Raw genomic sequence first — 61,388 nt, forward strand, 5'->3', positions numbered from 1 at the left:
CTAATCTAGTCAGAGCTTCTAAGGCAGTTAAAATTGCAAGGAGCTTTGTACTCCGGGGTTATACAATATTAGCTCTGACTCTCTCTCAAGATCCTGACCCCTTCGCACTAAATCCTGAGGCAGCCGAAGCTGGTACCCCCCATTGGCCCCCTAGTATCCCGAAGATATACTGCTGAGTAATCTTTGTATACTGGAAGGGCGCTCATACACATATATACTCCCTATTTCGTGTTTATGTATTTTCGCGTACGCTGTCACACTCAATATAGAGGGAGGGATTGGTTGTCCGATTCTTGCAGTTTCAAGCAGTATTCGGGAAATCTAGGAAGTAGCATGGCCATTAGCCCCGCCCGGTTCACATGGGATGTGAGTTGTACAGTCGAGGTAATTTGTTGAAATTGGGTACAATGTATTGTGACAACCGCCTACTGTTATAGGTTGTTCTGCGCGTGTAAAGTCTGTATATGGCTGGTTATTAGTTCTTAAGTTCTCTGCGGTAATACGGATACACGTACCATTGAATATTGCTTGAATGCTACCTGTGACTAACTACGGTGTAGATAACGATAACCACATGATACTTTAGATGCTCCTCCATCCTAATCCGCTCATAGTGGTAAGAAAACATATAATAAGTTCTCTTTGGGTATCCATCTAGTATCAGTTTTTTGGGCCCCTTCTTTCCCAGACCAAGATAAATGCACACCCGCAATCTTACAAGTATTATGAACTCTCCCCTTTGCCCTGTACAGTGAAATTACTACTAGTTGTCCTTCTAATTACTCTTTTCTGTCAACGTATCATATCTTGAGATGGTGGCAATAGGTCGGGTTTAAATCAGGGAATAAATAGGCGAAAGGTAGGTACAATAAATGAAGAACTTAGGGGCCACCATATTTATGTGAGCAAATGCCTAGAATAATTAATAGACCTATCTGGAAGAAGGGGGACGTGACGAGTGTATAGTCTAACTGGCACCATGTCATATCCCACTACCGAACCATCCAAACGAGTTAGGAGATTCTTACCTGAACCCATTGAAACCACCACACGCAAATCCAAGGCACCCCAGCCAACATCATACGTGGGGAGGAAGTTGCTGCATGAACAAGAAGACCTTAACACTGCAGCGGGGGCCAAAGACGACACAAAGTGTCACTCAACTCACCCTGTCGCATCCGCCAAACCTCTGATACATATAAAACCTCCGTGCAGCACTGCATCACATGTCCACGACAACTTGCCGCCAACTTGCCTACCATCTAATAGTTATCCAGAGAGGCGACATAGAGGAGAGAAACATGCAACAGAATCGCTGGCACCGCTGCGACAAAGCCGTATAAGCGGCAAACAGAATGAGGCATTATGCAACACAGACAACTCTCAACTGCGCCCGAGAAAATTTGTGCCTCAGCTAATGGAAACGGCCAGCCGCTCATTTCGCCGCGACTCGTGCACATATGCACCTCATGAAAAATACCGACCGGAGCCTGAAACTGATCTGAAGCATGCGAGCGCTATCGGGGATACACCGGTACATAGTGAAGGCCACTTGGCACATGAGTCTCGATTTTCATACTTCCGGCTTCGGCAGCGTCAGGAGATAAGACGGCATTCTTTTCGAGTTCCCGATCTCCCCGTGATTCCTTCTAGCGGTAGCGAAGCATCTGAAGCGTCTGACTTACCATCATTGCCCGTGTCGCCATCTGTCTCATCCCGACAATCAGTGATACGGCCGAGAGTGGAAGAAGGTCGCAGGGAAAGTTGCGACGAGCTTTTCTCAAGCTATCTACTCTCTCTTGCTGCCCGCTCGACCGAAAAACAGTTAAGAGACCAAGCCTTAGCAGCTTTCCCTAATGAACAAGTCTATCAGCCGGTGGATCACTTTGCCATTGATACAGAAGAGGATTGTTCCAGCCAAGAAGAGCCACTAATACGTGAATCGGATGAACTAAGAAGGTACCGACGTGCGTCATCTGCGGATTTGTCTTGGGAGCTCGAGTATATGCGGCAGCATAAAGAGGAGGCAGAAATGCGAGACCGTGCCATGGCTGGCACACAGGGTTTGCATCTTTCATGTGTCGGTCCTTTAAAATTAACGGCCTGCGGTAAACCAAGGCCGCATATCTATCCAGACAAGAATCGGGAAGGAGATCACGGCCGAGACCAACAAAAACACCTCAAGAGCCCACCGATGTTAGGCGACGACCTTACTTTCCCCCAAAGCTTGTCACCCGAAACAACTTTCTGTGAGAGTCACCCTTTGGCCGAGTGCAGTAACAGTGTTCACAACCTTCCCCACCTTTGGCATGCGGCTCCTCACAACAATGATGACTGTGGTGGCGATGGTCTATGGATGGGAACATGCAAACAGGACAAGCATTGCCGAACCTCCCAAGACTCTCTTTCCTACAGTACATTAGCTCCAGTTTCTCGAATTAGAGGAACGAGTTGGGCGTGGCCGAACGAAATGTTGACATTAAAAGACAAAGCTCATCCTAAGCCCCAGACGAAGCCAGAACCACACGATGAGAAGAAGCGGGACAGCTCTGATAGCGACACTGAACCCCAATTTCAGGATGGGTTCGTCACTCAGATTTATAACTACTTGTCTCTAGGCTATCCTTGTGTTGCTCGTTATTATGACTATGAGCTGAGTAGAGTGTCTGGTATTCCTGTACCGGAACTCAGGCGAGATGATATGAACACAGATGCCAAGGGTTATGTTAGCATCGTCGAAAACCCCAGAACAGGAACTTCTGTTAGCGATGTTTGCAGCCGTTGGCTGGCTCTTCGCTCGTATATACGCGATTGGGCTAGTCAGCAAGCTACTTCGGCTGAAGACAACAGCAGTCATGGGACATGGGGTGTACGCGAGAGAAGGGGTAGTTGGGCGGGGTGAGAACGGTTGTTGGAAAGGATACAACTAGGTTTCTCGGCCAAGGGCGTGTGTTTATCTTTTAAACCTCGCTAGAGGGGATAGGGAAGGGGGAAACAGGGTATCCTTGTGCCTATATTGTCCCTGGTGCCTCTAATATGAATCTCAGCCTGCGCCGGAGAGCCCGAAATCTGGCTACAGAACACGAGAACTTCCAACTACGTGTCCACGGGAGAAAGTTAATACTAATATCTGATCCACTGAATTGTCCCGAATAGCCAACGAACAGCCAGTAATTCATGGGTACGGCAACTGTTACCTGTCATGAACCACAACATAACCTATAGGTCCATGCTCCGGATACACAAAATACTATGCCCATGGCATCGCCCTGTATTAGCCTTAGGACGGACCGGGGCAATTGTTGACACCTTTACCCCCGTCTTTCGTATCCTTGTCATCCTCAGCCAATGCTCGAGTCAACATACTACCCCGCTGAGCCCTTTCATGCACAATACCAGGGAATATCTTTTGTTCTGGTAACGCTTCAGGCCCAGTATCCTCACCCGATTTAGGGCCCGGGAGGTGAGGAGTGGGACCTGTGAAGCAAGCCTCTCCTGCGATTTTGGTCTCGGGCTGGTTTTGTAAATATATGGGAGGATTCGCCGCGGTAAAAGTCTGCGGAGATGCTGTAGCCTGACCCTCCTTCCGCAAAGCTATCGCTGGTGAGTAAATAGACCAATATTTGGCGGTGCGCAATGGGACTTACTATGGCTTGGATTGTTCTCATTTTCCGTGGCCAAGCTAGGTTGCAACTGTCCTCTGAGGGGCAGTGTCTTTGAGTAAGTACTCAAACTGTCAACATATCTTTCAATCCTGTAGGTAATTAGTTACTCTAGATGTCCCCAACCATGCCAGGGGCAGACAACACAGCTAGGGATGCTTACAATGCCAACTCTCCTATCAGCGTTTCATGCCTGAATCCCTCTCGAATGTCCGGAACATTGCTCTTTGCAACATTATTTCCCGGGACTCCTGCTGCTGAACAGTTTGTGCCAAGCCATCTTTGCTTTAAAGCGAGCTCGAAACCACTTTGCAGGACCGAGTGTTTAGCTAGCTCACACATATCAACCGCGCTAAATTTATAGATCTGTGCAGCAACCGAGTATTCTTCAATCAAAGGCTCCTTGGTGAACGCAAATTGTAATGGATCATCAGTAGATAACGATACGTTCAAACCTCGCCTGAAAAAATTGGCAAATGGATTTTTGTCATATGTCAAAAACAGCGCATTGTTGCTGAGAGGCGACATGGCAATCCCAATTTGGTCAAGGTAGAATAAATACTGCAGTAAAGGAACTTTCCGGAGTAGGATCCCATGGCTGATGCTGTGGCAGCAGAGGAACCCAACCGCAAGATGATCAGGGTCACCAGCTTCACCACAATGCGGCCTTAGAACGAACGTGTTGAATCCTCGCTTTTTGCGCCAGATATTCAAGGATGCGATGTTTGCAAACATGAAGTATATCCAATAACTGTAGGGGGGATTTTGTTTCGTATTCCATTCTCTTGGGATAGGATATTTCCTATATAGTCGTCGCTCTGCTTTGCTCTCGTCGTCGACACTGTCAAAGCCGACCACACGCTGCAAGAATAAATGAAGTTTTGGATGACTATTTGGATCCTTTGTCACTTCGAATAGCGGTTGGAAGACGTTGGTGATAACCTGCTCAAAGTTTTCCATCATGCCGCTCGACTTGTATACGTCATAGAGTCGAGGTATTTGGACAAGCCAACGGACATTGGGGGAGAATAACTTATTATCAACTACCCATGCCGCAAGTTTATCCCATTCCTGGATGGACCTGCCGTATATTGAGATACGCCATTCCACCATTTGGTATTTGCTCGACTCCAAGTCCGAGATGACCTCCTTCGTTATCTCTGCTAGATAACGCCCTTTAATATAATTGTCCGTCTTCAGGAATATTTCTCGCAGCCGAGATTCGCCCACAGGGTTATATTTGAGGTTAAACTTGTCAAACCGGTGGAAAGAATCTGTGTGTGCCTGTAAAACTGTTAGTTGCAAACTAACCAGGAACAAGAAACCAAAAGTCGCTCCTTCTACATACGTGCATATCGAGTGTATCGATACTCAAATCGTAAGCTGTAAGGTTTATGCTTTCAAAAACCTCCTTCAACGTCAAGTGCTTGCCATCCCTGAATAACACGACTTCATCGGGTGATTTTTTCATCTTGCTTTTGATGAAACGAAGGAGGTGCTTCTGATTCATACATGCAGAGTGATGCACATGCGTGTCGACTTTTCGGACATTGTAAAAATCTCTGTGAGGTACTTTTTTGCTGTCGGCTATTTCTTGATATTCATTAAGCAGAGTATATAGCTGAAACTTTCCCTCCAGGTAAGAAAGACGTTTGAATGCGAAGCTCTTTGCAGGCCCGTCCGTTGATACATCTATGACCGCATCGAGATCCATGTAGAAATCTCTCAGGGAAGGAATTTGTACAACAGGTTGATTAGTAGTGGCGGTACCATAAGTTTCGTACACTTGATACACACTATTCCCATCGAGCTTGAAAACCCAGTCTGACGCCTCGGGAAGAGGTAGGCACTCGGCCATGTCAAAATCTTCCCCGATATCTTGACCCATTTTTCTCTTCTTCTGTTCGGGTCGGAAGTTATCATTAAATTTTCCAGTTTCATTGTCACCTTCCCAAGCTGGTTCTGGTGGCGCAGGATACACTTTCCAATCGGCATGATCCTTAGGGTTATCTCCAGGACCCTGCAATGATAGTTGCATATATCTGGATCGCCGATCGAGGAGTCTCAATATTTTGCGGCAAATTACGTTCAATTCTGATGTAACAGCATCGCCGCCTGGCATAGAATTCAACAAGGTCTGGGCGGTTCCCAAGATATCACTAGCAGAACGCTCATTACCTGCCCCCGTTGAAGTTTGACCGAATTGGTCCTGGGACCTGGATGGCATTGTATTCAACCCGAAACTACCGTGAGTATCATCTACAGCGGGACCGTTGGGCTGGTACTCATGAATGAAGTGCGCGCCAAATTGATCAAACAGCGGAGTGGCATTTGCACCGGGCTGAGTCTTTGAAATTGGATCATCTTGGCACACGGTGCTGACTGTGCGGTGTTGGGAGCCATTGTGTTCCATCACGGTTGGTGTATAGCTTGGCGCACTGTCTGTCTGTGTGACGGCTGCATTGTAATTTGCAGGTACTGGGTTTAAGGTAGGTTCACTGTCGGCACTCCGTGAGGCGAACTGATGATGCTGATAGAAAAGTTTTGCTTCCGTGTGGCTCATTGATTTTTCATATGCATAGTCGTAGGTAGGAGTTTTCAGCAGTCTATCCCTTGGTAGAATATCGCCGGATGTTTTTGTCGCCGCGGCAAAACTAGACTCATGGGATGCTGTGTCATCTAGAGAGATCCCGCGTGTCTGCGGATTCTCACTGTGGGAGTGCAGGGAAACCTCGTCTTCCGATGAGATTTCAGCAGCGTTGGCATTGGCATCAAGCCTAGAGGTAAGGTTGGGCTGTGACGAAGCCATTAGGGCATCCAAAGTTCGTCACACTTGTGCAGTTGTTGTTTGTTGTGTTGCAACTGTTGGAATGATGAATCAGTTGGTTCTCCGCCGAAAAGACTCACCGAAAAACTACTAACCAAATCCCTTGCATTTACTATACTCCTAAACTGCAGGATTTGTTTTGGATATTAGTAAGAGGGAAAAGATAAAAAGGCAAATAGTTTATTGAGCAAAAGTATTAGGCGCATTTGCTAGTAGACTTGTTAAAAATTGAATTGTCTGGATTTTCTTTAATCATGGAGAATAGAGAAACGCGAGGAAAACAAGAGATAACGAAAGAGAGAGAAAGGGAGAGACTATCGATACAAGTCACGATATTGGTAATTAAAAATAAGACCCAACATATGAGAAGATATACATGGCAATACTCACCTAGAAAGATGTGATGAAAGAGTGAGTCTAGACTGTCATATTTATTGTTCGGGTGGTGGTTTTGATAACCAACATTGGACTCAGCTATTACTACTTACTAGTAGCTAAGTAGTAGTAGGAGTACTCCGTACTCTGTCGGCTGTACCCTGCCAGTCTTGGCATGCATGTATTTTACATTTTTAGTAGATACCGTGGAGTCTGGAGGGCCAGGAGCCTTAGCAATTGCTACTAGTACCTACCTAGTACTAGACTAGTACAATAAGGAACTATTCCTGGATTTCGGGTCGCATTAGGTAGTACTAGTACGTACGTATGAGGGAGTGCTCCGTACCTTACTACTAGTAGCTAGTGGTGTGACGTACTCTGTAACTTTGCCCCGTACAACAGACCAAATCACCCACCTTCAGCTAGATACTCATTAGGCAGAGATCAATCACCCATAATTAGAGTCTATTATCATTCACAGATTCTACATCACCCTACATACAGTGGAATATTGATAAGAATTGTCGCCAATCAAAACACACAAAGGTGTCAGTTGCTCTCTTTTTTGCCTTTCTATATCCCCTATACGTTGTTCCAAGAGGTGACACGGTAACTCTAACCCACACTGTTCATGACAAGAACCTAGGGCTAATTCATGCAGCTTCTGACCACATTCTGCAGTTTGTACATTTTTACGAACGCCGGAACAAGCTTTCTTAGCTACTGTCGTGTCTTTGTGGAATATTCCTGAAAATGGCATCCCTGAACCTTTCATCCAATGGGCCTTCAATAGCAAAGAGCTATCAAGCTGTTGTCAACTCACCCCCACCCACCAGTTCTTCTTCGCCTACCTATGGGCAATGGGCAGTGTTTTCAGTTTCAGCACCACTTGTTAGTGCTTTTCAGCAAGACACAGGCAACAAGGAGAGTGTTCTAAAGGTCCAAAGTACCGGAGGTTAGTCAAACACTCTATAATGAGGAACACTTGGACTGACTGAATATATTTAAGACGGCGAATTGGCTGATCTTATCGATGAATTCTCTGAGGGAAAGATGCAGTTCGCCTTTGTTAAAGTCACTGACCCAAATACTGGACTTCCTAAGAGCGTGCTTCTTGCATGGTGCGGGGAGGGCGTTCCCGAACGGACGAAGGGTTATTTCACTAGTCACCTATCTGCGGTCTCAAAATTGTTACACGTTAGTGGCCTTTCAGTCTCACATGTTTCCTAGAGAACTTATCCCATCATAGACTATGCTGCTGACTTTACAGCTGCTAGGGTTACCATGTTCAAATAACTGCACGTGCAGATGGGGACTTGACTGCAGAAGGAATTATACAGAAAGTGGGGGATGCATCTGGTGCTAAGTACTCTGCAGGAGCCGGGCAGCTGGCCGCTGCTGCACCCAAGCCGCCAATCGCATCCAAGCCAGTTTTCACACCATCGCGGACCGGTGGTATCGGCTCAAATGCCACGGCAGCTGCTCCTCAAAAACCTCTCCAGAGATATACCGACAATGATGGCTGGGGCCCAGATGCCCCTCCAATCACTAGGACAGAACTTGAAAAGGTGCAGCCAGCTTACCAACCAACCAAGGTTAATATACAAGCCCTTAGATCGGAAGAGTCACATGTAGCAAACATGCAGGTTCAATATACCGCCGAAGATCGTAGCGACGTTGTCAAGGGCGGCTATCAGCCAGTGGGTAAAGTGGATATTGCTGCCATAAGGAAACAGGCACGTGAGGCAGGCGAATTAAAGGATGACCGGCCAGAGCCAGTGAGGGGGGCATACGAGCCAGTTGGCAAGATCGATATTGCTGCTATTCGGGCCAGGGCGCAAAAACCCAGCGAGTCGATGGCTGACGACGTCAAATTTGCTGCACCAAACCACTCCCAGGGACAAGCGGAATCTGGAAACCACACAATCCCACCTCCAGGACAGTCCGAGCGTTTAACAAGTCTACCGAAGCCAAAGGTTGCGAATAAGTTCGGAGCGAACCAGTCATTCGTTGGAACCAAACCTCCTCTACCTAGTGGATCCGTGTCAAAGCCAACTTCAGCAGCTGTGCCCGTCGGTAGCGCAAGCAGAACTTTTGCAGATGAGGGAGGAAAGACTCCCGCACAACTTTGGGCAGAGAGGAAAGCGAGGGAACGGGGACAAGCTACTGCATCTGATCTGCCATCATCAGGGTACGATGAACCCTCGCTTCAAACACAGCACAGCGGCAGAGGGGAGTGGAAGAGCTCATACAGCGGTAGAACGTGGACCCCTGTTCAGACTACGCACACTGGAAAGTCTCTCACCAGCAATACGTCTCACCAGGCTACGGACCCTGCTGCAAACGATGCCACGGAAACAGAGCCTCAGGCCCCCAAAAGTGTCAGTGCTCTTCGAGATCAATTTGCGGATAAGTCACTTGATGACTCGGCCCCCGAGGCTAGGCCCGATGAGCAGTTGGATATAGGACGCTCTGTGCCTCTTCCCGGCTTACCAACGGGACCTGTGCAACCAGAAACCACCCAGGAGCCTGAAGTTCGCCAAGTGACTCCCAGCCCTCCTGAGCAGCCTCGGTCCCCTACTCCTCCAACCCCTCCAGTACGGGAAACCTCGCCTATCCGTGTTGCCATGCCTGTTGGACGCGGTGCCGCTGATATTCATGATGAACAGCCATCACCACCTTCTGTTTTGCCCACGGACAGTCTTCGTCAGACGGTGCCGAAAGATGCAGACCTTGCGGATGACACGCAAGATGTAGCCCGGGCAACGGCAGAGGCTACAGTTGGCAACAACTTCCAGACCAACGGTATTCAAGCCGTGGTGCAGTATGATTATGAAAGAGCGGAAGACAATGAAATTGAGCTCACGGAAGGTGAATATGTGACGGAGATTGAAATGGTTGACAAGGACTGGTGGCTGGGTTCAAATGCTCGTGGTGAGAGGGGTCTCTTCCCGAGTAACTATGTTGAGCTACTGGAAGACAAGCCCCAGAATTCTACCTCGCCGGCCTTGCATGACCACAATTTGGACACCGGGATTCAAGAGCCTCAGGTTGAAGCAGCCGCGCCATCAGTTTTGAGCTCAGCCAATGGACCCACTGCTACAGCTCTGTACGATTACGAAGCCGCGGAAGACAATGAGCTCAGCTTTCCAGAGGGTGCTGAGATCACTCACATCGTAAGTTTTTCCCTTGTCACACCGTTTCAGTTTCTATCTTCCCCGCATTCATATCGACGAATGGGTTGCTCAGAGGATTGATATGGCTGACTGCTCGTCATATGTAGGAATTTCCCGACGATGACTGGTGGTTTGGTAAATATGGCAATAAAGAAGGCCTCTTCCCAGCAAATTATGTACAACTCCGAAAGTGATCCCAAGGTGGTGCCTTCCGCAAGGTCAGGTGTCGATGACGAGGAAGTCCAATGCGTTCTGTTTTCTATTTTAGGTTTACAGCTTGATTTACCCGAGTCCTTGGGCCTTTTGGCTGAGCATAATTTGCAACATTCATATCTGCAAGACAAAGAAAAGGATAAAAAACAACTATCTCCCCCTGTGCTGCCTTCGCAGATAGGACATATGCCTTCAACGGCATATGAAAACTTTTCAGTTATTGTGTCTTAGAATTCCTATAGCAGCACCAGGAGAAGCAATTCAATACTGTATAAACTTGCTTTGACTGTTGAAAAAAAGGACTCTTCCAATTGGACAAGACAGTTGCTGGTAGGATATATTATCAGGTGGTTGTCATCGTTATGTATCACTTGGTTACTAGTTGTTGATGGAGTAGGTAACCAGTCAGCAGAATATATTGTTATTGAGACTGCCATTGCCTGTGGTGGCTGCATTGTCCATCCTACTAGTAGTTGCCAGTCTATGGTAATCTCTATTCCGCTAGAATCTAGTAACCTAGGGTATTCACGGCTATACTAATGAAAGTCACTGTTACGCCCGGGGCTTTGTCGTCAAGTCTGAGACCAGTTAGCGGACCACGCGTCGAAGGTTACTAACCTGAAGCCGGCACAAGATTCTTGTCGACACTAAATTATCGTTGTCACAGCGGTGCAGTCAACACCAGACTGCCGTCGATACAAGACTCGAGTCCAAAGGTCCAGGCCTATGGAGTATGTCTATCCGATAGTTAGAAGAGTGTGAACGAGCTGAACTGATAATTACAAAGGTAACTCTGTAGTAACAATATTTATTGATCACGAAGAACTAACTACTACTGCGGGAATGAGTGTCGTTATATATCCTTGATCTGGTAGACCATCCTCCTCTCGTTGGTCCTTTTGTCATGTGATCTTTTGTACTCTTGTGCCGAGCTTTCTGACAGCTTCACTGTTCCTGTCCTTTCATAGCCAGTATGTTATTTTATCACTGTTTGTGCTAGATCAGGGTCTGTGACACAGGTTCCATAACAATACTCTATAGAGTGTAATATCTTTCTATACTTAAAATATATCTCTATAGCAGTATATTATCCAAGTATCAGATCTCAGATAGCTATCATCTCTTCTAGTAGTTATTGAGATATTGAGATTATAAAAAGTACCATTTTCTATGGAATACAGAGGCGGTTTGTCACAGTGCTTGCCTACCTGCCTGAATAAGCTTATATATGTGAGTGCAGTACAAAACCTTTGGCTTTGTATCCTAGTCTTTTGCCGATAGTGCAGCGGTCTAAGCTCCTGAATGCGCTCGGGAGCCGCCCCATGACACTCCGTAGAGAAATTGCCAAGCAATTTCTGACCACACTGACTTTTTTTAACCATGGCAAGCCGCATCCCTTAAGGTTATCAGAGCATATAGAAAAAGAGTAATTAATAGAAGATATACTTCATTATCCTCTAAATTAGTAGTTAGTAGTCTATTTAATTCAATTTTTTGTAACCAAGTCTTTTACACTGATTTCTAAGTCTTCTGGAGCTGTATGCCCAGCCACGGAAGGGACAAGTACTGAGGCTAGGTGATAAGTATAGTGTGGGTGTTTGTCACTGTCTCGAATAGGAATGCCAATGAGTGATTTCGCAGGAGTAAAGGTCCCCAAGGAGGTGTTCCTGGGGTAACTCAGTAAATCAGCCGAGGACTTGTAATTCCTTTGTCTTCCACCTCGACGCTAAAATATTACGGTACAGGTACCAATATGTATCAAATCACGTGACACACATACAATGTTTACTGCCAAACCGAATTACCGGGTGTCACATGACTGGAAGTGTAACTTGTGTCCATATCTTGTCCGCAAAAGCATAGGAAAGAAGGAAAGGGCGAGCTCCACTTTGTGGTGTATCCTAGGACCAGCTACCCACGACAACACTGGAGCAAGCAAATCGCAGCAAACTCCTGCGGCCAAGACAAATAACTGTGGCTTTCCCTTTGTTAGTGCTAATTGGCATTTCTGAAGGTGTACTTGGCGTACAATCTCTCTGTCAACTTTCGTGAGACAACTTGTCACTATCAGACAACAGAAAGGTATACTCAATTAAACTCCTCTGAAGAATAACAGGAGGGGAGAAATTGAAGAAGCCAAGAGAAACAGAAGGACAAAAGGCAACCAGAGGGGGAAAGTAGAAACAGAGATGGCGTCCCTTAGCGAAGACTTGCTTGTAACCGTCAACAAGTTGCAAGACCTTGTTTTCAATACGATTGGGAATGATTCTCTTGACTTGCCGCAAATAGTAAGTTCCCTTTGGCTTACAATCTAGACTGATAGCAAGTACTGAATTTCTTTTAAAGGTTGTGGTAGGTTCTCAGTCATCCGGGAAGTCGTCCGTGCTTGAGAACATTGTCGGTAGAGATTTCTTGCCGAGAGGAAGCGGCATAGTTACGAGACGCCCCTTAATACTGCAACTTATAAACATACCCAGCGAACGCCATGACAAACCTGACACTGATGAGGTTCATGTGCCTCACACTGCTGCTAGTGTAGCTGGACAGCATGAGTGGGCGGAATTTCACCACCTCCCTGGTCGGAAATTCGAGGACTTCGCTCTTGTGAAACAAGAAATTGAAGCCGAGACCGCCAGAATAGCCGGAAGCAATAAGGGAATCAATAGGCAACCCATCAATCTCAAGATATTTTCGCCTCATGTTCTTAATCTCACCATGGTTGACCTACCAGGGTTAACCAAAGTGCCCATTGGCGACCAACCATCTGACATAGAGAAGCAAACTCGAGCGCTGATTTTGGAATACATAGCAAAGCCAAACAGCCTTGTCCTGGCGGTATCCCCGGCGAATGTCGACTTGGTGAACTCTGAAGCCCTGAAGCTTGCTCGCCAGGTAGATCCTATGGGGCGCAGAACAATCGGCGTTTTGACAAAGTTGGACCTTATGGATCATGGCACCAATGCTATGGATATTCTTTCTGGGCGCGTCTATCCTCTGAAGCTGGGGTTCATTGGCGTTGTCAACAGATCCCAACAAGACATTCAATCAGGGAAATCCTTATCTGATGCTTTACAGGCAGAAGTAGATTTCTTCCGGCATCACCCTGCCTACCGTAATATGGCGAATCGTTGTGGAACACAGTTTTTGGCAAAAACACTGAACACGACTTTGATGTCTCACATTAGAGATCGACTCCCTGATATCAAAGCCCGCTTAAATACACTCATGGGACAAACACAACAGGAGCTTGCTAGCTATGGCAATAAACAATTCAGTGGCAAGGAACATCGTGGCTCATTGATCCTGCAACTAATGACACGTTTTGCATCCTCTTTTATATCTTCCATTGACGGAACTTCATCTGAAATCTCGACCAAGGAACTCTGCGGAGGGGCCAGAATCTATTATATATTCAACTCCGTTTTCGGCAATTCTCTTGAAACAATTGACCCTACGCACAACCTGACAGTTTCAGATATCAGGACAGCAATTCGAAACTCAACTGGCCCTCGTCCAAGTCTCTTTGTCCCTGAACTTGCGTTCGATTTGCTCGTGAAACCTCAGATTAAAATGCTGGAAGCTCCTAGTCAGAGGTGTGTAGAGCTCGTGTACGAAGAACTTATAAAAATCTGCCATACTTGTGGATCACAAGAACTCCTACGCTTTCCACGCCTACAAGCAAAGCTTATCGAGGTAGTATCTGACCTCCTTCGTGAGCGCTTGGGGCCCTGTTCAGCATATGTGGAGTCACTGATTTCCATACAAAGAGCCTATATAAACACAAATCATCCGAATTTTCTCGGTGCGGCGGCCGCGATGTCTTCCGTCATTCAGAATAAACAGGAGCAAGAACGGAAGTCGGCATTAGCAGAGGATAGAAGGAAGCGTGAGAAGCGACGACAGAGGGAACTCGGAGGCATCAATGGAAGCACAAGTCTCTCTCCTGAGGATGAGGAGGAGCAAGCACTAGAGCAAAAGGCTCAGACCATCCCTATCAGGAGTCAGTCTGCAAAAGGCACAAGAACCATGTCCCCGCATATTGGCAAGCCCCAAGAAAGCGGTATTGCGGCAACTTTGAATGGTGCAAATCAAAGTCCACATGCCATGTTTGGTGCCACAAACACCACACGCGATTCATTTTTGAATTATTTCTTTGGCAAAGATGGCGCCCAGCCATCTCCCTCACTTCCTCCTCAACCTTCGAGCCAAAACAGACCTTCCAACCACGCCAACGATATCAGCACCAGTCAAAGTATTCGGAGGACGGAGGTGCGCTCTCCAGTGATGCCGCCTGATGACTATGTACCTGTTCCGGAGTATATTGGCGAGGTTAACTCTCTTGTAAGTCGTGATTAGTTCGAGCTTTGTTTTTGTTATGCTAGAAGCTCATACAATGCACAGGAAAATACTGAACCAACTCTTTCTGATCGTGAGCTGTTGGAGACAGAGTTGATTCGCCGCTTGATATCTTCCTACTTCGATATTGTTAGGGAAACTATTGCTGACCAGGTTCCCAAGGCCATTATGCACCTTCTTGTCAATCATAGTAAAGATGTTGTGCAAAATAGGCTTGTCAGCGAACTTTACAAGGAAGATCTCTTCGGAGAACTTCTTTACGAGGATGACGGAATCAAGGCGGAGAGGGAGAAGTGTGAAAGACTTCTAGAAACCTACAAGGAGGCCGCAAAAATCGTGGGCGAGGTCCTGTAGTCTGTTCAAAATTCACATTTGGTGGGTGACTATTAATCCATCGGTGATTTTTGTACAATAGAGGACAATACGTCGAAGCCCTTCTGTAGCGCTAGCTGCAACTGTACATCTTGTATTTCTGCTAGAAATCTTATTAGAATATTGATTGAACTTGTATCAAAGTCAAGTCGAACTGGACTCAAATCTTCGGACATCAATGTCAACGGACTTTTATTTGCTCTTCTGTATATGGCGAATGCTGTACATTCGGGGTCTCGTCTTAAGTGACATCCGCGAAGCATGTATGGAATTAGCTGTATGCAATAGGCCTAACGGCGAATCGCAGCCACAGACACAGAGGTCTATAATGTTCTCGAAGGAAAACGTGCAAAGTTTAGCTCTGACATATCGAAGCCACGCAACTATGTCAGTCTTTCTTGTTAGATAGTTTAGGTGCCTTCCTCAACCGTGCACCCTCGAAACCATATAAAGCACCCCCCACGAACACGAAAAGGGCGCCCATAAGCACACCTGGCCCAAGATCATTTCCGAACAGGTAGATGGATAGTAACAGCGAGATGAGTTTTCGAACGTTGAGCACAATAGTTACGGTTAGTGAGGATGATTTCGCCGAAAGAAGATGAACCCCACGGATACACAGATATTGTGTTAGGGCGTTCATTAGAAGATAGAATACCTGTATTGGTATACAAGCTAGAATGAACTGGGAAGACTTGAAACGCTCAAGCTCTGCTAGCAGATGAATGATAGTGCTGATGATTGGCATGGGCGCTGGTTTCACAAACGCCGTTCTTGAGGTAGTAGCTAAGTCGGTGTCGAGTAGTAGGGGAGAGCTTGAGACAGACCCTTTTTTTGCAGTGATAGCAGAAACTATAGAGAGCAACGAAGGCGAAGACAACAACGCCCGCCATTGGGCCAAAAGGTGCGAGTAGGTTGGTAGGAAGAGGGGCAGAGAAAGTGTGTGCGAATAAAAGAGGGCCTCCTTCCAATGGTTTCTGCCGTAAGACTCATATAGTCGATCCGCGTAAACTCCTTGGAAAGCCGACAGTACCATTGCTAGGGCAAGGATACCGAACCCAATCATTGTACTAGCCATAGTGGAATCATTTTGGTGATACCCAACGCTTGTGGATTGACCTTTCATACGAGCATCAGCCAACGCTGCAGCGATGACACCTATAGTAAGCATAGCTACCGCGAGGATTTGGCCGTGTGAGTATCTCTTAGCATTGAATGCATACCCAACGAGCATGGACGCCACGGGCCCCCCGGATCTCAAGATAATGTGTAGTGGGACAGAGATTTTGTACGCAAAGGCCCAGTTGTTTAGAAGGTTGACGGCCACAAAGAAAGTTGTGTACACCAGCCATGATCTCAGAGGAATTGCACGTCGACTGAGAAACAGGGACTCAGGGCCCGCCGACAGAGACAGAAAGCTTGGAGACGTTAACAATGCAGTCAGGATAAATTGTGCAAATGTTATGAGGGGTCCTTGCGATGCGAATATTAGAGGAGAAAGAAAAACAACCGTATTTGGAACCGAAGGGAGGAATGAGAATTACCTGAGCTCGATTGCTCCCTGTGTCGCGACATCAGTTATCGCTTCTGGTACTTCATTTGCACATGCGACTTACTTAATAATGGCTTCCAGGGCAAAGACCTGTACTCCAACTGTCAGAAAGAGAGGCAGATTATCATTTACTGCCCACCTACATTGGCACAACAACCACCGAAAATCAGCGAGATCATGAAAGCTATAGTTGTCCAGCCGGGAAGGGCAGTATAAGCCGCAGTAGTGGTTATGCTACCTAAGCTCGCATATGGCTCCTTGGGTCCATCGTGCTCAATCAGATGATCATCAGCCTGTCGCGAACGACCGTTCGTGACCACTGAGCGATCCACGCCTCGATTCTTTAAGGGTCCGGCATTTTGTTTGAGCATTTTTTCTCGATGAGAACGACTATATGAACCTCATAGAAAGGCAGGCCTTAGGTTGCAGAAGTAGATGGACGAGTTTTGCTTGGCGTAATTGTAAAGTTGACAAGTCTCTGGGGTTGAGTTAAAGAACACATGAAACACTGTTTGAAGGAACAGATGATCACAGCCAACTGAGTCAATTGGTCTGATGGGAATCACTGTTCAACTACTAGTTAGTTAGCTCCTTCGGTGTTGACTAACTAGTTATAGATACCGTCCCTAAAGTTAGTTAACGTAACCGGTAAGCGGCTCGGCCACCTCAGTATCTCATACAAAATGTACATTTTTAAACACCAATATCTCAACAAAAATATATTCTATCTATCTTAAATTTCATATATAGTCTAATATATATTAAAGTAGTAAGTAGATAAGTTCAGAGAGTACAGAAATTTTTGATTATCCGGATAATATATTGTGATCATGAATATGCGATACAAGGGAACCGATACGCGACCGACTGCGCAGCTCGATTGTTTGCGCAGCTCGGTTATCAATTACGTTATATGAGACTGATTAGTCATGCATTTACCCTTGTCAGTAACAACATCACTACAGATAAGTACTCCGTACGGATACGATCGCGAGGCTTCCGGCATGATCTTATCTTATCGGGCAATCTTTCTTTAATGTTCACCGCAACCAAATACCATGAGACATACTAGTGTAAGGTTTGGCTTGATGCCTGGATTAAACTAGAACACAGGATCAGCTGGTGCCTGTGATGAGAGATGTCACAAATCGTCAACAATATCATCATCGCTCAAGATAAGCTTCTTCTCTTGCTCGTAGTTAACCGGCAGCTGGGACCCAAAAGTGCTGCTTTTGAGATTTGTTGAGTGTAGCCTTTGAGAAATATCGTGACCAGCAGAAGCCAAACATAGGCTGCTTCCATTAGGGTTATTTCCCTGGCAACTGTGTGGGCACCCGGCTCCATGAAATCCAGTAATCCTTCGAAGCTGGGCGATCTCGACCTCACCGCGATGGATCTTTGTGAGATATGGTAGGTGGTACAGCACGAGATCTTCTCGGGGTATCATGGTCACGATTCCCGCTTGATCATTGCCGTAATCTTCTACACAATCTGGCTTGTATCTTGTCAACGACGCGGATAAGCCAGGATCCAGGTCTGACGATGTCCTGCGAAATGAATTCAGCAGCTTTTTCACCCAAACATTCGTAAGGCCCCCAATCTCCTCTGCTTCCTGCATCAGCCGCAACGTGCTTGGAAAGAGCATTTTATGGGCATCGCTCGATCGATCTGCTCGAGTTGATGTCGCTATACGTCTTTTCACAGGGTGAGGGAGAGCAAACAGTAAACCACGAGCAGCAACTTGATAACTTATATCTTCCTGCAGCATTACATCGACGCCAGCACTGCTTCTATTCGTACGACTCCCATACAGCCCTTTATGATCGGCACATAACATATCACTGTCTGATAAAGCGACTATACATGCATCAACACAATCCACAAACGATGGGCCATCGCAAGATGGCACGTAATTTTCATGCAGGGCACTGATGAAAGTTTGTGTATCAGTCCCTGTCTCTTCCACGAGCTCATTAACAGGGACCTGTGAGACTTTCGGTCTGTCATGGTGCCGCATATGCTCTGGAGGCGATGGTAGTATAGAACCTTCGGTTGCAACACCCGTATCGTCTCGCTTGTTGTATACAATCTTCCCGACAGCGTGAAATATTCCTAGGCTAGTCTCCCTTTGGGTTACTAGCTTCAGTGTCTCCTTCTCCGTGGGTGTAAGGATTACGTTGTTGCGACATGGCTTCTTTCCCCTTATAGCAGGGGTTCCCCAACGCCCAACATCAAGACACAGAAATTCTAGGGAGGCAACTGCACTTCGAATATCCCCTGATCTAGAGATGCTTTGCAATATGGCAGGGCCTGGATCCTTATTGCGCTTGGAATGGCGGGCTTCCTTTTCCAAAATCAATTTCAGGGCTTTGTACATGAAACTTGGGGCAATACTATTGAAATCAACGATGGTTGTACCGGGGTGGTTGAAAAGTTCCGGTCCGAGTAGCCGGTGGACTGTTAAACTTTCTGACGAGAAACCTGATGTGAGATGAGTTTCTGAAACGATTATCACAACAGGAGAGCTGGCTTGGGCATTGATCCCATTCCGATTAAGTCCATAAGAGGGTAATGTAGCTTCCATAGCAAGATACCGCTGCAAAGATAGCCTGAATGCAGCCAAACCAGAAGAGCCTCGATGCAAGAGAGTTGGAAACTCTTCAACCAAAATGACACGCTGCTGAGCATAGAGATCAGAGTCTTGTGGAAGGTCAGTAGGCCCGTCTAAATCAAGCTTTCTAAACTGATCACCGCGGCCTAGGAAATCTTCAAATTGAGTAGCAACCGATACATATGCTTTTGTAGCGAACTCTGAAACTGGGGGGTTCTTCCACTCGAGTATATCAAACCCTAGCGTCCGAGACAGTATGTTTATTGTGGTCGTTTTCCCGCTCCCCGCAGGACCTCGAAGGATAAGTAGTTTCTGTTGCCGTCAAGACATGAAATCCAACATCGCCGCAAATAAAACTTTAGGTCGGAAGTACATAAATGACAGAAAGGAGAAACTTACACGTTCTCCAGTTCTAGCAAAGGCGTTGCGAAGCCAACTTTGCACATCTGACACCTTTCTCTTGTGGACCGCCAACTCGTCTAGATTTGTAGGGGAGTACTGCTGCGCCCAAGGCAGCTTATGGGCCTGAGGGGTGATTGATGGTGAGCTGTTATTTTCTTGATTAGAGACCATTGGTAGGACGAAGCGTTTGCGTGTGTTCGTAGATTTACGCGCAACACTTGTGCTTCTTTTGGGTGACTGCACTCGTGAAGGCGTTTGGTCGTTGCTGATATCTCGCGCTACCTCTTCGTTCGCGAGATGTTGAGTAAATAATTCATCGTAGGAATCATAATCATCATCTATTATATCGTCATTGTTGTTGTCGTCCTCGCTACCATTCACCCCTTTTATTGCTTCCTTTGTGGGAAGACACGTCGCCTCGAATCTCCGAGAGGACCATCTTTGTTCGCTACTTGCAGGTTCAAAGAATTTCTGGAGGGAGGATGCCGTGCGCGTCTCCTTGTCGGAGGGCGGAGAGGAGCGGTAGACTCGGAGACTGGAGTAAGCTCGATTTGGGCCCGACGGGATATGTTTCGCTTCGAGTTGTGAAGGTTTAGTTGAAAGGGTTACAGGATCAGCTTTGGCCCTTCTAGAAGGCGTGTGAGTAGGTCTCGTCTGGTTATTCTCTGTGCCAAGCTCAGCGTCCTGATCTGACGGATGGATGGCCAATCTCCGCTGACGTTTGTTGGGGCGATTAGCCATCATTGGGAGATATGGACATATGCAGAAATCATTGTAAGAGAATTCCTTGGAAAGACATCAAACGAGTCGGTTATGCCTGTCCCTTCAATAAAGCCAAAGAGCAAGCCTTTCAACGTTATCGATGAGCTGAAAGATTGAAGAAAGGATGTTCTTGTTCCTTATGTTTCACCGAACGGTATTATAATGTAGGTTATGTACGGTACCGTACTTCGTCTCAAGAGGCCAAGAAGTGCATGTACATATATATTGATCAATATCAAAGTCAGGCTAAGTAGCTAGTTGATGACAACACATGGACAAGCGTTCAACTGTTTTTGACGTGACTCGCTACTATAGTTTCATTGGTAATAAATGACAAGAAAACATGACAAGCACCCTAAGCCCCCCCAAAAACATCATAATAATAATCATTATCTAGGTCTTCCCGTGAGGGAATATTTGGAGGTTCACCCGCGAATACTCCATCATCGAACCTAACATTCAATAAACGGATCTTAAGTCCATAGTCGCTGACCAAATTTACCAATTTGCTTGTCTCTGCTGTGATAGGCTGTTGGTTTAGAAGCATAAGTAACCCGTCAAGCCACTCAGATGCGATGCTTGGTGATTGTGGCCGCAGAGTCAATAGAACTGCTTCCCTGTGAGTTGCTTTACTGGCAGAGCGTGCATGACCTTCGATCTTTCTTGAGTCATCTGTGGACGAGCCAGACTGAGGATGGCCATGAATAGTGATCTTAGTAGCAGAGACATGATGCGACACGCTCTTGACCGTCGACGACGAGGAGTCATCGGAGGTTGCTGAAACATTCGAAACTACCGAAGATACAATTGAGAGATCGACTGGTAGAGTGACAGATGATTAGCACAGTAATGACGTTGGGGAACTGATGAAAAGGAAGCATTCTTACGCTTCTCTGGAAGTGCATCAAGCTCTGGGCACTTCGTTTTTACGCTGTTGAAATGTCCAAAATGTAAAATCCTTCGGTTATGTGAGAGCTGAACAAATTTCCAGCTGGGATCCCCCGAAGCCACCATGTCCGCCGTGGGACTGCCGTCATTAGGAAACCAAGCACCTTGTAGCAGACATCTAATTCTCTGTTCCTTGACAAACTGCAAGGCTTCATGGTGTAGCTCTTCGCGTACTTGTCGCAAATGCTGCCCCCAAACATCCTCGTATGTAAGCTCCAGGAGTTCCATCTGTAGTTCGCGAAGCCGAGAATATTCGAATTCTGCCAGGTCGTCCTCCACATCTTGTACATCTCTTGTTCGTGGTGCTCCCCCAACAACTGATTCGACAAGGATACGAACAAGTTCCACGATTTTCTCGTAATCTTCCACTTCCGCGCCAGTGACCTTCCATAGTCGGAAAAAGGCATGTAGACCTGCGACATGTAAACGGGTCCAATGTAACAGCAAGGGTTTAAATATTTTGTCAAGGTTAGCGCGAGACTCTAATATCAGGTAGCTTTTCGCATCCTCCATCTCCGACTTATCAACTTCAAAATGCTCGTAGAGGATCTGTGTGACAGACAAAGAAGCACGCGCTATGGGACACCGCTTCTGCGCCGGCTTCGTTGACTGCTCTAAAAGCAATTTCTGGAATTCATCTTGGTAGTTTCTGATATAATCTGCCAGATCCATCATTCCCAGGAAACCCATGGCTTCAAATTGCACGATAGGGCTCTCCGACTCGAACCCCAGTCGGCGCCATTTTTCTGGATTGTGCCTTTTTGAACGTCGCGCCTCATTGCCACTCTCGCCCCCCTTCTCTAGTTCCCGTTCACTGTTACTGGCCAAGTGTATACCTTTAAGTGCTCGTCTATGTTCTGGCTTTTCCAAATCTAGTGCGATGTCTCTCCATTTCCTTAGAAGAACCTTGGTTAAGGATTGGAATTCAATCAAAGGATGCGCATGATCCTGTAATGCGCTACTTTGCATCAGGGCATAAACTGCTCGAATCACACCCAGATCCTGTAGTTTTTGGATGAACTTGGGCCATTCTAATTCGGAATCGTTCGTGATTGAGTCGCGCATAAGAGAATTTATAAGTTGAAGCGCATTGGCGCAAAGCGCATGATCAGCCGATGAGAGCCTGCTAACAAGCATTTCCAAAAACTGCGGATAGATAGCGATCGCGGGTTTCAAAGCACGAAAACCAAAAGTCCCATTCTGCGACAAGCGACCACCTGTATGAGGGTGCGATACAATGGAAACCAGGATAGACATTGCACCACGTAAAATGTTGACCAAAGGATGCGTTACTATAAGTTCGACAATCTAAAAGGGGCAGGGTCATTTATCAGCATGGATACTGACTGATACAGAGCATTGATTAATGCGCGCCAATCCCACGACATACTCTTTCAACCACTTCCTGATCGACGAACTCCCATCCTTTGTCCACCTCTAATAGTCTGGCAAGGCTTGTAAGGCTATAGGCCAGTGTGTTTCCACTGGCATGTAAGCTCAAATAGCGCAGTCGAGTTAGGCCTCCTTCTGCAATAAAGATATCGGCAAACGATGGGTCACCAATGCTACTTTGAAGTTTGAAGACTGCCATTTTTCGTACCGCATCTTCGTCGCTCCCTAACCTCTCAACTAGCTCAGAAATATCGTTCTCCATCGCGAAGATGCCACAGCTCTCCTAAGTCGATGATCCCAACAGTGTCGCTTAGATTGTAGAGACAAGGTAAGGCAAGTCAGAAAGCCACTTCTGCGTTACGGGGGTTATCTCTTGGAATGGCAAATGACGTTGATTGCGGAAGACGACAAATAGTCATGCGCTCGGCAATGTTGACCATATGAACACTCCTAGGGGTGGAATTCAAGAAAGGGCTGATGGATAACAGGGGCGGCTCTCAACTCAGGGATTCGTTGAAGAAGCCAAGCACAAGGTAAGATAACTGGTAGGGAGTAGTAACTAGACTAACTTGAGAGGTACTTCATCCAGAACATACTAGTAGGACCCACATGGGTGTACTTAAATGGGTGTGGTGGGTATTCTGAGTTTTAAGACTGTACAGAGTATGAAGCAATGGAGTACTTTAGTATGGAACTAAATACTCCGTATGGAGGCTAACGGTGTGAGAGTAGGTACATAATAAGTCACTGAATGATCCATTGCTGCCAAGTAATTCGATTGGAACTTTTACCCTTGCACTATAAAAAAGACATGCAGTGAGTCTATATCTACTGGACTTCTTGTAAGTATTCTCTGTACCAAAACTTTGTACCTCCCGTACTATGTGCTGTACGCAGGTAGCTTACGTATCTACTACTACTCTGTACTGTGTAGAAGTGGGTATCCATGGGTACATACAATGTACTCCAGAGTATGTACATAGTGCTATATAGAACTCGTAGTGCAGCTAGAGATATCTGTGTAATAAACTGCTACCCTACTTTATTACCAAGGTACATAGTACTAGAGCTGAAACACAGTGGATCTTTTACTTATACCTAACGCCAAGATTAAGCCTCGGAAGCGTGTTAACATTATATATTATCTTCACCTCTCCTAGTTCTACATCACTTATGGCTGGTTAGCGCTCCGCGTACGTCGACCGAAAAAAGGCAACGAATTTATTCCATTCCATTTATCCGATTTTTCTCTCTTTGCCCAATACACCTGGGGAAGCGACAAGACGGGCAAACCTAGCCTTTTACCTAGACATTTTCACCGATGAACTTATCCATGTACTTCCCGACAACAGCTCCTCATTCCACCATGCCAGGTATCATGCCTGAGCAGGACAACATGCCTATTCTAAATTCACAACTGAAGAAGCGAAAAAGGGACTTGGCCCTGTCCGACGCTGTTATTATACCTAATACGTAAGTAAGACAATTGCACCCGGGGCACCGCTAAACAAATAAAAAAGGGAACGAATACAACAATGAGGGTTTGATTTGAGCTAATAGACTGGGAAATTAACTAATCTGAAGGATATGTCTTACAGCACCAAATTTATTCCGACAACACCTCGTACAACAAACGCCCCGTTTTGTTTAGACTGTCCAGAGCTGGTCGGTGATAACGGAGAATTCTCCGCTCCCCAGCGATGCATTCCTCGAAAACGACGAGTTCTTCAACAGTCATATATCCACCCACAAAGTACAGAGGCCTGGTCGAATAGCCTCACGCAGCCGCCAGAGTCGAGCATAGCGCAGGTGAAGATAATATCACCAAATATTCGTACCTCCGGAACCTCCAATGTACCGTCCCCTCCTGTATCTCCTAGAACCCTTGTTCCGAGTCCTCATTCGCAGCATAATACTTGCGCCTCTGCTTCATGTTTACGACCGTGCCACATATGCCACAGAAGGCCAACTACCAAGGAAGTACTTGATGCATATGTCGACTGTGATTTGTGCGGCGAGCGTAGCTGCTATATTTGTCTCCGCCAGTGCGATGCTATTCATTGCAGTGGCTCCATATATCTTCTCGCGGAGAGCCAACTGCTCAAAGATGCTTCGAGCCGGTTACAGGACGACACAAGCAAGAATAAGTCACATTTCGGACAGCCGAGGAAGATATGCTCGTGCTGTGCGGTGGAAGGAGTAACAGAAACAGGGATAGAAGTGGTTCGATGTTTGGACTGTGTACGTGATCATTTATCACACTGGCAAGTCCATCATATAACCCAACAGAAACAAGCAGCACGCGACCATCAGGTTACATTTGGGAGATAATAGTCGTGAGCTCAGGGTTCACTCTATCAAGACCTCAAAGTTGACCCGTGACTCTCAGCTTATAAGCGGATGATCTAATCAGCCTGACAGCGAGACAAATTGACATGGCAGGCAGAACTCGGTATCTTGCTCGTATTAAGCAATTGATTAAGGCACGCGTTTGTTATTCACAGCACCAATATTCCGAGGTACTCCACTTGGAGCAACCAGTTCGGAATGGTATATAACCCAGGCCCCCTACGGCGGCTAATATCAGAGTTAATAGAGATATATGTGGATTGTCCTAAATATGCCGTACATACATGTAAAATGCCCACATTACTAGAACATTCTCCAGCATACGAATTACAGAGCCACGAATGTCTCATTTAAAGGCGCATCTACCAAAACATTGCATAGACTAAGTCAGCAAACAAGGCCAAAGCTAGTATTGTAAACCATTACGGAATAAGCCGAAAGAAAATCTTGACTTCTAAGGCAAAACAACGCTGCCTGGGCTTGCGAATCTCATCTAAATGCTGGGAACAATATGTAGAGGCACAAGTACGTTATGTACGTAAGCTGAGTAAGGGACGCATTACATGGGAAAAAATAACCTACCCAACAGCATAGTCGCTCAAACGTTTTAACTAGAACCAAATTATATAAACACCGAAGAAGACGTTACCTATTAACGGGGATCTAGTCAATCTGTGATATGCATATAATCTTACACCAAAATGTATATTGCCTGTGGGAATTAGAGGCGTAGTTCACAATTCGGGGACCACCATCTCAAAGTCATTCATCAAGAAACAATATGACGCTTAATATCAAGTCTCGATTTAGGTCCTTTCCACAGCTGGAAGGATGTGAGTATGGGAATAGAAAGACAGTCAGGAGGTAGAAAAGGCTCAACGACCGAATCGCATTTGAGCCCCTGCATAATGCCATAGACCCCTAAGAAAACCCTGATATTCAACAGCCTCCCCATATCCTGTCATGCTGTTGCTCTTATCACCCGTACAATACATCTCCGTAAGTCGAATATGCCAGGGTGGATAACCATCTAATTTCAAGAAGGGCCTGAATACTAATAGTAAGTCAGGCTCTGGTTTTACTGAAACGTTCGGAATAGATGCTGCTTTGTTCCCGATGGAGGTCGGTAAAGCTGTCTGAGATGGCTGTGTCGTGATCTCGCTAATCTCTGCATCGACCAGTTCCATTGTGATATCTTCTGGTGATATTTTTCCATTCTGGGACATCTCCGCGAGCGTCTTTGTCAAGTCCACAAATGTTTCCCGGCCATCGGTAGCCGACAATAGAAGCACAGTCAGAGAATCAGTGTTGGCTTTCTCAGTTGAGCTGCTGTCCTGTGGTTGATAAACAGAGTGATGAGGGGCAAAAAGTCGCAACGTTGGTTGCTGGGAAGGAGAGCCATAATACGCAGATAGCTTGCTTGTAACGATGCGGTGCAGGGTGGGAATGCATGATTTAAGGACCCCTAGGCAATATAAATCGTTAGGAAAGCTATTTCGCACTGTTTCGATTTGTAGAGGACAGACGCACCACTCTTCTCATAAATGCTTAACACAGGGATCCCGGCACTGACACTCCACGCAGCAAGTTCTGCCACTTCATCCATTAAAACCGTTAGAGAATCCTCCTCCTGCCGCAATGATAATATAACACTCAAGTGCTCCGGCAAACGATCCAAATTCTTGACATCCTTCCTGATCAATTCGGGGGTTCGGTGATGATAATAGACGATGGCGAACACCCTATCCACGACGGCATGGTAGCTCTGGGCGAGGCGAACGACGATACCAAAGAAAATGTGAATGAGAGTATAGGTCAGCTGGTGCAGTTGTGACTTCACGAAAGTCCGGATAGGGGTCTTTCTGGGCGAAGTTTTCCTGCGCCGCTGCAGTGGCCGATGTGGTAGCTCCGAGGGGTCTGGTAGGTATGGTTTCAAAAGGCTCTCACGATCAGCAGCACTAAGTTTTGTTCCCCGGGCACGAACGTCATTTCTGAACAGCTCTTTATCCCTTTGTGATACCATGGTTTTGAGTGCGAATGCTCGAAAAGTAGTTGAGATGAGATTGACAGGTGTTTGTTGGATCAATTAAACGTGCCGAAAGTCTGAAGTGGTCAGTGTGAGCAGGTAGGAAGGTACTCTTTCTAAGTATCTCTTTGCGCAAAGCATCGTCAAAGGCCTTGTGGATGACTACGTTTACACTAATATTACAGACCCAGGCAACCATAGAGCCCTATTTACTAGTTGGACAGATCAGTAAACAAGTGTATTTGGCCCATATCCCCACTCCTATCCATAATCTACTTGAGGTATGTACGGAGTATGTATGTAAATATGTCCTGACAATCCAATGATCACAGCATATGTTTTTGTATTAAAGCCATCTGTCTCCTTTATTTTCCTTGGGGACCTCTAATATGGACCATACTGAATGTAGGTAATGTAAATACGTACCTAGGAGAACGTTATGTGACTGCATGTACTGTATGTACATACATGTACGCAGTTCTGCACCAACAAATAGTGTGTACATACAGTACAGTACATACAGTACATACTAGGCACATGTACTAGTGGCAAAGTGGCCTTAGTTATAGCCTACTAACAGTATGGGGTCTGCAAGCCTCTTGAGAGTTCTCGGTCATACCTGTTCTGCAAGACAGTCTGACTGCATCTCAGTGAGTACGTTTAGAGAGACAGACCCATTTACCTGTCAGGAGCAGCCCTTTCCTGTTACTATGGTATAACTTACGGCGGAACAAAACACAATTACGCAATCGAACTAGTCGGCACTTACTCTCTAGACTCCATGCTATTAATACTAGTACGCTATCACTAGGTAATTATCCTGCATTCCCTAGAAGTGAAACTAAGACAAGAGCTCCATTTTCCACACCCCCCAGCAGTTATCGGCTCTAGATGCAAGCACATATCTTAGACTGCATCGTATAACAGTACTACGCTGTTTAATGACCCAATGCCGACGAAGTCTTGCCGTTAGTTGGAAAGATGCCAGACAGTGCGTCCATAACCTCAACTCCCACGTCGCGATCTGTCTTCCCTCAAGGCCCCAGTTTCACTCTTGAGGACTTTTCGAGCCGTGATTTCATAGTCAAAGAATTCATCGAAGCACTTTCCGACAGTGCCATTTTAAACCGCCGCTCTACGCTAGGCCCCACCACCGGGAACCAACTGTTCGATCCCAAACCACTCATTCGGACCCTTGAACATGCACAGAGGAGACTTGGTGAACTTTCTGGTGACTTAGAGATCAAGGAGAACGAGCTTTCAGCTGCCGTCCGCCGAGCTGAGGCCCAGCACTCACAGAATATCAGTACACTTGGCAGGAAGCTGAAACAGACCATTGAATCTTTCCAACAACTTGATACGTCGCTCAATGGGACAGGTGCTGGAGCTGGGCTTTCCGGGAGCGAACTCTCCGGGTCTACTGGTAATATGGCTGTTGAAACAGGCCGGAAGCTGGAAGAACTTGACCGACAGAGACGCCGAGCACTTGATGCCCACTTCCTTCTTGAGTGTTGGGATAGCGTAAGTAACAGGGGAGAACTTACGCTTTTGGAGAACTTGAGGAGGTCCGGTACTGGTGAAGCTAAAGTACGCTCCGCACAGATAGCGCGGCAGTTACTGAGGATTAGCCAAAGGCTTGACCCGAAAAGCTGGAACGACTCGGGAGGAAAGAGCAATGGCCCGTCTGGGGATGGGTCTGCAGACGAGGGTAGGGTTGAAGAGACAGCGTTGACCAGACTGAATACAAGGGAGATCATTGAGAAGTTCTCGGAGACGTTAGAGAAGGATCTCCTAAAACAGTTCGACGACTTCTATCGTAAGGCCAACTTTGAAGGTATGAAAGATTGTGCAACTGTGCTACAGGATTTCAATGGGGGCTCTAGTGTTATCGCTCTATTTGTCAACCAGCACCAGTTCTTTATCGATCGAAGTCAGTTGGTCACAGAAGAAGTAGGGGGGGATCCAGAAGCTTGGGAACAACTTGCAGACCCAGATTCGGAGCCTCTGAAGGTGGAACCTAGTCTTCAGTCACTCATTGACGAGGTTAAGGTCGTAGTTCAGGAGGAATCAGCTATTATAAAGCGAGCATTCCCCTACTACGAACAGGTCCTCGGGAAGTTCTTGCAGCGCGTGTTCCAGCAATCAATTCAACAGAGACTTGAAATGGTTCTTGAGAAGGCTAATAGCATCTCATCGCTCGCCTTCTTACGCTCCCTACAGAGCTCTCGCAGTTACATCAGCGCTCTAGTCGATGATTTAAAGGCCCATGGTTTGACTGAACACCCCGATACCATTTCCGCTCAGACGGCATTGGTTCTCGATCAACAACTGGAAGATTTATTTGTGCCATACTTTGTTGGTTCCTCTTATATCGAGAGGGAGAAGAAAACATTGGAAGAGCTGTATACATCTTTGCTTTTCAAATTCACCACCTTCCATGCACGTAGAAAGAAGGCAGCAACCACCTTCATGGCATCTCTTTCGAAGTCGGGTACTGAACTTCTATCCTCTGCACGGGACGCGTACATCAATCGCCTTGAGTCCTCAGATTACTCACCGACACAGCGAAGGATGTTACTTCAGGTGGCGGGCTTGAGGGATGCCAATGACCTCTTAAGACGAACTGATATCAAACTCACTGAAGAGGATGGTATTCCTAACATATCTCATGCCAAACGAATGCTCAAATGGCTTGCTGAGGGAGTTAGCCGGGGCTTGGAGCTCAGTGTAAGCAGCGAAACCCCCAAGGACATGTTGGCTCTGTTGGCTCTTCTCCTTTCTATGATGGGAGAAGGGTACATTGAGGTTTGTCTTGATGCCGCATTGGAGACGGCGACATCACAAGAATCAGGAAAAATGGAGCCTGATTTTGCTTACCTCCCGGCGGTCCGGAACGCAATCGGCATCGCAAACTTGATGGTAATGTGCATAAACACATTACTCATTCCCCTAGCAACCGGGAGCATCACTGTTCGCCGAGAAATGGAAAAGAAGACAAACTTGACAACTATGCGAATCGAGGAGAAAGTCAATACAATTGAGCAGAAAATCATTGATGCTTCTTTGACTTGGGTTAATAAACTTCTTGCTAGCCAAAGGAAGAATGACTTTCGGCCCAAGGAAGGAGACAATGCAGCTTGGTTGGAGAAGCTACAGACACCAGTCAGTTGGATTATTGCCTGATAACTAGAATATGCCGCGCTAACGGATAAATCTTTAGACCTGTGCGTCTATTTGCACTTTTCTCTCTCGTGTGCATAACATGACAACAACATCGCTGCCGCCTAGTGGCTCGAATATCCGACAGTTGCTAACAGAGATAGCCATGGGAACCCGCAGTTTACTTCTAGAGCATTTTAAGCGATTCGCGGTCAATGGACCTGGCGGCCTCATGGTCACTAAGGATATGACACAGTACACAGATCTCCTCAAGTCTTGGGACATAGATGAGCAGGTCAAGGGCCCTAGCGGTGCGCTGGACGTCTTGCTGGAGGTTGGTAGCCTTTTTGTTGTAGGATCTGAAGCTTTACGAGAAAAGGTCTGGAGTGGCGCAGCAAGTAGCAGCAGCAGGCCTGGGAACAATAGTGGGACAAGTCCTGGGCGAGGCGCCGGGGGAACTGGACAAGTGGAAGCTGGCCTCAGCGTGCAAGAAGTCCGGGCTTATGTCTCTCGAAGAGAGGATTCCAACACAGCTGCGATGCAGAATGTTCTCAGTGTCCTTTGAGATTAGCTTGTTTATGGGGTGCCTCATTATTCTGGGGACATCGTATGGCATGTACCCTGACGTGACTTCTTATTTCGGGGGTCAGCTCTTCTCGGTTGGAATACTTTTTCTAAGGGTTATAAACCCATCTCTAAACTTCGACAGCAGTATCGCTCGACCAGTTCCATTATACTTTTTTTTTTTTGTAAAAACTAGGAGGCTCTGCTTCCATGCGAGCTGTCATGCAACGGCTGAAACCCTTGCCCCAGTTGTGGTGCACAACGCTCATAACAAGGGAATCCAACGACGAAGTGCAGAGACAGATAATCGGATTTAAGTGACACCCATTGTGTACCGCACAACCACCGTCCCAGCTCATTCAATCGATGTATTAGCCGAGACCCTACGGATTGCCTCCTTCCGCCCCTCTTTCTTTCCTTTCCGAGTCGATACCTAGATTAATATGTGTAGATATATATCAATATATACATACAGCTTTTGCCCACACCATCACATGGTAGATGATGTACAGCGTGTTTAGTCGAAGTGGGAAAAGAAAAGCATATACCAAACGAATGGGAGGAGTATTATGTACACCGAATATCCACACTGGCGCTAAGAAGGAAGCGATATTTGGGTATCACAGTTATCACATTATTCTGATTCGTTGTGTAGTGTGTGAGAGGTACCTCATTTATGTGTGCAATGTGATGCAACCTGAACAATCCGGCGCCAAGAAAAGACACTAATACTCGAAACAAGTACCACGTCCTAGTAGTAGGTACCTTCCCTCCTGCCATCCAATGATAAATAAAAATGAGCATGGGGATCGTTGGTGAGGTGGGAGAGGTTTGACTTGGTAATCCTCATAGGATGAGCTGTTCCGTTGTCAGTGCGATGGGCGCGCACGCGCGCGCGAAAGGATAAGCCAACCAAAGTTAAGCTCTGCTTGCAATCCTCCATGCTAGTGCCTCACACAAACTACTCAGAGCAAGTAGCCTGACCGTGAGGGGGAAAAGTGGAGAATCTCTGCTGTACGGTCTGCAGGTGGTGCAATTTTTGCCGCTGGGATGAAGGAGGGATCCCGTATAGTAGACACTTTATCTGCAATTGGGAAACGAGGCCCCCCTCAATGGATGCTCTATAACATCACCGGGACATAATTGGTTTTTCCTTTAAAAGGAATGCAAACTCCCACAATGCCATGCATGCTTGAGCTTTTCAGAAAATTGGGCACGGTTACTACAGTGAAGCAGACTCATCTATATTAGTAACTACGTACTCATCTTGATACTCTGCACCCCTCCCTTGTACGCCTGGCCTTTCTGCTTATCTTCCTACGACTTGAAATTGCATTGGAAGGAAGCGGACAGAGAAGAGAAGGGGAAAAATGAAAGGGGAAGCACACGAGGAATTAGCCTTTGAATCTCTGCCTCCAGCTTTGCAACGAAAGGTGTGTGAAGGACAAAGTTATTGTTCTTGTTATATCCCGCCCATACTGCAATATTTGGGCATTGTCTATACTCTCCTTCTGTCACGTCGTCTTTCTCTCATCCCCTTTCCTTCGGATTCGAACGGTGAACATTGTGGGACCCTCTAGTCATCATTCTAGCGGCACTCTAGGAGCAATAGCTTGGCCTGTGTTCGGATCCAAATTGCCATAGTCGGATGATTTGCGGATGAATTTCACTAGCGCTCGCACTACTGGAGTTGAAATGCCAAACTATCATCTATGGCGTGGACTAGGCCCTCGGAGTAAAGCCGCGTGAGCCATGGTCACTTGCTATTTAACAGAGAATTGGTTCCTACAAGCTCCACTCAGATCTTGGTAGCTAACGGAATCTCTTTATCCCCTACCATAGTTCTTCTCCAATGTCGAACGCCTTCGTCTAGCTCAAGATGATCGCTGGGATGGTATTCACTATCAGCGCCGCTTGGCTAGAGTGCCTCGCCATTTCCCCTTTTGTACCCTTCAGGGTCGCTCCTATCCAACATCCGCCATAAAATCCATCAATAGGAATAAGAGGTGCCACCCGCACAAGTCTTCCTTTCTAAACACGACTAAGAAGCTCCGCAAAGCCGACTCGTTCCAGTTGGCCCATCTTGCCGTCCAAGTAGACTCGCGATGCTTCCATTCATTACCACCTAAGATCCAGCAGAAACTCTTCTCCAAAGAAGAACGGAGTTGGTTTCACCAAACGCAGTTTGAAGCTCGGTTCTTCGATGCTGCCGTTGAAGCGCCTTACCCGCTAGAGAAAGCAAGCCGTTCCTGGCATCAGCGTCCTGAAATTCAGCCCTCGGACAGAAACTCTACTACGACCTCACAGTCATCCACCTTATACTTCGACTTCTCGGATTCGGATTCCAGCTCTGATACCGACATGGACGACTCGCTCTATGATAACTTCCGTTGGTTTGAAAAGGATGGGGATCTTGACCTAAGGCTGGACGAGTACCACGCGCATGTTGCCAAGTCGATGTCGAACTTGCCGCCCCAAAGGCGGCTTTCTTTTCGAACGGCAGTATCGTTTAATCCAGGCGTTTCAAGTCGCAAACCGATATCGGCAGTGTCGCGTCAAAAAGCGCAACCCTTGCGACGGTCGTCGACGTTTCCGACAGCGCCGATGAATATCACGGCTCGTAATTCAAGTTCTCGACCCTCATCGAGCCAAAGTCAAGCCCATACACCTCGATCATCCAGTATCGATCCATCGGCGCAATATTATCAGGACCCTGAGGCCCGCCTAAAACTGCGGCTCTACCTGGCCTCACCGCAAAACTTTGATGAAGCTGTTGAGTTTGGTTTCCCGGCTCTAAACAATGAGAGAATCATGCCAGTCGAGCGGGCACCAGCTGAGATTGAAACGAAGCCTCAAACATTTATCGGCACGTTCCTCGACGACGAGGACACGTCAGTTTCAGTCGAACGGTGCGAGAAGCGAATGCACGTATCTCAATTATCATATGTCATGCAATACTCTCGCTCATCACCCCTTGAATGCCTAGATCCAAGACACCAGCCATGGCTGTTACCACCAAGGTCTGGAAACAAGCAGTATCCAGGTAGTGACCGCGAAATGACTCTGAAGATGACGCTAACGAGACCCGACCTTCGGACGACCGTGCCACCACCCAAGGTGGACCCACTGAAGCTGCCACTGGAGGATAGCGGTTCCCACCTATGGGGATCTAGTGAGGACGAACAAGGCTTGATGAGGAAAATGTGGCGTAAGTTTCGGAAACAGAAATACTGAGCTTTCGCCCTTAATACCATCTTCTATACTCAATGATTAATGATTCTTTGAACTTGTGATCACCCAGTGGGGTCCCTTAGTATTGCGTGCACATACATGAATAGGCTTTGGTAGCGCCATCGGAAATAAGATATAGTATTGTACCTTCCATATTTAAGAACTCTACAAATCCTCAGTAGCCACCAGTAACTTCAGAACATATAACAAACTGTTTTCTAGGATTGCACGGATTTTCGATCCGTAGTTGGGATTCCTATTATAAGCTCAATACGTATCATGCATTGATCCTGGACAGTGATGAAGCAGGGAACAAAGATAAAAAGCGAATGCTTCGATAAGCAATCTTTACACGTGACCATGCAGCTCCTCTGAGGCCACGCAGCTGTCGACCACGCATTACATTCTTAGTTTGAAGCCATTCGCGTTGCGGCCCCGAACTTTTACCCACTCGCCACCGTTTAATCCAGTACAAATCAGATAGTGCGTATTCGAGCTCGGCCACTCGATTCTTCCTCCCTCCCGCATCACCCAAACGTCATCGGAGTACCAGCTCTTCACCGAAGCATAACCTTTGTGCGTGTTTTTTTTTTCAAATGTTTCAAGACTCGCGGTCATGATATCTCGATGGCTATTGCTAGTGAGCTGCCTGCTATTGGCGCTCATTGCACAGCGCGGTGCTGCAAAGCCGAGTCTGCCAAAAATTGCACCCCCAACTAAGATCGCTCATAAGCCGAGCTCCCTCTTCTACTTCGAGGACACGGACATTGTTCTCATGAACACGGTCAATGGCGATCTGCTTAGGTCAGTCGATGCAGGTGAAACTTGGTCAGTTGTCGAGGGCAGCGATGGTGGCATGAAACATCATGTTCTTTTGATCAGACAGCACCCGTATGACAATAAAAAGGCCTACGCCTTGGGGCCCAGTGGCCGCCACTGGGTTACAACGGATCAAGCGAAAACATGGGAATCATTCAATATTGCCGAGTTTCCGGCGATAAGGCACTACCCCCTCGTGTTCCATGGCGGGGACTCCAGCAAAGTCATATTCCAGGGCGAGGAATGCGCAGGCCGCTATTGCATTGTACGGTCATACTACACGACAGACGACTTCGCTACGGTGAAACTGCTGCGTGAGAGCACTGGTGGATGTGCTTGGGCTGTGGGTCATCCGCAATTTGCTGAAGATCTGAACCTGGCCGATGAGATCAAGGACCGTTCGCTCTGTGTCGTCTCAGGTTTGAAAGTACCGCTTCCACACGCTAATCGTCTTGTATACTCCGATGACTACTTCAGGGGCAACGCTGAAGGCACGGAGACCAAGCTCCGAGAAGGACGACCTGTGTCAGGGGTCATTAGCACCGCTGCAGTTAAGAAATTCATCGTAGCGGCGGCCAAATCTAAAGGGACCGAGGAACTCGCCTTGTACGTGTCGGTTGATGCTAAGACCTGGCACCGCGCAGAGTTCGATGGCCATCGAATAGAGGAGGATGCGTACACGATGCTAGAGAGTACAAATTACAGCCTTCAGGTGGATGTTCTGACTAGTCCAAGGAGTGGCATGGGCGTGCTTTTTACTTCAAACTCAAATGGCACCTATTTCACCCGCAATATTGAACACACTAATCGTAACTCGGAAGGAATGGTCGACTTTGAGAAAATTGCTGGTATCCAAGGGATTGTGCTAGTCAACACGGTACAGAATCCAAAGGAAGTCGAATCTGGCTCCGCCAAAAAGAAGATTATCAGCAGAATTAGCTTTGATGACGGCAGGACTTTTCAGCCCTTGAAGGCAGACGGGGAAAACCTGCATCTTCATTCTGTAACTGCGCTTACAAATATAGGGCGGGTGTTCTCAAGCCCAGCACCGGGGCTAGTGATGGGAATAGGAAATACAGGCAATCATCTCCAAGATTACGCTGAATGCAATCTCTATATCTCTGATGACGCTGGGGTGACATGGCGGCGTGCTATTAAGCATCCCCACAAGTATGAGTTTGGGGACCAGGGCGCTGTTGTTATAGCGGTGCGTGATGAGGGTAAAGTGGACAAGATCAACTACTCGCTTGATCATGGCAAAGAATGGGCGTCTGTCGAGCTCCAACATAAGATTTACCCCACAATGGTTACCACCACACCCGATTCCACGAGTTTGAAATTTATTGTTGTTGGCTCCTTAAAGGAAGATAAAGATGGTGAATATGTCATATACTCAATCGACTTCGATGGCCTCCATGAGAGGAAATGCAACGAGGAAGACTTTGAGAAATGGCCGGCTAGGCTGGACGAAGATGGCGAGCCCGATTGCTTGATGGGTCATAAACAATTTTACAGGCGCAGAAGAGCCAACGCAAACTGCTTTGTGGATGAGGAATTCAAGGACCCTGAGCCGATCTTTGAAGCATGCAAGTGCACAGCAGAGGACTTCGAGTGTGAATACAGGCGCACCGAAGATGGGAAAGGATGTGTCCCTCCCTCCCCACTCAGCCCTCCGGAAGGCGAATGCAAAACACCCGATGATAAATTCATGGGCCCATCGGGCTGGAGGCTCATCCCAGGAAATGCTTGCATCCGAGATGGTGGCGAAAATTTAGACAAGGAAATCGAAAGATCTTGCAAGGACGCAGGTGGTCCATCAACCGACGGCAAAATTGGGGTAACTTTACAGTTGTTTGAGGCAAGAGACTACGCGCAGTACTACTACTTAGAACGCCAGTCCAGTAGCTCCGGCAGTGATGAAACCATCATAATGTTAAACAGTGAGCAGGAAGTCTATGTGACGCATGATCATGGCAAGACATGGGAAAGACCGCTTAAGGGAGAAAAGATTGCCAGAGTCTATCTACACCCTTATAGCAGCGACGTGGCCTTCCTTCTTACCGATGGCAAAGAGGGCTTCTGGACTGAAGATCGTGGCCATACTTTCAAACCATTTCAGGCTCCGGCTCCACCCACTCAAGACCGCTTCCTTCAAACTATGGCGTTCCACCCAGTGCACAAAGATCGGTTAATCTGGACCGGCGCTGTGGGTTGCCACTCCGGTGACTGCCATTCTGACGCTTTTATAAAGAAAGGACATGGTAAGAACTGGGAACCTTTACTGAGCTATGTTCAGAAATGCGAGTTCGAAAGTCGAGAAACCCGGCCAAACAGTTCAAACCTTATATACTGCGAGCGATTTGAAAAGCAGAGCAAGAGTGGTCGACTGCAACTTTTGTCAAGCGATGAATTTTTCAATGACAGTGAGGTCAAATTCGTCGATGTCATAAACTACGCTACAATGTCGGAGTTCATCATTGTAGCATCGCGGCAGCCAGAGAACCCCGATTCATTGGTAGCTAGTACGAGCGTCGACGGCAGGACTTTTGCAACAGCGCAGTTCCCGCCAAACGTTCAAGTGCCTGTTCAAACCGCCTATACCGTTCTCGAAAGCTCAACGCACGCTGTTTTCCTGCATGTGACGGCGAGCAGCACAGAAGGGGCCGAGTATGGCCCTATTATCAAGAGTAATAGCAATGGAACATCGTACGTTCTTAGCATCGATGCAGTTAACCGAAACAGTCTGGGTTATGTCGATTTTGAGAAAATGCAGGGCTTAGAGGGGGTGGCTGTTGTAAATGTTGTCAGCAACGTGGCTGAAGTCTCTAAAAAAGCGCCAAAAAAGCTCAAGACTATGATCACTCATAATGATGGAGCGCAATGGATGTTACTTCCCCCTCCAGCCAAGGACGCGGATGGCAAGAGCTTTGGCTGTTCGGTCGAAACAGGGAAAGGCACAGATGACTGTTCACTCCATCTTCATGGCTATACAGAGCGCAAAGACGAACGGGATACTTTTGCTTCCGGGTCAGCAATTGGTCTGATGATGGCCGTGGGTAATGTGGGTGACCATCTAGCCGGTGGTGATGAAGCGGATACGTTCATCACAGTCGATGGTGGAATCAGCTGGAAGTCCGTCAAGAAGGGAAAATACATGTGGGAATACGGCGACTCCGGCTCGGTCATTGTTATTGTGCCCGAGTCCAAACCCACTAAAACTATACACTACAGCCTCGATGAGGGCGATACCTGGGAAGAATTTCAGTTTTCGGATGTAGAAGTGCGGATCAACGATATCTCAACTTTGCCATCCGATACCTCTAAGAACTTTCTTCTTTGGGCTAGAGTATCGAATTCTGAAGTTCAAGATAAGTTCGCCACGTTCAACATTGACTTCAGCGGAATTCGCCCGAGACCATGCTTGTTGGATGAACACCAAGGCGATAATGATGATTATTATATCTGGGAGCCGAAACACCCTTTCCAGGAGAATAATTGCCTGTTTGGTCACAGTGAACAATATCATCGCAAAAAGCCGTCAGCCCAATGTTGGAACGATTGGCGAGAATCCCACGTCCACAGCATAGGAACGAACTGTACATGCACGAGAGCTGATTATGAATGGTAATTATTTCATTTATTCCTCCCCGTATTTGGTGATAATATGCGAAGACTAACGTTGGCCAGTGATTACAACTATGAACCTCAGAGCGATGGTAGCTGTGCTCTTGTTCCCGGACTTCCTAAGCCGGATGCCGTGGAAGTCTGTAAAAAGGATCCTGACACAATCGAGTATTGGGAGCCAACCGGATACCGCCGCATTCCACAAACAACATGCCAGGGCGGTCTAAACCTGGACCATTTTGTCTCCAAACCCTGCCCTAACAAGGAGGAGGAGTATAAGCAAAAGCACGGCATAAGTGGCGTGGGTCTGTTCTTTGCCATCGTGACCCCTCTTACTGCGGCAGGAGCTGCTGGTTACTATGCCTATAGCAGGTGGGATGGCAAGTTTGGGCAAATTCGCCTTGGCGAAGATGCCGGCACTTCGCGAAGCTTCCTGTCGCGAGACTCATTGTTTGTCACGGTGCCAATTGCGATTGTGGCAGGCATCGTGGCCGTTGCCAGCGCTCTTCCGCTTTTAGTTACAAGTTTGTGGCGGAGTGCCAGTGGATTTATTCGCCTTGGACGAGGCAGGGGTTATTCAAGGCCCTACGCATCTCGCGGTTCGTTTGCAGCGCGCCGAGGCGATTATACTAGCGTTGTCGACGATGAGGATGAGCTTCTCGGCGTAGAAGACGCCGAATTGGATGAAGATGACGAGGCTTGATCGCGCCCTTCACATCTCGATGCTTTCGGTCAACTCCAAGGTGATTTTCTACGATTTATGTTATATTATGGAAGTAGTATGCCTTGTATACTGTGTTATGAATTTATAGTGTGCTGTTGTGGGATCCACTGTATCCACGATTCAAATCAACCCTGCTCTAAAGCAGATTGCCCCTTCTTCCCCTGTTTCCCCGTTTCGCCTTTTGCACTTTCCTTTAGTGTTATTTCCTGGACGGATGACGAACCTACAGAATAAGAGGCAACCTGGTTCATCCGACTTAACGGTCTTGAGCGATCTTGGGTTTCCCAATAGCCTACCAGGTGTTTCCTGGAAAATGACATCTGGGAGCAGAAGGAAAATATGATCCCACTCGGAGGCTCCACAGCTCTTTTGATTGTATCAGCTAAGTAGTCAAACATTTTATCACTCCAAGCACAGCTTCTTAAGAAGGAAAAAGCTTCTTGGTCGACCATGATAATTTGACCTAAAGCTTTATACGATGTCATGTAGCCATTATGTAGGCCCACGCATAATGGATCCATCCCTTAACAATAGTGGCAAACATTCGCCATCACGGTTTCCTTGTACGCAAACATCTTGGAGGCAACAGAAAAAGTAGCCTTCGGTGGAAGCCCAAAAAATATGGAGGGAGATGGGTTACCAGAACTACGATGACTGCACCCTTTCCTTTGAGAAATCTTCTGGTCCGAATGAGTCGGGGAGAAGCTGCAGGAGGAGCATGAGTCAGTACCAATGGATTTAATCACGTTTCCAGTGAGCGTTGAGGTATGAAAAATGAGAAAGACAACACAATAGGAACTATCTAATAAAGCGGTTACACACCTCACGCATTGTCTTGATAGTGTAGGTTCCTTCCGAGCCATACATGTAAATGGGAAAAGAGGGAGTTGTGAATTCGTTCATGCTATACATTTATCGTCAGCGCTGTAAATTGTGCTAGCAATGAAGCATCAATAAAGTACTCGAGAGGGCCATGGTGCGAGCCCCCTCATCATGCCAATCCGCCAAAGACAGAGAAACGAAGCAAGCAAGAACAAGGCGAGGGAGGGTTCAAACTTACAACTGTCTGCACATGCCGCACGGGGACGCTGGAGGGTTACTATCGGTAGCGATAGCAATAGCTTTGAAGTCATGATATCCGGCGACCTGCAAAGATCATCTTGAGTGAATGGGGAAGCCCCGTACAATTCGCAAGGAAGCCGGCGAAGTTCACAACTTACGACAGCAGTCCCAAAGGCCACTCGTTCTGCACATGTGCCAACAGGATAGGATGCGTTTTCGACATTGGCACCGGTGATGTATTCACCAGACTGGGTGAGAATACATGCTCCAACGCGGAATTTAGAATACGGACCTTTAGATACACTTAGAAATCGGAGAGCGCATGGAGCGGCGGACCCCTTATGTGACTGACTTACAGTAGGCCGTAGCTTTAGCAGTGATCGCCTTGGAGGCAAGGGCCTGCAGTTCCTGGGCAGTAAGAGTGGATTTAGAAGAAGACATGTTTATTAGAGCCTGGGGTATTTCAATTGTCTCAGTGGGAGTGGGAGGCGACAAGTAAGTAAATAGCGTAAAGTTATAGAAGAGGGGAGGGGTATGAGTTCGGCTGTGGAAAGAAGCTCCGCTATCAGGATGGTTTATGTCGTTTGGCTTGCAGCTAGTACGATGCATACCCCACTTGCGATTATGCTGGTATGTATCTTCGTTTGTGATGTGTAGATAAGAGATGGGCCAAAACCATGGGACTATGTAGGCAATCGAGGGAATTCCCTCGATTAAGAGCATCAGGTCTCGGTGCACGCTTCAATGCATAAAAATGTTCATTAGTCGGCCCATTGTTTTCGTCTCTTATATACAAAGATGTGAGATAGCTATACATAACATCTAGGACTCGGGTTCATGAAAGCAAAAGAAGAGGAAAAACTCTATGAACAGAAAAAGGGCTTTTTGTTTCTCATGCCAACGCCCGATGAGTTCTCTTGGAAGCAACAATGATGCGATGCAATTGGGGGTTTTTTTGTGTCTTAGAAAACAAACAACAAAAATACTCTAGTGGCAAGAAACCCCCCCCCCCCCCCCCCCCCAAAAAAAAAAAAAAAAAAAAAAAAAAAAAAAAAATAAAGGAAAAAAAACCCCCCCCCCCCCCCCCCCAAAACAAGAAAAATAAAATAAATAAATAACAAAAAAAGGAAACATGGTCAGAGGTATCATCCAATATAAAAGCAGAGAAAAGAGCGTCTAATGTAGAGCAGATTATCCAAAATAACTCCGTAGTCCTTCGTACACTGTAAAAATGAAGGCTGAACTGGGTGCTGATCGTGCGCAAGTTATCCCACAGCCTCGGTACAAGGCCTTGAGTCCTTGTTGTTTCCATAGAGCTTTGCCGGCGCCCCAGAAAGTTTGTCGTCGGCCATTAATTGAGCCATGAGTTATATCTTCTGTTTGCATGCGGGATTTAATTGTATCTGCCGGATAAAAAAGAAAATTGTAGCTTATACCAGCTGCTGCTCCAGCAATCATTTGTTGATAAAGCGGGAGAGAAACCGATTGATGCTCTGAACCACCTTTCGAAGCGGATGTGGGATATGCCCGGAAAAGCGCTGAGACTCCCTCGTAGCCCCCAAACCAAGCGGCACCCCCACCCGTCTCTCGAATGAGAGTGCCCAGCTGCCCTCGCCAAAATCCCAGGATGCCATCTTGGCGGAATATAGAGGCGACCAAAGCGAGTGGACTAGCCCTTACACTGGAACCTTCTAGAGGTACTTGCATTTTGCACTTGATGAGTTCAATGGGAGTGAGAGCAAGCGAAGTGATGGACCCAGATGCAGCACCACTGACCAGCAAGGCTGAGAAGGGCAATGGGTCCGTCGAAGAGTAACATGTTGACTTTAGGACATCTTGGATCATGCGATAGCTCCAGAACAGGCAGCTATTCTCTATGGCAGCACCGGCCATAGGAGCGCTGAGGCCGCGATATAATCCTCTAAAGCCATCGGCCTGGAATGACTGCCGAAAGCAGTCTATTGGCCCCTTGTATCGAAGAGGTAAATGGTCAGGTTGAGACTGTAGCCGCACCTTCACCGTATCGAAAGGGTACTCAATGACTTTTCCAGCCATTCCTGCTGTCTTTGGGCGAATAGTTAACACAGGCAGCGCTCTCCTGAGTGCGGTAAGCAGGATTACTTACGGACCCGAACATGATATCCTTAAATGCCTCAACCCCCTGATTGGGTGGAAGTGTAGGGAGCTCCATTGACATATCATTCTTGAGTGTGATCGCATGTTCAGCAGCCGCCATGGGAGTAAGGAGGGAATTTACGCCTGATCCAACCAAGAAAGAAGGGAGAAAGAAGGGGAGAGGTGAGAGCGAGAGAGGTGAGACTCTATCGGTAGGGCATTGTATGGTTCCTTGTAGAATCGGAGGGAAAGAGTATTTAAGGTAAGATTTCGGAGGAGCCTGAAGGAGGGGGCGGTGTAAGTATGGTAATCAACGAGGGGTTTCTAAGTCAGCCCGAACCCACGCGCGATAAAATCAGCAAGTGGGCATCGCCTGCAGATGGAAAGTGAAGCCAAGACGCGGGATTTTAGGAACAGTGGGGAGCTTCTGCAGCAGTAGTGGTGATAATTTCAACTAGAACAGCGGCCGGGTAAGAATCGTGGCTGGCAAATCCCTCATTGCAGATGTCAAAGTGGGCATCGGGTGAAGACTTCCGCCGAGATCCGTTTATCTGATCGGCCTAAGATAACTTTTTCCTCAAATTTTGAAGGCCGCAAAGCGGCCAGTCCCTCCACCGAGGAAAACCATAATTATATCAACCGCTTCTCATCTCTCACTTTCCGAGTTCCGCCTCTTTGCGCCATTCCACTTGATCTACGATTTTCTTTTTCTGCTGGTCATGTCATCCACGGTATCGGCCACTCCGGCTGATCCCACGAAGGGCATGCGTAAAAACGGTATGTAATAGATTCTGGCTCCCCACTTATCCCACCCTGCCCTGCTAATTTTTCCTGCCTTGGACCCGCAGGAAAAAACTGGCACGATACCAAAAAGCCGTTCCGTCCTACCGCTGGTCTGACCTCGTACGAAAAGAGACTGGAGGCTCGCAAGCACCAGGAAGCTGTCAAAGAACACGAACGGGAACTCAAAGAAGAGAAGGAGGCGGAACGGAAGGTATGCAGAACGAATATCATTGAGCATTGGGGACTTTATGTGCGAGCTTACTGACATCCTTGCACAGGCGCATATCCAGAGAATCAAGGAGCGTAGGGCTGCGAAGGAGGAGAAGGAACGTTACGAGAAGATGGCGGCGAAGATGCATCGCAAACGTGTCGAACGATTGAAGCGTAAGGAAAAGCGCAATAAATTGCTCAACTCGTAATTGTGGTGGAAAAAGTCGTCTTGGTTTCTTTTTCTTTTTCTTTTTCTTTTTCTTTTTCTTTTTCTTTTCCTACCTCTACTATTATTGTCTATTATCATTCTACGCCTATCATCACCGTCTCGTTTATGATTTGTTCGGCGTGTATGGCGGGTAATTCGCTTTTTGATATTTTTATATTTTTTTGGCCGCGTTCTTAAATCTGATCCTCAGGCAATACAAAGATCATGCTTACGGTGCAAGTTAGTGGTTGGACGGCGATACAAGGAGTTGGGCGTATGGTCCATGTATGTATATGTGTGCCCATGACTCTATATATGTGTGAATGTATATATCCATAACGTTAGGATATTTGTTGTTTCACTGACTAGTTTCGTTCAGTTTTAGATGTACAGTTGGGCGGGACTAAACGTAGGTGGTCCGAGTTGTGTTCTTTACTTCCTATAGATGTGTCTGTGTGTAGCCATTGAACTAGTATAATTGAGGCCTGTTGATCACTTTCGGAATTTTAAGAGATATTAAGATACCAGCTGAATGCAGGCGTCGATCAGTCTTGGCGTCGTGTTTCGCATAATCACATAGTGAAATTGTGGGCGACACATGCAGGTATAGCTTCCCACCCTCCGTACTGTCTTCACGTTCTGGCTAAAGAAAGAGGAGTGGTGGTGACAGAAAATAAATGGAGTCTTCACTGAGAAACTCTTTGCCCGCGTTGTTGTCGCCATCCAGGCAGCTCTCCGCTTGTCACCCTTTCACTACCCATGGCTCCTGCACCGCCGGAAACCACAAACCTCCCACTCAGGTCCCGTCCAACGCCGATGGACCGTTTGAAGCCCCCAGAGACGGCGATTATGTTGCTTGGAACAGCAGCCGAGAACCGCCGGTTCTAAAAACTCATCATGCCTGTACCGATCCCGAAAACGTTTCAAGGGCGCCTCGAGAAAAACACCACCGCCATTTGGCCTTTGACCCTGCCAGCCTAGATCCTACCAAATTCAGGCCACGTCATAAGCATAAGCATAGCAAATCTCGTGACGGGCGGCTCCCACGAATAATGAACCCCATCGCCTCCTCCGCTAGCGCCAGGGGCTTACTGCCCCCTTGGTCTGGTGGTCGCGAGAAAGAAAGCGATCCCGACGATGGACTTGCGTTACTTAGACCTGTAACGAGGGAGACAACTCGGTCGCGCTGGGGATCTGAATCCACCACGGGCCTAGGCACCGGTAGTAGGAAAGGCAGTATATTCGATGAAATTGACCGGAACAATCATCTGGGTTTGATCAGACGACAAGAGATACGCTCGCTAGACGACTTGGAGCAAGTAAGAGATAAAAGGAAACAAGGGGAGCGGTATGTAATATTATGCCCTGTTCCTTGCAGTTGATCTAACGGGCTCACTGGCAGCTACTTACGATCTGCTTTATCAATAATTGGCACACTTGCAACAGATATCACCCGCAGGCTCGACTATACTTACTATAATCTGTTGGAGAAGCTCGCCGCTCTCCACGTCACGATCGCTTCTTTCCAAGAACTCTCTGATTCGACATCGACACTCTTCACGGACTTTGGACGAGAGACCACTAATCTGGATCATGACATTCGAAAGCAGATCGGGGAGCTTAAAGACTTTCAGCCGCAGATGCAGAAGATCGAGGCCCTGGAAGAACGTATGAAAGCGGGAAGAATGAGAGCCGAAGCGCTTAGCTGTAGGCTTGAAGAGATGCGGAAAGAAATTGACCGCTGGGAGAGAAAAGAGGCAGAGTGCCAAATACGAATTAGTCGCCGCCTCCGTATATTTTGGGGCTTGGTTACCGCAGGAATTCTCACTCTCGCCATAGCCCTTGTTGTCCAGAACTGGATTATCTTGGAGTCGCCAGAGTCTGACATGACTTCGCAAGCAGTGACCGTGACAAACGGCTCTACTGGAGCCCTTGTGCACAACCAAGAAAGTGGGATGCATTGGCTGGCCACAGATATTCCCAGAGATACATATGTGCTGCCTCAATATCCATCAAAGCTGATCTCTCGTCACGATGCCCGCTACTCTACTGACACGGCAACCACGACGTATGCTAATCCCGAGAATGCGAGGGCTACTGAGCAAGATCCATTGAGAATGTTCGACGAACTCTGACAGGCGATATTTCTGAAATCCTGGTATACACCTTTCTTGTCAAGGCCAGCCTTGAATTCCTCGAACAAACCTATCGAGACTTTTATACTATTGACATGATACCCAATATGCAACACTGAACTTGTACATTATGCGTCTACGCTGTCAACCAACGATAGTTTATCATTGGCTAACTGCCTCCCTTCTTTTTCTTGTCCTCAATGATTTCAATATTCGCTTCTGGTATTTCCTTCCCATAGACCTCCAATAGCCAGTCCTGAACATCATCGCTCACGTCACCTTGTACTGTAATTTCCTCATTTCCAGCAGCAGACCGGGTCACTGAAGAACCAGTTGCAAATTTCTTACCGAGTTCCTTGGCAACCTTCTTATTTTCCAGACCATATACTTCCAAGCCTGCGATGACCGTGACGTGCTTGCGTTTGTTCCGTTCAACACGCTTGATTTGGACCTTGGAGGCTGCCTTGCGCTCTGCGTCGCGTGCTTCTGCCAGAGCAGCTTTTGCCTCCTTCTTAGCAGCGTCCTTCGCTGCACGCTCCTGGGCAGATATAGAAAGTGTTGATAAGTTAGCGCTGATGGCTTCTGCAAAGGAACGCAATCCTGTTAGTCTGCTACACTATACTAAAGTGATATTTCACTGTACCTTCAGAGTGGATTCGTTGGTAGAGTTCCGGTTGTTTCTCTTTCAGCCATTCTTCGCATTTTTTTGCCGTCCCTCCAAACTCACAGTACTAGGAGAATTGCAAGTCAGTCAAACCGCAAGTTGTTGTGTTTCCTGCCAAGCAACCGAGGCGGAGTGAATCCACAAGAACAGAGAAGAAGAAAAGAGAAGAGGAGAGGAGAGGAGAGGAGAGGAGAGAACGCGAGAACTAATCAAGACGAATAAAGAGATTTACCTCTGGAGGTAGTGTGCAAACTGTAAATCGAGCAAGTCAGTGATGTCTATTCACAGTCCCTGTATTGCGTCACACAGAGTAAAAGAGGCGACTCACCCCCGCAATATACGACATGGCGGGCCTGAGATTCAACGGGGCCAGATTGCACTACTTCGGCCATTCTAACAAGTGGTTAATGGGTTCTCTTGGACTTTCTTGGGCAGCAAAATGATTTTATTTTGCGGGTAGAATCGATTATCAAACCCGAAGCCCAGGGCGTGATATCGCCGCGGGGTTGGACTTGCTGCCAGGCGCACTAAACTGCTTATAGTATAAATCCACTTCTGGATCATGTGATTCTGGGTTTGTTGGTCGCCCTCCTTGGTTATCTGACTGATATTATGCTATCGTTGATCAAGGACTGAATCAAAGAGCCTTGGCTCGCTGCAGGAGTTGGCGCTCTTGGTCTTGGAATTGTTGGATTTCGATAGGTTTACAGTGCCCTCAAGACATATAAAGGGCACAAGGGCCCTTCAACATGCACTCCTATTCCCAACCATCTTGTCTCTTCTTGGGCTCCATTAAAACAGGGGATCGATAGGCACACGGCCTCGAAAGTCCCATTATTGAGTGTGGGGCGGATCGACTTTTTATGGAAGGCGAAATTCACACCTATCGTACTCCTGGACGGCACATTCCAGGGAGTGAGTGCTCTTTCGGGTCTTGCAGAAATTAATCATGGGTATATGGTCGTCTTGAGCTTCATTACACGGAATCGGTGCCACCAGCTGCCTGATTATTGTATGTATCGGCTTGGACGTGACAATTATCGATATACATGGGTCCTAGTGGCTTCTGGGTTTTCGGGAGGAAAAATTGAAGAGAAACGGTTCTCGATTTCTCACTGACTCAAAATTACTGCTGAGGACCAGAACATCTCCGTTTTCTCTTGACGTTTACCGCTTCTATCAAGCTGTATAAGAATATCTTGATAGATGTGTCTTGTTTAGCAAAGCACACCCTCAAGCTTCTGCAGCAGTAGCACAGTTCATCCGCCAAGGGGTGGGATTATTAGCATCTGAGTAGGATCACCTTTCAGGTGGCCTGTAGGTCGTGGACAAGAAACCCAAAAAAGCACGGACGAGCTTAGAATAGAGAATTCTCCCACTTATCTTACCTGGAAAAGGCGAGGGGCATGATAAGAACCCGAAATTATCACTGAGTGGACTGAGAAAAAAAACTGGTGATCGACAAGTCCATCAAAACATTGCCCGAAGCGAAGAACTGGAGGGCTTATAACAACAATGCAACATGTACAGCAAGCAGGCGTTCTGGGACTTCTGGCAGCCTTACAGCTGTAACACGGACCGAGCCTAGGTTAAAGTCTTTGGTGAGAATTCACTTATTTCCAAAGAAAGGTCTACGCATATACTAAGATATGTACAACAAGAGGATCATATCGTGTCTTAAGTCATCCCACCTTGAGCACACTCATATAGAAGATCCTGGGCAGAGCCCCTATCATTGATACTTGGATGTTATAGACTTCTGACTTGGATCAAATCCCCCGTAGCTGCTGCATTGCAGCATTGCAGTTCCCGTCACTAACATCCAAAATCCTAACCAACAAGGGGCCTCTGATGAGACTGATGATCCTGTATATCTTTTGTCTAGAATAAGATAATCCTAGTATTTGATATCTCTGCCCCCGCGAACGAGATACGTCTGGAAGCTAACTACTCTGGCCTGACTCCTGACTTGCACTGGTCGTCAGATATATCCCAGATTTGTGTAATGGCCAGCAACAGCCCTGTGATGAAGTTATATATAATATGCCAGTGATGTGAGCCTCAAGACATACATCTTTGATAAAAGGACGAGGTTGCAATATTGAGCGATACAGCCCGGGTCGTTTCACGCTAGGATTGGTCCAACTCAAAGTGAGGTGTGAGCCATTTTGGGAGTAGTAGGACCGTTGGGCCTTGAGTCTAGACAGCCGTATCTAGAACCAGGATCGAATGGTCTGTTGAAGGCCGAGCCACACACTAGTCAATACCCGCTACATCGTAGGGGTCAGGTTCGCTATGCCAAGGAAAGTTAAGGCAGCCAAAATGTTTCCCAGCAGGACCTCCCCAGCTAAAGCGGAACGACATGAGTTGGTAGGCGGTAATATCGTTTCGGGCTGCGACGGCACAGGACCTCTGCGCGTCTGATCCTTTCCGTTCACAATCAAGATTCACCCAGGTGAACAGTTGGCAATCCCTGGGGGCCAATGTGTGAGCCATCATGACCGGAAAAGGTTAACAAGGAAAGGATGCAGGAGCACGGGCGCCAGTTTCCGGACTCAGAGCCATCGTGCCGGGCTTAGGCGCTGTCAGTGTTTCGGTGAGTTTAGACGCCCCTTCCACCTGTTGGACCAAACTGATGATTAAAAAGGCCGCGCGGACCGCTGCTAGTACTTTTCTAGTTGCATAATACTCGATGGTGAAAAGCGTGCCGCTCGCACATTGATCTGGGACGATCATGGCTAGCGACTCTTGCTACATTCGTGACGATCAATGAACCACAAATGAGAGAATTTATCAGCCAAGTATATGTCTCAATTAGTTGACAATCTATATCATGATATATCTGTGCGTATATGTACACACAATGTCAGAGCGTTAGTTTTGTAGTGCAGAGGTGTCGCACGCTAGGACATAGATACTAAGATAGTGCTGGTAAAGATGATCGACAAAGTTTTGTGTTTAGTCACTGACACAGACACTGTCCTCATTATGATCCACTATACTAACAGTACTAGTTCGTATCTACTACTTTAGCCACCCGTTGGTGTAAGTGGAGCCAGAACGAGGTTGCACCGAACGAGATCATTGGCCTAGTTGGGAAAGGGTGGACTGACACTACACTACATTCTCTAATAGCTTCGAGTGACTTGAGTGAAAGATATCTATCTCTCTGTCGGTAGTTCTAGTCATCCCATTCTCGCGCCAAGCTGACGTAGCAAGGCCCCAAAGTTGCGTTATCTCGACCAATGCGCACAGGCGAAAGTATTGTATAACGATGTATGTATGTATGTATGTACCTCATTCTTCTTTGCTTGCTAGCATCCGATCTTCCGAAGTATGACTTTTTGAGAAAGAAAAAAAAAAAAAAGGGTATTGTCGGAGAATTTATGTAGCGTTGAATTGACCAGTTTAATCCTTATCGATCTGACATGCATTAACGATAGGACTTAATCCACTCCCCCACCTCCTGTTTTTCATCATCGCCTTGAAGGCGATTCACAATCATCAAGAGGGACTTGAATTAAATAGCATTGATATGTTGAGGGAGGAGACGTAGGAAAAGCAAGAAAAAAAAAAAGGGAAAAAAAAAAAGGGAAAAAAAAAAAGGAAAGAAACGAAAAAGAGTTCAATTCTTAGTGATGGAAGACAAGGCCGACGATGAACTTGCAAGACCTTCTGTTCATTGCCACCTCAGCTGTGTTTCCTCGGTTCAACAAACCTTGAGACGGAGAGGGCTCTTTTTACCTGTTACCTAAAAGAGGAAGTCTGTTTGTCCATCACTAAAGATAGTAAAGAAAGAGCTAGTGGGCCGATTGGCAACGCTCGGATCCTCGAGCCTAGATTTGAACTTATCGGTGGCATACGCCGTATGTACGGCTTGGATGGATGTACTGTAACTTGGGTAGATAAGGTATGTGGACGAGAGCAATTGTAGATTGTACAAGGTATTGGAATCCATCCCGAATTTAGAAAGATTCAACATCTGAGGAGGATGGATATGTTCTTTGCCACCACCCGATAGAATTGTATCGGGAAGATCGAGGGCGTCCTGTTTTTCACTCCTTCTTTTCCCGAGTCCATGCAGTGGCGTATTACCTACTACCTACTAGTAAGTACTACCTCGTACCTAGCAAGGTCCTGTATGTATCTGCAGGTTGTCAACATGCAACGCCCGTGCATCCGGACGCTTTTCTCTTTCATCTTATACTGTTCGGGTACTTAGACGCCCTTCCGTGTTCCTCCGAAGGGAGGGAAAAAAGCCAACCAAAGAAGAGCAAGAGGTATGAGGTATTATGAGCAAATGAAACAATATTTTGACTTCTGTCTAATCAGTGGCTAGGCCGTTTGGCCGGTGCTTCGGAATGAACGTATGTATGAGGTTCATTATCTTTATTATTATTACAATTATTGTATTATCTCCAAGCCGAAGGAAGATCTGGAATCTGAATTGTCCAAGACGCCCCTGCAGCGATGGAAAATTCTCCTCTTATTTTCTTTTCTTTTCCTTTTTGATATAACAAAAAAAAATACAATATAAAATAAAATAAATAAATAAATATATATATATATATTTAGTGTGAGAAAGGCAAAGTATATTTGAAGAATAGCAGAAAAAGAAAAATGATACAAAATAATCAAGACATTAATTAACAGTGCAACAGTTGAACACAAAAACAATTTACCAATGACATTTTAGATTAATGATCCAGATAACCAGGCTAAAGATCATGATACACAGAGAAGTGGGTTCCAGACGAATAACCGCCGCCATGATTTAACAAGATTCCAGAGTATTAGTAGGGGAGGGGCTGAGAGAACCAAAAGTTATTACAGGGAAAGCCTATACCCATACCCATACAAGATACGTACATATGAATCAATCCATGAATTAATAGGTCAAGGAATAAATGCAGAGGTATATATCTATGTCTGTATATCTTTCTCTCTCAATGAATAATTAATATATATACATCAAACAAGATTATGTACAGGAGGATGATCCGCAGTAGAAGGAGGGTCTAAGAAATCGAACTAAAAGGATCTAGACAACGTTCTATCGAGGCTCACACAAGAGTCTGGAGGTTTCTCCATGGGGTTTGATGAATGACGAGAAATCCAAAAAGGTCTGGACGGGTACACTCCACCTCTGGAGGTATGGTTTGAAAGAGGGGGCACAAATCACCGTCTATGCGGCGGGGCCCCCCAACCCTTCCATGCTCGAGCCAATAATTTCTTCCCATTTCACCGTCGAGGCGCATGGTAATAAAATACCACCGCTGGAAACTTACGAGGAGTAAGTTTAACTCGTCCCTGGTGGCAACCTTGCCTTGTTCTCTCTCTCACTCACTCACTCACTCACTCTTCTCTTTTCCTGATTCCTTTTCCTTTTTCTTTTTCTTTTATTTTTATTTTTATTTTTTTTGTCTCACTCTGCGTACGTAAATTACCTTATAGGTACGCCCCTTCCCCTTGGTCCATCTCACCTTTTGATACCTTGACGTATACTACTATGTCTACATGTATGTACATTCAAGCACATCATTTCACCAAATCTTGTCATCGAACCTCAAAAGTAGATTCTTCTACTACTATTCCCCAGCCTACCTACCACCACTACCACTACTACTATTACTAGGTGGTATGACCACTGGATTGAAAGCTTGTCAGATCACCGTTTCATGATATTATAAGATCACTACATCATCATTCTTCTTCTTCGCTTTATCTGGGGCAATTCAGACGGCCATCTCCGTTGTCCAGTATTTTGTGAGTACTTCCTTTCTATTCTCTCTTCATGTTCATTTTGAATTTTGAATTTTTTTCTGACGAGACCGATTGGGACACAGAAGTAAATTACAATTCCATACATACATTCCTTACTTGAACGGATCTTCCCCAAAAGGTCTTGCCCAAAAGGCCCGCTGATACCTTGGAAATCTTAAAAAAAAGGCACCCTCTCATTCATCGAGCTTGCTGTCCCCGAGCCATATCTACCTTTGAGCGATTCTTGATCTCATCTTCCGGATACGTACTTCTCCGCCCCATTAGGTCTACGCCATCTCCTCTCTAAAATGCTCTTCGGATCCTGAAACTTCTATCTTCTTGTCGATCTCTCGTTCTTCGACTCTTTACAGTCTACTCACTTTGACATCCTCCGGCAATTCTTCTCTTCATCCTCCCGTCCTTGACAATCAGTAGTCTAGTTGGCGAAAGAAGCAACGAGGCAGGGAAAAACTAGGCTGAGCTACTCCAGAATACATTAACTCCAATGATAACCGTTGCCTCGTGAAGATGGCTGCCGTGCTTCCCGCCTCACAGGAGAGGCATACGCGACTTTCTCCCGATCCGCTACGGTACCCCATCGCTCAAAGATACTTCTTGGAAGATTCGGACGTGATCACCGTAAAGTCGCCTACCAATGATTACTCCCCAAGAGATTGTCGGAGTCCAATGGTATCCTCGGCGCTTTCTCCATTTCCCCATTCTCCCGATTTCGCCGGGACCGCCCCTGCAACCATTGGTAGTCTATCATTCTGTGTACGTGATGGGCAGAATGATGATGTTGATGAGATAATACTGCCCTCATATGACGCAGGCCCATGCGTCCCCAAGTTACCTGAAGCTCCTAGCGAAGCCTCGACCGAGTCATCGACGGACATGCACCGTATGAACTTGCCGAGACCGGCCGACGACAGTTTGATTGAAGAAGAGCCATCGAGACACGTTGATTACCTCGCCCATGAGTGGAAGGAGGAGGATATATGGGCCTCTTGGCGATATGTGGTTGCCCGGCGGGAAATATACGATCACGGCGTGAGGTTAGAGAATGCGTCGTGGAGGACTTGGGCAAAGCTGAAGCTTAACCGGGGAACAGTATCGCCGGAAACTCTCAACTGGTTAGTGCTTCGACCGGCTTTCCCTTCTCTTCCCCCCTTTTCATTTCTGTGTTTAACCATATGTGTCCAGGCTGAAGGACTACGACGTGACCTGGCTGTATGGCCCGTTAAAGTCGTGTAGGAAGCGCAAGACTGTATCCAACGTCTCGCCACCCCCAAGCCGCCTTGAAACGCCCACTGATAGAAAGCCGATCCTGAAGAAAAGGACGGCTTCTGAAACGATACTGCAGCGTTCCCTGTCGCAGCATACTCTCCTACAGCATGCGGGCGCCATTTTGAAGGCACAGGAAGCGGAGGTCAGCCGTAATCGGCCGTCCTTCTACCGTTACCCATCAAATCTGGGACACACATTCAGTCAGTCTTCCGAGGGTTATTCGCGAACGTCCTGCACGGCCACGCCCATCAATGGGTCATCGGGAACAGGTTCACCCTGCGAAAAGCGTCATATACATTTCAACGACGAAGTCGTGCAGTGTATCGCAGTGGAGGTGAAAGATGATGACGACGACGATTGGCCTGCAATGAACGATGACTCCTCTTCGGATGATGGCGTTGTCCTGATGAGACATGGCTCATGGCAAACGTCGACAAGCGAGAGGAGTACTACCCCACGAAGCAGCTTTAGCAGTGACAACAGGACCATTGCACCACTTCCATCTACTACACTTAAGTATCGGGGCGACACCCCGGAGCCACCGGTGGATTCAATACTCAATCGGTGGTCTGGTTACTTTTCGTCGTACTCTTCTCACTCTGTTGAGACAACTCAAGCCTCAGAGCCGGCGGCAAACTTCTTTCTGGACGAAGCGGACAATGATCTAGATTTCAATTGGGAGCCAACTCAAAGATTCCACGATTCGACCGATCGAAGTCGACCGTGGTTTGTTAACCCCGAAGACGATGCGGAACTTGACCGACATTGTCTTTCAGCTTCGGGAGCCTCCTCATACGATGATGCGGAATCCACCAATGCTAGTATTTTTGATCGAGTGGTTGATACCGTCAACACCGCTAAAGACATTGCGCATGTAATATGGAATGTGGGCTGGCGGCGATAATCGACCATATACCCGCCGCCGACTCCAGGAGAATGTCGATCACCTGACGTCCTCATTCTCTGAGGGATCTCTCTCTCTTTCTCTGTCTCTTTTTGTTTTACATGGACTTCGGAGGGCTAGGCTCGTGCCCTATGTCTTTCGAAATGCGATACACTGACTATTGGCGTTTGCAGCGATTTTCTTCGCCTCCTCATCCTTTATCATCTTTTCTTTCTTTCTACGTTGCTTTAATTTTCTAAAAACAACGAGGTGGGCGTTTTTGGGAGCATATAACGGTCTATGAGCGGCAATTGTTACATTTCCTTTTTACTGGGAGGGCTATATTCTGTGATAAAGAAAGTTGATATTGGTTTTCTTTCGTTCTTTCTTTTCTCTTTCTCTTTAATTACCGCTAGGCCCTGGGGCTGCTTTGATTGTTCCTCCTTACTCATACGAGGTCCGATGCATGATTAATGACCAATATATACAGAAGAATCCCATGCGTGAATGTGATGCTACAGGAAATAAAGTTCGAAACAAGAGATCTTCAAGGAGGTCCCAGCGCGGTTGCTGTCATTGTGCCCGTTATCCTTGTATCTGGGTCGTAGTTACCTTTTCTACCTTGGTTGGGCACCCTCATTCTGGGTTTGTTGAAATGTCCAGCTCTCCTTGGAAGGGATCTGGAATGGCCTCAAGCGGTCCAGAGCAAATTCGGTCGTTTGAACAATCTGGTTAAGCTTCTCAAGGTGTGGCATACTCATGGTGTCCACTGCTCTCAGACGTTTTCCTCCGAAGCAGCCTGGATACGTTCACCCAATGTTTCAACGCTGGGTATGGGCAGAAGCTGATCGGATCGGTGTCACACCCACCGGGTCATCGTGCCACCCCATTCGTGGAATGGATAAATTCAAGTCGTTCTCAAGACAGTTGCCACGAAAGCTTTGGTGAAAGTTGTTGAAATTATGAAGAAGGTTGCCTATTACTCTGAACTGGTTAGGGGTTATCTTTGCTTAAATACCCTATCTAGGCCTTACCATTCACCTACTTCTTTATTTTTTTTTTATTTCTTTGCCTGCTAGGTCATACCACGATTCCCAAAGTAGCCATATTCAACTCAACGCTTCTGGAACGGAGTGCTTGGGATGACATCTCATCCCGAAAGAAGTAACTAAAGAAAGAAGATGCACAAAAGGGAAGAGAAAGAAAACCGGGTTTATAAAATACGTCAGACTAACGGTACCTCCTCTACTTCATGCTTCTAGATATTAACCATCTTCATGATGCAACCTGAACAGGAAGGACTGCTTGGCGTGCATACAGCCCATGTCAATACGGAACTATACGAGCCTTGCCTTTATGTAAGAGCAAATTCCTCAGTGGTCGCAAATCCTTGTATAGGCATGTCTATGACAGCCACATGCTATTGTGTTACATGCAATACAGTGTATCAGGGTTTCTGGGTCTACAATGTAATAAGCTTGGTATTTGGATGAGTATGTTGCTTTGCTGTAATTAGGATAATGAGAAAAATGAGACACTCACCAATGGGTATCTTGAGACTATACTAGTATCCCAGGAAACGATGTCGTGGGCGACGACCATCGTAGTACGAAAGTTGATGAGCAACACTGACATGGCTCGACCAAGGCGGAGATCAAGATCGGAGGGAATATTACTCCCAGTAGACTAAATTACCCACCGAGACGGAGGGAGCTCGAGGTCTTAACTTTCCATCGCATCTTCAGAGGCGTCTTGAAACGTTTCTGGGAAGAAACCCGGCGGCGGCCAAATATCTGCGATCGAAGGTGGATGAAGTAAAGGTTGAGGACCCGCAAGACGATCTGGATCATGACAGAAGGCCTGAAAGGTAGAGTCATCGAGGAAGCCAAAATCTTTCAAACCTGCCTCGCGACTGGTGGCCCATTCAGTAGTATCAAGATATGCGAGATCTTTGAAGATAGAATCTAGATCGCTATTTGAGATTTGGCGCTCCGGGGTACCCGAAGTTCCAGCGCCAAGGTCCATCGCGTTTGCGGAAGACAGAGAATGATCATTGATAGGGTTCATACCGGACATTATTGTGTTCGATGCTGAGGAGTCGGGCGTAGGTGGATTTTGATGTGCAGGTTGAAGTAGCGCATCGAGGCTACTTGAAGAGTTGGACTTGTCCAGCAGCGCCGTTACTTGGTTCATCTGTTGGTACTGCGGTTGAAGCGGTGCATCCCTCGAGGGGTCCATATTCTCCATCTCCGTGTCTTTCGGTGTCATATATTGCCCATCCACTGGAATACTGATCCCCAGGATTGAGGATGTATAGTCGTTATCCATCACGTGCGAGTTGTTCATCCTGACGCGTTGCATAGATGCCTCGCCATTTGTACCTCGGTAACCTTCCGTGATATCGGACGGATATGGTTGGGTAGGTCCATCGGGGACAACTATCGGTAAATTGTCTCTTGATCTTGGGAAAGTGGCCGGCGAATGGGCTGACAGCTCCTTTAAGCGACACCATTGTTCAAGACTTGTGGTCAACGAACGATAAACAGGCCAAGAGGGGGAGAGCTCCTTCGTCCGTTGCAGAAGCGCTTCAGCCCATCGTTCAAAAGGGAAAGCGTCGGATTCGATATTATTGCGCAAAGTAAATGCCTGTTTGGAAATTGTATGCAAGGAAACCTCGAATATTGGCGGCAGGCCGCAGATACGGAAGTTATCAAGATGCTGTGATATCATTGGTAAAGCTCTATATAGTAGTTTCTTAGCGCCCTCGGTAGCAGGCCGTTGTGAACGGTGCAGCCCGAGTTCATGGGGAGCAATGCGCAAATAAAGCCATAGCAGTGTGGCTATGTAGGTTAAACCCAAGTATGTCTGATGCGGGAGCAAAGCCGAGTGCCGTTCTGGATAGATACTCTCGGGGCCAATAAGCCGGCATCCTAGCGGCAGACAATCGTCCCATTGTTTGAGCTCTAGCACCAGCTGCTGCGCAAAAGCGTGTGTGTTATGTCGGACTGCAGTATCTTGAGCAATCTTGTTCAGAACACTAGCCAGCTCAACGAGGCGGTTGAAGCAACTTAGGGCTAGAAGAGGACCACGCCGGGGAGGATTCTTCGCCTGCCCCGCTGCGGTTGCTGGTAGAACATCCGCCCATGAGTTCCATTCTTCCAAGCCGTCTTCTTCTAACAAGCCCACAGCGGCAAGATCCCGTGACTGCATGTACGGTCTTCGGGACAGGCGAAACGATATCAACGAGTCGATAACAAAACACCCAAGAAAGACTGCTTTGCCTTGCCTCAATTCATCAGATCGTCGAACGTCTGTAGTTGTGCCAAGACCCATGGAAATGGCCATGCGGACTGCCTGACCCGTCAGCAGCCAAGCAGCAGTCCATTTCTCGAGTCCGATGTTCACCAACACCAGCAGGAGAAGTGCCTGCACATGCCCAAGCTCATAATGCTCCACTTCCGAAGGAATCAAGCGCCAGGCAACCGCATAATACTCCTTTGTTTTAGCAAGCAGCTTGGATGCCCCATTCTGCGGATTTGTCCGTGATTGTGAGGTTGTATAACTGATGAGGGCCCACAGCGCAGCATGGTCGCCAGATCCTGGAGCCGCCTGTGTAATGGACACTGGCGCTGTTGCGTAGAGGTAAGATGCCCGAAGGATATTATGTTTTGCTACGATCGGGAACCAGGAGTGGGTGACAGCAAAATATACGTCCAACAATTGCGAGGTTTGAGGCGGTAGCTGTAAGTCAGGACATCCATTGGTAGTGGTAAGGGAGGCAGGTTGACTAGCAGTTGGAGGAGCTAATCGACTTCTTTTAGCGCGAGGAGAAGAAGTAGAGGGCTCCACAACACGAGGGCCGTCAGAAGGTAGAGGATCTGGGCCGCGATCTATGCGAAACCCCCATTCATTCCCTGAAGCCTCTTGTTCCTCTCGGGGACGCTTGCCGGAACTTTGTAACGTCAGCGCATCGGAACTTGACAACATTTTTTCAAGAGCGCCATAGAGGCGGCTCGTCTTCCAGGATTCATGGAGTGTTTCTGATGCGCCATCATCGCCCCAGAGACGCATAAGCCTATCTCTCCGGCCTGCCGACTCGGCTGTGGTGCCCAACAACGAGAGCATTGTATCTTCAAAGCCCTCAATATTACATATCGAAAGAGCCCAGAGCTTTTCCAAACCACGGACATAACCCTCAGGAAGTCCGCGCTTCTTTGCATGAGGATCGTATGAGCATGTCTGGCCTGAAGCCTGACACGCGGAGCAAGCGGGACGCAGGCCGTCGCATTTGTCCTAAAGTACATTGTCATCGCGTCAGATTCGATGTCATCTTACAAAATATTGCACCGAGTAACAGTATGAATCAATCTAAGGGAATTCCCCCATAAAATCCTAGAAGGCAGCGAAAGTGATGAAATTGGGGGAGGGGGGTTGTTGGCATGGTATGGTAGAGCAACGAAACAGAGTAATATCTCGGGTGACGATACCCCGAGGGACCAACCAACCTTTTTACTGCGACATCTGTCACAGGCTCTGGAGACCCTCTTGCGCCGAGGAGCTCTTGGATCCGGGGCCTCATCCATTGGAGAGGGATTACTTATGGCGGGGATAACATGCCATGTAGAGCAGAACGAAGGAGGAGCGAGAACGACTGGTCGGGAGATCACCGACCAATAACTGTAAGATTTACGGGAAGTTGGCGAACGACGGATTTTCAGTAGTGAGCTCGATAGCGTCGGGAAGAGTAATATCACGGGCACATAACCTTCCTGTTTATATACCCCGTGAGTATATGGGATTTGGGAAATAAAACGTAGCAAGAGTGTAAGAAGTCAAGTCTATCACCACAGCCACTTCAAGGAGTCTGAATGATCAATCATCTGCGTTCCCTTGAGCCCTCCAGATCTAAGACGAAAATGGCCAGACCCATCCCGAGGCAGGAAGTAGTCAACGGCTCTTGTAAAGACAGACGTCGGGGCGAATATCGGGAAGTGGATTGAACGATGGATATTGAAAGACGGATTCCCTTCCGACGGTACCCTTCCGATACCAATGGAGGATTGCGAGCTATTCCTGATCAGGACCGCTTGGTTATTACTCTCCCCACATGATGTCCCCACGATTGCTGTGTCCTTTTAACGTAACCCACAAACGAGCGGGCCACACAATCGAGCGGGCCACCACGCGTCATTTCTACGCGTCTGTTTTTTTTAAAGCTATTTAATCATTAGCTATACTACCAAAAATATTTAAATTATTAAAAGATAAGGTGGAACAAGAGGGAAAGGTCTTATTAGCTATATTAGCTATTAAAAATAATAATATTAGCAATATTTGTAAAGCCGCGCGCGTTTTTAATATATCCTATATAATATTATAAAGACACCTAGTAGAGTATATATTTCGATTAGATTTACGCGCAAATAATTATAAATTAACTACTAGTGAAGAGGAATCGCTTAAAGAGTAGATTTTATTATTAAATCTATATGGAGTGCCTCCTCGGCCTATATATGTGGAAGAAATAGTTAATATTCTGCTTTTAAAGTGTGATATTATATCTTTCTCTACTACTGTAGAGATAAATTAGGTATTTAATTTTACTAGATATATACCTGAGCTTAAGACCTGCTTTGCACGCCGTTATAACTATTAATATATTAAAATAGAAAATCTAAAAATTTTAAATACCTAGTTTTAATAAGTAAATAAGGCTATTTAGAAGTATAATATAGCTTTATCTAATATTTACAATTTCGATAAAACCGGGTTTACAATAGGCTTAATCACTACTGCTAAAGTAATTACTAGATTTAGTATACTAGATAAGCCGTTTTTATTACAGCTAGGTAACCGGAAATGGGTTACTTTTATAGAATATATTAATTCTAATGGATAGGCTTTATCTCTTTGTATTATATTTAAAGGTAAAGTGTATATAGAGACCTAGTATAAAGATCGAAAGATTCTATTTAATTAGAGAATCGAGGTTAGTTTTAATAGTTGGACAAGTAATAAAATAGGTCTACGTTAGTTGTAGAATTATTTTATACCGGCTATTGTAGGCCGATCTATTAGACAATATCGATTATTTATTTTAAATAGCTACGATAGTTATTTAACGTCTTAATTTAATTAGATATACTTGGAAAATAATATTATACCGATCTATATATCTGCGCACGCTTTTTATAGATTTTAACCGCTTAATATTACTATTTTCTCATCTTTAAAACGCATATATAGTGGTCTCGTTGAATCTAAGATACGCTGCGGGCTTTATTATATCGATAAATTTAACTTTTTAGATGTCTATTCTAAAGCTTATACGCAGGCGTTTATCGAAAGTAATATTTATAGTGTTTTTAGAGCTACCGGCCTAGTTTTTTTAAATTTTAAATCTATTCTATCTTAGCTAGTAGTTTAATTTAATATCTCTATATCTCCGGGTAGTAGACCAAGTAGCCGAGGTAGTTCAGCGTTTAAAATATCTTATATAGTTAAGTAGTTGAAAAAATTCAAAACTATATTTAAAAAGCTACTTAAAAATCGATCTCGTAACCTCGATTTATCTATTAAGGCCTGTCTAAATTAAATAATTAAAGGCGCTGAATGAGTTATAAATAATATAACGCTATTTAAATATCAACTTAAACGATATAAGGTTTTATATAAAAAGTAATTTAAAAAGCGAAAGCGCTCTACTAAGTAGATTACTTTTAAAAAAGGTATATCAGTATTTAACGCCCGAATCTATATAAAACGCAGAGCTTAGGTAGATAAAGCTATTTAAATAAATAAAACTTAGTGTACTAAATCGGAGTCTAGACGTGTACCTTCTAGATATTCTGGATATAATATACAGGGCCATAAAATTATAAATTATCTAAATCGATAGAACTACTTATTTTTCTATATAAATATAAATTGATAATATTTTAATCGATTTCAATTTTAGTATAGCGGTGTGGTGGCCCGCTCGTTTGTATAGCCTGCTCGTTTGTAGGTTACGTTATTATTTATTTATTATTCATAACTTTTTCTTCCCCCCCCCTTTTTTCCCACTCTTTTCCCCACATAAAAAAAAAACCCCCCTTTTTTCCCACTCTTTTCCCCACATAAAAAAAAAAGAAA

The 61,388-nt window shown here is 46.5% G+C and overlaps 19 protein-coding genes across 19 annotated transcripts; 10 read left to right on the plus strand and 9 right to left on the minus strand.

The window, feature by feature from the left end:
• Positions 1 to 979: 979 nt before the first annotated feature.
• Positions 980 to 2,902, plus strand: BDV37DRAFT_276764 (uncharacterized protein; the record flags this gene model as incomplete). Its single annotated transcript, XM_032085625.1, has 2 exons — positions 980 to 2,636; positions 2,712 to 2,902. The coding sequence occupies 2 exons, from the start codon at positions 980 to 982 to the stop codon at positions 2,900 to 2,902; spliced, it is 1,848 nt and encodes a 615-aa protein (XP_031934942.1).
• A 189-nt stretch (positions 2,903 to 3,091) lies between these two features.
• BDV37DRAFT_50488 (AMP deaminase) lies at positions 3,092 to 6,913 on the minus strand. Its single transcript, XM_032090786.1, has 5 exons — positions 6,585 to 6,913; positions 5,011 to 6,524; positions 3,826 to 4,946; positions 3,648 to 3,754; positions 3,092 to 3,594 (listed from the first exon to the last, which is right to left on the minus strand). The coding sequence occupies exons 2-5, from the start codon at positions 6,469 to 6,471 to the stop codon at positions 3,281 to 3,283; spliced, it is 3,003 nt and encodes a 1,000-aa protein (XP_031934943.1). The 5' UTR covers positions 6,472 to 6,524; positions 6,585 to 6,913; the 3' UTR covers positions 3,092 to 3,280.
• Positions 6,914 to 7,617: 704 nt separating this feature from the next.
• On the plus strand, positions 7,618 to 10,234 carry BDV37DRAFT_289248 (putative actin binding protein; the record flags this gene model as incomplete). The annotated part of the gene is made up of 4 exons (XM_032088419.1): positions 7,618 to 7,819; positions 7,874 to 8,061; positions 8,142 to 10,040; positions 10,148 to 10,234. The coding sequence occupies 4 exons, from the start codon at positions 7,618 to 7,620 to the stop codon at positions 10,232 to 10,234; spliced, it is 2,376 nt and encodes a 791-aa protein (XP_031934944.1).
• A 2,045-nt stretch (positions 10,235 to 12,279) lies between these two features.
• On the plus strand, positions 12,280 to 15,092 carry BDV37DRAFT_50583 (dynamin-related GTPase DNM1). The gene is made up of 3 exons (XM_032090787.1): positions 12,280 to 12,541; positions 12,600 to 14,594; positions 14,655 to 15,092. Exons 1-3 carry the CDS (start codon positions 12,443 to 12,445, stop codon positions 14,961 to 14,963), a joined length of 2,403 nt encoding a protein of 800 aa, XP_031934945.1. The 5' UTR covers positions 12,280 to 12,442; the 3' UTR covers positions 14,964 to 15,092.
• Positions 15,093 to 15,369: 277 nt separating this feature from the next.
• BDV37DRAFT_276768 (putative cell cycle checkpoint protein Rad17) lies at positions 15,370 to 20,287 on the minus strand (the record flags this gene model as incomplete). Its single annotated transcript, XM_032085626.1, has 7 exons — positions 15,370 to 16,336; positions 16,594 to 16,634; positions 16,677 to 16,867; positions 17,155 to 17,159; positions 17,679 to 19,456; positions 19,544 to 19,916; positions 19,983 to 20,287. 7 exons carry the CDS (start codon positions 20,285 to 20,287, stop codon positions 15,370 to 15,372), a joined length of 3,660 nt encoding a protein of 1,219 aa, XP_031934946.1.
• Positions 20,288 to 20,476: 189 nt separating this feature from the next.
• On the minus strand, positions 20,477 to 23,148 carry BDV37DRAFT_50599 (ELMO/CED-12 family protein). Its single transcript, XM_032090788.1, has 3 exons — positions 22,647 to 23,148; positions 21,196 to 22,564; positions 20,477 to 21,127 (listed from the first exon to the last, which is right to left on the minus strand). Exons 1-3 carry the CDS (start codon positions 22,908 to 22,910, stop codon positions 20,664 to 20,666), a joined length of 2,097 nt encoding a protein of 698 aa, XP_031934947.1. The 5' UTR covers positions 22,911 to 23,148; the 3' UTR covers positions 20,477 to 20,663.
• A 382-nt stretch (positions 23,149 to 23,530) lies between these two features.
• BDV37DRAFT_276770 (uncharacterized protein) lies at positions 23,531 to 24,979 on the plus strand (the record flags this gene model as incomplete). Its single annotated transcript, XM_032085627.1, has 5 exons — positions 23,531 to 23,537; positions 24,001 to 24,121; positions 24,247 to 24,401; positions 24,441 to 24,889; positions 24,938 to 24,979. The coding sequence occupies 5 exons, from the start codon at positions 23,531 to 23,533 to the stop codon at positions 24,977 to 24,979; spliced, it is 774 nt and encodes a 257-aa protein (XP_031934948.1).
• A 630-nt stretch (positions 24,980 to 25,609) lies between these two features.
• On the minus strand, positions 25,610 to 27,270 carry BDV37DRAFT_50643 (ditrans,polycis-polyprenyl diphosphate synthase). Its single transcript, XM_032090789.1, has 2 exons — positions 26,528 to 27,270; positions 25,610 to 26,462 (listed from the first exon to the last, which is right to left on the minus strand). The coding sequence occupies exons 1-2, from the start codon at positions 27,018 to 27,020 to the stop codon at positions 25,873 to 25,875; spliced, it is 1,083 nt and encodes a 360-aa protein (XP_031934949.1). The 5' UTR covers positions 27,021 to 27,270; the 3' UTR covers positions 25,610 to 25,872.
• Positions 27,271 to 27,649: 379 nt separating this feature from the next.
• Positions 27,650 to 30,894, plus strand: BDV37DRAFT_265208 (exocyst subunit SEC10). The gene is made up of 2 exons (XM_032083756.1): positions 27,650 to 30,185; positions 30,244 to 30,894. Exons 1-2 carry the CDS (start codon positions 28,005 to 28,007, stop codon positions 30,745 to 30,747), a joined length of 2,685 nt encoding a protein of 894 aa, XP_031934950.1. The 5' UTR covers positions 27,650 to 28,004; the 3' UTR covers positions 30,748 to 30,894.
• A 255-nt stretch (positions 30,895 to 31,149) lies between these two features.
• On the minus strand, positions 31,150 to 31,888 carry BDV37DRAFT_265209 (uncharacterized protein). Its single transcript, XM_032083757.1, has one exon. It carries the CDS (start codon positions 31,548 to 31,550, stop codon positions 31,314 to 31,316), a length of 237 nt encoding a protein of 78 aa, XP_031934951.1. The 5' UTR covers positions 31,551 to 31,888; the 3' UTR covers positions 31,150 to 31,313.
• On the plus strand, positions 31,885 to 34,216 carry BDV37DRAFT_265211 (uncharacterized protein). The gene is made up of 3 exons (XM_032083758.1): positions 31,885 to 32,177; positions 32,587 to 34,003; positions 34,077 to 34,216. Exons 1-2 carry the CDS (start codon positions 32,117 to 32,119, stop codon positions 33,978 to 33,980), a joined length of 1,455 nt encoding a protein of 484 aa, XP_031934952.1. The 5' UTR covers positions 31,885 to 32,116; the 3' UTR covers positions 33,981 to 34,003; positions 34,077 to 34,216.
• Positions 34,212 to 38,505, plus strand: BDV37DRAFT_265212 (vacuolar protein sorting/targeting protein 10). The gene has a single exon (XM_032083759.1). The coding sequence runs from the start codon at positions 34,594 to 34,596 to the stop codon at positions 38,422 to 38,424; it is 3,831 nt and encodes a 1,276-aa protein (XP_031934953.1). The 5' UTR covers positions 34,212 to 34,593; the 3' UTR covers positions 38,425 to 38,505.
• Positions 38,506 to 39,583: 1,078 nt separating this feature from the next.
• BDV37DRAFT_50671 (cytidine deaminase) lies at positions 39,584 to 41,208 on the minus strand. Its single transcript, XM_032090791.1, has 5 exons — positions 40,563 to 41,208; positions 40,365 to 40,498; positions 40,205 to 40,290; positions 39,967 to 40,048; positions 39,584 to 39,849 (listed from the first exon to the last, which is right to left on the minus strand). Exons 1-5 carry the CDS (start codon positions 40,927 to 40,929, stop codon positions 39,790 to 39,792), a joined length of 729 nt encoding a protein of 242 aa, XP_031934954.1. The 5' UTR covers positions 40,930 to 41,208; the 3' UTR covers positions 39,584 to 39,789.
• Positions 41,209 to 41,316: 108 nt separating this feature from the next.
• Positions 41,317 to 42,924, minus strand: amcA (putative mitochondrial ornithine carrier protein AmcA/Ort1). The gene is made up of 2 exons (XM_032083760.1): positions 42,332 to 42,924; positions 41,317 to 42,270 (listed from the first exon to the last, which is right to left on the minus strand). Exons 1-2 carry the CDS (start codon positions 42,440 to 42,442, stop codon positions 41,398 to 41,400), a joined length of 984 nt encoding a protein of 327 aa, XP_031934955.1. The 5' UTR covers positions 42,443 to 42,924; the 3' UTR covers positions 41,317 to 41,397.
• On the plus strand, positions 42,925 to 43,571 carry BDV37DRAFT_265221 (CGR1 family protein). Its single transcript, XM_032083761.1, has 3 exons — positions 42,925 to 43,098; positions 43,170 to 43,315; positions 43,383 to 43,571. Exons 1-3 carry the CDS (start codon positions 43,041 to 43,043, stop codon positions 43,521 to 43,523), a joined length of 345 nt encoding a protein of 114 aa, XP_031934956.1. The 5' UTR covers positions 42,925 to 43,040; the 3' UTR covers positions 43,524 to 43,571.
• Positions 43,572 to 44,199: 628 nt separating this feature from the next.
• On the plus strand, positions 44,200 to 45,657 carry BDV37DRAFT_276777 (uncharacterized protein; the record flags this gene model as incomplete). Its single annotated transcript, XM_032085628.1, has 2 exons — positions 44,200 to 44,870; positions 44,925 to 45,657. The coding sequence occupies 2 exons, from the start codon at positions 44,200 to 44,202 to the stop codon at positions 45,655 to 45,657; spliced, it is 1,404 nt and encodes a 467-aa protein (XP_031934957.1).
• Positions 45,655 to 46,995, minus strand: tma22 (putative RNA binding protein Tma22). Its single transcript, XM_032090792.1, has 4 exons — positions 46,650 to 46,995; positions 46,554 to 46,573; positions 46,301 to 46,388; positions 45,655 to 46,239 (listed from the first exon to the last, which is right to left on the minus strand). The coding sequence occupies exons 1-4, from the start codon at positions 46,711 to 46,713 to the stop codon at positions 45,827 to 45,829; spliced, it is 585 nt and encodes a 194-aa protein (XP_031934958.1). The 5' UTR covers positions 46,714 to 46,995; the 3' UTR covers positions 45,655 to 45,826.
• Positions 46,996 to 52,229: 5,234 nt separating this feature from the next.
• BDV37DRAFT_50891 (protein phosphatase regulator REG1) lies at positions 52,230 to 54,498 on the plus strand. The gene is made up of 2 exons (XM_032090793.1): positions 52,230 to 53,217; positions 53,288 to 54,498. Exons 1-2 carry the CDS (start codon positions 52,613 to 52,615, stop codon positions 54,273 to 54,275), a joined length of 1,593 nt encoding a protein of 530 aa, XP_031934959.1. The 5' UTR covers positions 52,230 to 52,612; the 3' UTR covers positions 54,276 to 54,498.
• A 1,462-nt stretch (positions 54,499 to 55,960) lies between these two features.
• Positions 55,961 to 58,979, minus strand: BDV37DRAFT_50924 (putative C6 transcription factor). Its single transcript, XM_032090794.1, has 2 exons — positions 58,760 to 58,979; positions 55,961 to 58,547 (listed from the first exon to the last, which is right to left on the minus strand). Exons 1-2 carry the CDS (start codon positions 58,835 to 58,837, stop codon positions 55,977 to 55,979), a joined length of 2,649 nt encoding a protein of 882 aa, XP_031934960.1. The 5' UTR covers positions 58,838 to 58,979; the 3' UTR covers positions 55,961 to 55,976.
• Between the last annotated feature and the right edge of the window lie 2,409 nt (positions 58,980 to 61,388).

Source organism: Aspergillus pseudonomiae (genome assembly GCF_009193645.1).
Source record: "Aspergillus pseudonomiae strain CBS 119388 unplaced genomic scaffold BDV37scaffold_148, whole genome shotgun sequence".
Taxonomy (NCBI): Eukaryota; Fungi; Ascomycota; class Eurotiomycetes; order Eurotiales; family Aspergillaceae; genus Aspergillus; species Aspergillus pseudonomiae.

Excerpts from the sequence above, each read along its gene's own strand:
- BDV37DRAFT_50488 (XM_032090786.1), bottom strand. The coding sequence starts at position 6,471 with ATGGCTTCGTCACAGCCCAACCTTACCTCTAGGCTTGATGCCAATGCC. Across the intron at positions 4,947-5,010 it reads TCGATACACTCGATATGCAC|GCACACACAGATTCTTTCCA; the intron begins GTATGTAGAAGG and ends ACAGTTTTACAG. Across the intron at positions 3,755-3,825 it reads CTGATAGGAGAGTTGGCATT|GATTGAAAGATATGTTGACA; the intron begins GTAAGCATCCCT and ends AATTACCTACAG.
- BDV37DRAFT_50583 (XM_032090787.1), top strand. The coding sequence starts at position 12,443 with ATGGCGTCCCTTAGCGAAGACTTGCTTGTAACCGTCAACAAGTTGCAA. Across the intron at positions 12,542-12,599 it reads CTCTTGACTTGCCGCAAATA|GTTGTGGTAGGTTCTCAGTC; the intron begins GTAAGTTCCCTT and ends TTTCTTTTAAAG. Across the intron at positions 14,595-14,654 it reads TTGGCGAGGTTAACTCTCTT|GAAAATACTGAACCAACTCT; the intron begins GTAAGTCGTGAT and ends TACAATGCACAG.
- BDV37DRAFT_50599 (XM_032090788.1), bottom strand. The coding sequence starts at position 22,910 with ATGGAGAACGATATTTCTGAGCTAGTTGAGAGGTTAGGGAGCGACGAA. Across the intron at positions 22,565-22,646 it reads ATCAGGAAGTGGTTGAAAGA|ATTGTCGAACTTATAGTAAC; the intron begins GTATGTCGTGGG and ends TGCCCCTTTTAG. Across the intron at positions 21,128-21,195 it reads TGATGCACTTCCAGAGAAGC|TCGATCTCTCAATTGTATCT; the intron begins GTAAGAATGCTT and ends TCACTCTACCAG.
- BDV37DRAFT_50643 (XM_032090789.1), bottom strand. The coding sequence starts at position 27,020 with ATGGTATCACAAAGGGATAAAGAGCTGTTCAGAAATGACGTTCGTGCC. Across the intron at positions 26,463-26,527 it reads AAGCATTTATGAGAAGAGTG|GGGTCCTTAAATCATGCATT; the intron begins GTGCGTCTGTCC and ends TATATTGCCTAG.
- BDV37DRAFT_265208 (XM_032083756.1), top strand. The coding sequence starts at position 28,005 with ATGCCAGACAGTGCGTCCATAACCTCAACTCCCACGTCGCGATCTGTC. Across the intron at positions 30,186-30,243 it reads TGGAGAAGCTACAGACACCA|ACCTGTGCGTCTATTTGCAC; the intron begins GTCAGTTGGATT and ends ATAAATCTTTAG.
- BDV37DRAFT_265209 (XM_032083757.1), bottom strand. The coding sequence starts at position 31,550 with ATGCTCATTTTTATTTATCATTGGATGGCAGGAGGGAAGGTACCTACT.
- BDV37DRAFT_265211 (XM_032083758.1), top strand. The coding sequence starts at position 32,117 with ATGAAAGGGGAAGCACACGAGGAATTAGCCTTTGAATCTCTGCCTCCA. Across the intron at positions 32,178-32,586 it reads GCCTCCAGCTTTGCAACGAA|AGTTCTTCTCCAATGTCGAA; the intron begins AGGTGTGTGAAG and ends ATCCCCTACCAT.
- BDV37DRAFT_265212 (XM_032083759.1), top strand. The coding sequence starts at position 34,594 with ATGATATCTCGATGGCTATTGCTAGTGAGCTGCCTGCTATTGGCGCTC.
- BDV37DRAFT_50671 (XM_032090791.1), bottom strand. The coding sequence starts at position 40,929 with ATGCTCTTAATCGAGGGAATTCCCTCGATTGCCTACATAGTCCCATGG. Across the intron at positions 40,499-40,562 it reads TGCTAAAGCTACGGCCTACT|GTCCGTATTCTAAATTCCGC; the intron begins GTAAGTCAGTCA and ends GTGTATCTAAAG. Across the intron at positions 39,850-39,966 it reads CTATCAAGACAATGCGTGAG|CTTCTCCCCGACTCATTCGG; the intron begins GTGTGTAACCGC and ends CTCCTCCTGCAG.
- amcA (XM_032083760.1), bottom strand. The coding sequence starts at position 42,442 with ATGGCGGCTGCTGAACATGCGATCACACTCAAGAATGATATGTCAATG. Across the intron at positions 42,271-42,331 it reads AGGATATCATGTTCGGGTCC|ACAGCAGGAATGGCTGGAAA; the intron begins GTAAGTAATCCT and ends ATTCGCCCAAAG.
- BDV37DRAFT_265221 (XM_032083761.1), top strand. The coding sequence starts at position 43,041 with ATGTCATCCACGGTATCGGCCACTCCGGCTGATCCCACGAAGGGCATG. Across the intron at positions 43,099-43,169 it reads GAAGGGCATGCGTAAAAACG|GAAAAAACTGGCACGATACC; the intron begins GTATGTAATAGA and ends TTGGACCCGCAG. Across the intron at positions 43,316-43,382 it reads AGAAGGAGGCGGAACGGAAG|GCGCATATCCAGAGAATCAA; the intron begins GTATGCAGAACG and ends ATCCTTGCACAG.
- tma22 (XM_032090792.1), bottom strand. The coding sequence starts at position 46,713 with ATGGCCGAAGTAGTGCAATCTGGCCCCGTTGAATCTCAGGCCCGCCAT. Across the intron at positions 46,389-46,553 it reads TTTGCACACTACCTCCAGAG|TACTGTGAGTTTGGAGGGAC; the intron begins GTAAATCTCTTT and ends CAATTCTCCTAG. Across the intron at positions 46,240-46,300 it reads CCAACGAATCCACTCTGAAG|AAGCCATCAGCGCTAACTTA; the intron begins GTACAGTGAAAT and ends GTTCCTTTGCAG.
- BDV37DRAFT_50891 (XM_032090793.1), top strand. The coding sequence starts at position 52,613 with ATGGCTGCCGTGCTTCCCGCCTCACAGGAGAGGCATACGCGACTTTCT. Across the intron at positions 53,218-53,287 it reads TCGCCGGAAACTCTCAACTG|GCTGAAGGACTACGACGTGA; the intron begins GTTAGTGCTTCG and ends ATATGTGTCCAG.
- BDV37DRAFT_50924 (XM_032090794.1), bottom strand. The coding sequence starts at position 58,837 with ATGGATGAGGCCCCGGATCCAAGAGCTCCTCGGCGCAAGAGGGTCTCC. Across the intron at positions 58,548-58,759 it reads ACAGATGTCGCAGTAAAAAG|GACAAATGCGACGGCCTGCG; the intron begins GTTGGTTGGTCC and ends AATGTACTTTAG.